Source organism: Mustela putorius, unplaced genomic scaffold (assembly GCF_011764305.1).
Source record: "Mustela putorius furo isolate JIRA1106 unplaced genomic scaffold, ASM1176430v1.1 tig00000596_pilon_pilon_pilon, whole genome shotgun sequence".
Lineage (NCBI taxonomy): Eukaryota > Metazoa > Chordata > Mammalia > Carnivora > Mustelidae > Mustela > Mustela putorius.
Genome location: NW_025421428.1, coordinates 10,767,168 through 10,836,315, shown reverse-complemented (window position 1 = coordinate 10,836,315; position 69,148 = coordinate 10,767,168). Strand labels below are relative to the sequence as shown.

Here is a 69,148-nt window from a genome sequence, read left to right as displayed (position 1 = left end):
GGTTCATTTCAGTGGACGATGAGGAAGATTCCTACCATGAAGTCATGCACGTCACTCGGAAGGGTTTCCCCACAAAGTCCCTCTTATTTTTGGCTCCAGCTAAGGGAGGATAGTAATCCACTCTTTGCCCACACTGGTTTTCCCAGCCTCTGCCTGTGAGGTGCCTGTCTGGTTTCAGAAGAACAAGCAGGACAGAGCACACTGCCCGTCCAAGGAAGGGTGGGTCCCTAGGGTTCCCTCTTGGGGTGTCCGTGGTCCACGATTTTGGGAGTGGTGTAACCCATATTCAAACATACAGGCAGAGATAAAACATAATTCAGGACACCCCATACTTTCTATGACCTGCTCCTGACCTATCATTTATCTTGTGGGGCTGGAACAACCCGGGCCGGCGGCCCCAAGTTTCAGAAACATGGGGGTAGGTTTACAAGCACATTTTTTTGTCCAGATAATGGAAGGCTTGGCACATAGCCAATGGATAAGCAATTCTTCCCCACCCCACTCCACACCCCCAACCCCCTGCCCCAGCCGCAAGGACAGGAGTTTCTAAGAGCCTCCCTCTTGGCAACCCAAACATTATCCCCATTTTGAGGAGGAGGAAGCTGAGGCTCCGAGGCTCATACAGAAGAGGGCTTACTCTGTGCCTGGTGCTTAATAATTAGACCCGACTCCCTCCAGTTCTCTCAACTGCTGTTCCGAGTTACTTATCAGCGGTGTGACCAAAAGTGTTCAGAGAAGGAACCTGCTTGCCTGAGACCACACAGTGGGCATCACCAAGAGCTGGCTCTGGGATTCAGCGTCCGCTGAGTCTGGTTCCAGAGCCCCTGCCCAGTGTCTCTGCCCCCCCTGGCCAGTCCTCGGTCTCTGCTGCTTTAGGACCCACCCAGACTGATACTCCTGTCCCTCCGGGCAGGCCCAAGGGTGGAGAAGACACAGAAGACTGATTTCTCCCACCCACCCACCCGCCACCCCAGGGCACCTCCTTGCAAAGCAAGAAGTGCTGGCAAAAAAAAGGGACAAGATTTCATGCCTTTGTAGAGGTCCTGCCCTAAACCCAGGAAAGGGGGTGGGGAGGAGGCACAGCCAGGTGAGGATCTGAAGCAAGAGAGTCAAAGAATCTGAGAGCACAAACTGGTGATTTTTTTTTTTGAAAAGTTGATGGACCTTTTGGGAAGTTCTGTACATAATAAAACCATGTGCCTGGGAGTCTCCCAGAAAAGGACAGGCATTCTCTGTTTCATTGTGCTCTGCCTTACTGCACTTTGCAGATACTGTGGGGTTTTACGTTTTTTGTTTTGTTTTATTTATTTATTTATTTTTTAACAAATTAAAGGTTTGTGGCAACCTTTTGTTCCGCAAGTCTGTCGGCCCCACTTTACCAACAGCGTTTGCTTGCTTTGGGTCTCTGTGTCACATTTTGGTCATTCTCATGATATTTCAAAACTTTTCATTATTCTCATGTCTGTTACGGTGATCTCAGATCAGTGAGGATGACTCAGGGAGAGCTAGGATGATGGTTTGCATTTCGTAGCAATAACATGTTTTTAGGGGTGCCTGGGTGGCTCAGATGGTAGAGCTTCTGCCTTCGGCTTGGATCGTGATCCCCGGGTCCTGGGATCAAGCCCCATGTCAGACTTCCTGCTCAGAGGGGAGTCTGCTTCTCCCTCTCCCTCTGCCTCTCCCCCTGCTTGTGCTCTCTCTCTGTATCTCTCTCAGATGAATGAATAAATAAATAAATAAATCTTTAAAAAAAAAAAAGCATTTTTTAAGGGCGCCTGTCCAGCTCAGTCGGTTAAGTGTCCTCCTTCAGCTCAGGTCATTGTCCTGGAGTCCTGGGATGGAACCCCAAATCTGGCTCTCTGCTCAGTGGGGAGTCTGGTTCTCCCTCTGTCCCTCGCCCTGCTCTCATGCTCTCTCTCACTCTCTATCAAATAAATAAATTAAATTAAATATTTAAAAATATTTTTAAAATTAAGGTACATATCCTCTTTTTTAGACACAACACTCTTGGGCACGTACCAGACTGCGGTACAGTGTAAACGTAACTTCCACCTGGACTGGGAAGTGAAAAAAAAATCCATTGGAGCCACTTCGTTGCGACGCTCACTTTCTTGCCGTGGTTGGGAACCGAACCTGCAACATCTCCAAGGCATGCCTGCCCAGAGAGGCAGAACAGAACAGAAGGGTGCTCTCTAGCTTCCCGTGCTGGCTGTAACCATTCACCTCACCTTCCAAGGCTTAAAACAAGACCAATTTATTATCTGGGAGTTCTGCGGGCCAGCAGTCCAAAATCAATGTCAGTGGATGAAAAGTCAAGGTATCCCAAGGCTGCTTCCTTCTGGAAGTTTTAGGGGAGAATTTCTTTTCCAGCTTCCAGAGGTCCCCTGCATCCTTTGGGTCCTGGCCCTCCTCCCCTTCGAAGCCAGCAGTATAACATCTCCTCTCCTCTCTGACCTCTGTTCCTGTCTTTCTTTTCTCCCTACTGCCTCTGTCTTAGGAGGACCCTTGTGATTGAACTGGATTCACCCAGATAATCCAGGATGATCTCCCCGTCTCAAGATTCTAACTTATTTTTTTAAGAATTTATTTATTTGAGAGAGAGAGCGAGAGAGCACGAAGGCGGAGTGAGGGACTGAGGGAGAAGCAGACCCCCTGCTAAGCAGGGAGCCGATGCGGGACTCGATCCTAGTGATGAAGTTCTAGAACCTAGGTGAGGTTTGGTGGGCTGAGGTCCGGAGCCGATGACCAAGAAAGAATTCTTGAGACATCTTTGGTGCAAAATGGTGGTTTATTAAAGCATGGGGACAGGGCCCGTGGGCAGGCAGAGATGCGGCCGCCCCGGGTTGTGAGGGGTGGTTGGTTATATACGCAGGAGTTGGGTAGGTGAGGACAAAGGGCTATTGGGGCAAAGAATACTATCAGGATATTGAAGGCTTAGTTACTATTAAGTAAAGACAATTGAGAGTCTCCTGGTGGAATGTTACATTCCTGCCATCAAACATCCTTGTTAATGAGATTTAGGTTTAGAAGAAATTTAACTTTATTTGCTTTTCCTTCTACCTCCACCTCCTTCGGTTTTTATGGAGGGGAGGGTGACATTAGGCTTGAGAAACTGAGTTCTGTGTCTTTGGAATTTGGGCTATTGATAAGGTAACTTCTTTGTTTGTAAATCTCAAGGATATTTGCAAACCAAGGGAGACTCCTGTCTTGTAGAATTGTGATCTTAGCAAGTTAACTATTTATCATTTTATGGCAGTCAGGGGTGCCTAAGGAATGCTACACCTATGGAGGGGAGCGGATGAAGGGGGGGGGGGTGCAAGGCGCCAGCTTTTGCTTTGTCCTCAGCCAGCCTCCTGCTCCCTCATCACTAGGACTCCCGGATCACAACTGGAGCCAAAGGCAGACGCTTTACCCACTGAGCCACCCAGGTGTCCCTGAAGATCTTAATTCCGTCCGCAAAGTCCCTTTTGTTGGGTATGGTAACATCATCCCAGGTCCTGAGGATCGGGGAACGGACATTTTTGAAGGGCCAGTATTCAACGTACTACAGAAAAGCAAAGTCACGTCAAGGGAGGTATGGCTGTGGTTCCTGTGTCCAGGCTGAGAGTGGGGACAGATGGCGCAGTGCTCATGCCGACCACCCGCCCTGACTTGGGAAAGGGGCATAAATCAGCAACATCGACCGCCTGTGGCCAGGCGCCGAGCTTTGTCACACCCCCAGAAGGCGGGCACAGCCATAAACCCCCACTTCAGAGATGAGGAAACAGATTAGAACGCATTTAAAAGTTTGCCGGAGACGAGCATCTGGAGCGCCAGGCCGGACGAGGGACACCTCGCAGCGCTCTTCTCGCTTCGCCTCTCGCCGCGTGGGGGTGGGGGAAGCGGCGGGCTCGCTGGGCGTGGGCGGCTGCTGTGAGCGCAGACGGGCCGCCGGGCCGCCGCCGCTCTCTCCCGCTCCTCCGCGGCCGGACCCACAGCCGCGCGCCCGCGCTGCCGTCTTCCCCAGCGGTCCCGCCGGCCCTCCGGGATGCCTCCGCCTGTCCTGGCGCTGGTGAGTGGCCAGGCGCTCCCAGCTTTCCTGCTCTGCGGCACGCTGCTGGTCATCAAGATGTACGTGGTAGCTATCATCACGGGCCAAGTGCGACTTCGGAAGAAGGTATGCCGCCTGGGGACCCCGATCGCCACATCCCCACGTGCGCTTCTCACTGCCCCGCCGGAAAGGTGTGCGGCTGGGGCCCTTGGCCGAGGTGTTTCCCCGGCCGGAGTGTGGGGGACCTGGGGGGGAGCTACCTAGGGGCCTCTCCCAGTCCTTTGGGATGGCAGGTCCTGCACCTTCCTGTCGTCTGTTTTAAGAGCATTTACTCACTTTCTGGGCCTCCAGGTGGGTTCTGGCTGTGAGCGCGCCGTGTCTACCGGGGCTTAGAGAGAAGCCGGTCCCGGAGGGCGGAGCCTGACAGCGTAAAGACTCTCTCCCAGCTGGCAGCTTCCCAGCACCGGAGATCTGATATTTGGGTATTTGGGTGGAGTGGGAACTAGCGACACAGGAGTCCGAGAAACCCTTAAGTGGAAATTCCCAATTCACTGGCAAGGGCGCTTCCAAAGCCTCTACAGCCTCCAGGGGCCCGGTCTCGGCCAGACGCCACTGGAATTTTGTTTTTTAAAAGGTTTTATCTATTTATCGGAGAGAGAGGGAGGGAGGGAGAGAGAATGAGTGGGGAAGGGGCCGAGGGAGTAGGCGAGGCCCATCCCCCGCTGAGCCAGCCCAGGGTTCTCGCGTCCCAGGACCCTAAGAGCACAACCCGAGCCAGTCAGATGCTCAACCAACTGAGCCACCCAGAGGCTCCTCCATTGTAATTTTCAAGGAGGAGTCCCCACCCCCCCGGAGTCCCCCCCTCCCCCCACTGATCCGAGTCCCAGAGCCAAAACAACAATGCAGAGGCTGAGGTTTGAGCCCTGGGGGGGCCGATGGGCGGGAGGGCCCATTCAGAGATCAACTCCGCTCTCTCATTGGACAGCCGGAGCCCGAGAAGTTTCAGGCCAAGCTGGCCTCTGTCCTGTTCTTCAGTAGAAGACTCGTTTCCAGAAACTGTGCCCCTTTGTCCCCCTTTGTTCAGTTTCAAGGCAAGGCAAGGCTGGCTCTGGCATTGCGTGGGGGGCAGGGTGGACACCCGGGCGCCGGGATCCTGCTGGGGACGCAGACCCAGCCCCTGGCACAGGTGCAGGCCGGCTTGCGGCCGAGCAGCTACGGGGTGAGATGACCTCCAGAGGCCCACAGACGGCCCCTGCCTTCCCCCTGCCTAGGTCCATCCTGGATGTGGGGTTCAGGCACCCCACGGGGACAGCTGCATTCATCCATTGAGTCCCCAAGTCCCTCCTTAGAGCTGAGAGCTCAATCTCCACCGCGACTGGGGGGGGGGAGGAGGCAGGAGCGACTTTCACCTTGTTTTCTAGGCCAGGACCCTGGGTTGGGAGGAGACCTTCCCTGGGAAGGCCACAAAGCAGGGTTTGAAGGGGGGGGTGGAGGTGGGGGGACCCTGCTCCACAACCTGCGCGGGGGTGGGGAGGTGGATAGAGTTCTCCACAGCTGGGGATAGGGGCCCAGAGCTTCCTTTTTAATGTAACTTCAGAGATAGAGAGAGAGAGACCACAGGAAGCCTTTCTCCCTGGTCGCTGGGGAGGAGCGGAGGAAGCCAGTTTCCCTCTGGTTTCTGCTTTTGTATTCTCAACCAGGAGAGAGCCAGGGAGTCACACCTTGGAAGGGCTTGGATGGGGGCGCCTGGCTCCTCCGCCCACCCGCTTTGGGCCTGGGGAAGTCTGGAGCTCAGTTTCCTCATCTGTCACCAGGGACGTCAGGGTAGTGCCTGGAGAAGGCAGGGCCTGGCTGCAGGACAGAGCAGCAGTGTTAGTTCTCATTACTTATTAATGGTTGGGGGCAGAAGCCACATGCTCCTTCGTGGGAAAGCGTCCAGAGCCCTGCCCCACCACCCCCACCATGGACCCTGAACTCCAAGAAAGCTCCCTGCGGAATGCTAGGACCCCCATTGAAGGGACCCAGTGCTGAGCCATCCCGATCAGTGATTCCAGGACTGAAGGGCCTGTGGAGAGGAATACTGGGCACGGGCTCTGATCCTCATTCACTTCTGGGCTGGGTCAGGGGCAGCCCCAGGGGGTGGGTAGGGAGGCACAAAGCAGCCCTCAGGGGCAGAGGGCCCCAGGGCTCATGTGTCAGAGACGGTAGGAGTGGCCATCAGACTAGCAGGGCAGAAAGCCTGGGGCTGAGATCCAGGCTTGGGGTCAGAGGTCAGAGGTGCACGATCCCTGGGCTTGGGCCTGCCTCTGTTGACTGAAGTGTGAACTTAAGTCTCTGCCGTCCACAGACCATTCGGGGAGCGCCCTCCTCGTGTGCGCCCGGCCCTCCTGGTGCTGGCATCGTGCAAAGGCCTCTCCAGTTCTCTCCTTCACTCTCCCCATAGGAAATGAGCTCCCTTTGATTCAGAGTTCCCAGAGGAGTAGCTGAGGCTCAGGGAAGTTCAGAAATGTGCAGCTAGGGGCGCCTGCGTGGCTCAGTTGGTTGAGCATCTGACTCATGATTTTGGCTCAGGACATGATCTTGGGGTCGTGACATTGAGCCCCATCTTGGGTTCCATGCTTGGTGGAGTCTGCTTGGGATTCTCTCTCTCCCCTTCTGCCCATCCTCTCACACCCGCCACACACACACACACACACATACACACAAGCACACACACACATATGCACACGTGCTTGCTCTCTCTCAAATAATTCTTTAAAGGAAATGTGCAGCTAGTCAGTACAGAACTGGGGTTCTCTGCCCTCGACTATCAAACCCTTTCATTTCCCTTAGTTCAAAGTCCAAATTCTTAGCGTTGCCTCTAGGACCCCAGCAAGTTCATCCTGGGCCTCTGTGCCTTGTTCTCTATACTCCAGCCACACTGGTTCTCTTTTTTTCAAACATGCCTGTCTTTTTCTGACCCCAGGGCCTTTGCACATGCTGTTCTGCATACCTTCAGTGCTATTTCTCCAACCCTGCCTTCATCTGGTTAATACTGTTGCATCCTTCAAAGCTCATTTTTAATGTCCCTGCCTCAGAGAAGCCTTCTCTGACCCCCAGACTTGGTCAGGTCTCCTGTGAACATTCTCAAGGCCAACTTTGTCTTCTCTTTTTTCTTCCCTTGTTCATAGGCAATTCCCCAACCAGACTGTGATTTCCCAAGGGCAGGGGCAGGAGGGCCTTTGCCTTAGTTTATTCTGGCTGCTGTAACAACATAATTTGGAATGGGGGCCTTGTAAATAACAGATTTATTTCTCACAGTCCTGGAGTCTGGGAAGTCCCAAGACCAAGGTGCCAGCAGATTCTGAATCTGGCGAGGGCCCGCTTCTGGGTTCACAGATAGCCATCTTCTTACTCTGTCCTTGCATGGCAGAAGGCGCAAGGGAGCTTTATGGGGGGGGGGTCTCTTTTAATGGGCAATAATCCCATTCCTGAGGGCTCCATCCCAATGACCTAATCACCCCATGGAGACCCCCCCACCTCCTAACGCTGTCTCCTTGGAGTGTATCTTTCAACATACAAGTTTGTGGAGCACACAAACATTCAGGCCACAGAAACCCTATTCGCGGCGAGTGCCAGCTTTAGGCACACAGTGGGAGCACCAGCAGTCATTCTCGGCTGATATATTCCAGGCTTTTGCCAACCCTGAGGATGCCCTGAGACACGGAGGCCTCCAGTACTGCCGGAGTGACCAGGACGTGGACCGTTGCCTCAGGCAAGTACTGCTAGACCTCAGCCTGGCCATGGTCTGCCCCCTGCAGGCCCAGCTCTGAACCACAGGACCTGGGGGATACCCAGAGGACCCGGGTCTTCTGCCTTCCTGAGCCCCTCAGACAGTTCTGGATCAAATTTCTAATCAGTTGTGGGAAAGTGACACACGCCCATGACTCAGGATTCCAGAGCTGGAGAGGGCTGCTCGGGCGGGCGAGGACTCCGTCTCCCCACCCTTGCCTCTGACCTCCGGGCCCTACCCAGCCCTACCCAGCTCTACTCTCTGATAGCCAACGCCGTGTCTCTGCACCTTCCCAGCATGCTTTTTCCTTTTTGCCCCCAAAGAGTCAGCTTTCACCCACTGGTCCGTTCACGGGGTTGTACCCCATCTGCTCCCAGTGGGGTCTCGCCTACGGGCTCAGCGCTGTAGGATTCAGGCAGATCGCCCTTAGCTGTCTGACCCGTTCCCCTCCGATGGGCATTTAGGCTGGTCTCATGTCTTTCTCGGTTATGAACAGAGGGCATCCAAACCTCTCCCTTTGCCTTCGCGCGTGTGTGTGAATCAAACCTCAGGATGCATTCGAGCGGTAAGAAATATTGCCGAGTAGTGCACAAATCCTCCTCCACTGCTGGTGTGGGAAAGGTCTCCCCTGCCCCTGCTGCCTCCGAGCTTCCCCTTGGGAGGGGTACACGGCCAGGGCGATGGGCGAAAATGTCCCCACGTCACGTTTTGTTTTTCCTTTGCATTTCTTTTATTCGGAATGAAGTTGAACATACCACTTGGTATGCCTAGCATATCCCAGTCAATCAAACACAATGTTCCTCCTTATAAAAGTCAGAACTGCTGACCATTGCAGACAATTTGGGTCCTGTTGCAAACCCCCAGAGGGAAAAGGGAGGCCGGTCCCAATTCTAATCCCTGCTGACATCTAACACTATTTTCACCCAAGATTCTCTTTGTCAGTGTTTTTCATAAAATTAGGTATGCATTGTTTACTCAATTTGGGGGTTGTGATTTTTTTTTTCAGTTACTATTATTTGGTGAGCATTTTCTAGGTCATTCGATGTTACTCAAGAAATGGTTCTTTAGAAACAGATAGACAAAATCCCGTCGAAGGAGGCTCGACGTTCATTTCATGTCACCCATCCGAATGGTCCTTTGTTGGCAGTTGGCTCTAGTTCACACCGGCGGGCTGAAGAGTGAGGAGGCAGCATTTCCAGGGGAGAGGGACTGTCTTGTGGAGTTGGGGGGAGTCGTGGGAGGGTGCATGGCTGCACAAGAGCGAGACGGGAGACAAACATCACACAGTTCTCCGCGCATCCCCCTGCATCATGGGCAGAGCTGGGTGGGACGCTGTGGTATGAATAATAGAGATTCTTTTACTGAAGGAGAGTGTTTTTTTTTCTCTCTCTCTCTTTTAGTTGTCTTGGCCATTGAAAATAATTACATACTTGCGGTTTTAAAAAATTACAGAAATGTGTAAAGTAAATGGAGGAAGTAAAATTCTTTATTGTTCCACCCTTTTTAAAAATTTTTAAAAAAATTTTTTTGAGAGAGGGACAGAGGACAGGCAGGGGGTAGGGCAGAGGGAGAGGGAGAAGCTGACTGCCTACTGAGCAGGGAGCCCCATGCGGGCTTTGATCCCAGGATCCTGAGATCATGTCCTGAGCCAAAGGCAGATGTGCAATCGATGGAGCCACCCAGGCGCCCCTGTTCCACCCTTTCCAATGTAACTACAGTGTCTAGTACTTCATATGAAGTCCATCCGTCCGTCCATCTGACTGGTAGTGAGCACCTACTGTGTACAAGGACACTGGTTGTATATTAGTGGACCAAAGCCTTACCCATGCACAAATCTATCCTGGTGACCCGTCCCCCAGCTCCCCCTGGTGGGCTTGACTCTCCAGGGCAGAGGAGAAGGACCTGAGTGTCCTTGAGGCAGCAGGCTGCCGCGACAGTGGGTAGCCCCAGCCGGTTCTTGGCAGCCACCGAGGGGGTGTGCCCAGCTTCTCACAGGGTTCCGGGATTCTATGTAGCAGAGCTTACTTGTGACATTGGAGTGGTTACCTGAGCTTCCAGACACTTGGTTTCTTTTCAGTGGCTGTAACCAAGCCAGGGGGAGACCACAGACCCATGGGGGCAGGGGGGGGATGGGGCCGAGATGTTTCCATCTACATGATACAATTTTTTCTTCTGATCAAAGTGACCCACTATCTAGTGTCTTGATGCTCAAAGGGCTGGAATTCAGTTCAGCACTTTTTGAGAACGTCTTACCAAATAATGTTTTATATTCACTTGGCAAGAGTTTATCGGGAGGGGAACCTGCCACGTGATGGTATTTACTGGGGACTTAGCATGCCAGACCTAGGGGTTCCTGGTCCCCTGGGGCTCCTCCTCCCCTTCCTCCTGACGTCACATAGTCACATAACATCGCAGCGCCTCTGGGGTGCAGAGCTCAGAATGGTCACGCATCTCATTACTCACTACCGGAGAACTGGCTGGACCCTGAGGCCACAAGCCCTGGAAGTGGGACTTAGTTAAATATTAGACCAGAGTTCCGCGCGGTCAGGATCACCTTTCTGCACAAACAGGAAAGCCCTCAGGTCTTGGTTCTTGGAGGATAAATCTTTCTCTCAGGTTAGCAGCTGGCCTGAGTGGATTCATGAGCTTAGCTCTGGGAGAAGTCAGGAACCAGGTTTCAAGGCAAACCAAACCTTCTACCGCGATACCTATCCGAGTCTCCTAGTGATGCGTATTCAGGCCAAATCCTGAGTCTGCGTTCAAAACTGCAGTGAGGAAGTATCCGAGTGGCCCCAAAGAAGGAAGACACACACTTGGCCCACGCTTTGCCGTGTTTCTGACTTCTTGCGGGGTGCAGCCCTGATCCCACTGAAGCAGTTTGTCGGGAGACGGTCCCCAGGTCGCAGTCTGGAAGTCCCGTAGATGTCATCCAACGCATTCATTTTGCATCTTTTTTTTTTTAAAAGATTTTATTTATTTCTTTGTCAGAGAGAGAGAGAGCACGCACAAGCAGGCAGAGAGGCAGGCAGAGGCAGAGAGAGAAGCAGGCTCCCTGCCAAGCAAGGAGCCTGATGTGGGACTCGATCCCAGGACCCTGGGATCACGACCTGAGCTGAAGGCAGCGGCTTAACCCATTGAGCCACCCAGGTGTCCCTCATTTCGCACCTTGCGGACAGTGCCCCGAGGCCCAGGAGTGGGTCAATGGCAGACAGAACCACAGGCTCCAGCCCCGGGGGTGGCGGGATGGCTGGCAAAACCGAGCCGGTGAGATGAGCGTGATCAGTCGTGTCCGGGATGAGGCTGGTGACAGCAGCGAGGCATCGAGGAAGATGGCGCGTGCATCAGAGACACAGCCCCTTGGGGACAGCAGCATTCCAAGCGCTTTGTAGACGCCAACCCCCGGGGCCTCCAGCCGCCTCCCCACGAAGGGGCTGTTGAGTCTGGTTAAGTCCCTCTGAGCCCGGGGCGGGCTCTGCAGGGACACGAGTTTACTTTACTTTATTACCTGCCTTTGAGATGCAGCAACCGCGGACCTGTGTTCACGGACACGGCCCTTGTGGGTGGCAGGGAGGGCCAGGGGAGAGGACAGACCGCAGCTGTCCCTGCCAGCCGGGGTCTCCCTCTCCCCACCGGCCACCCGCACCCGTGCCGCTGGTGGCTGCAACGTCCGGGGAGGGGGTGGGGCAGCCTGGAGCCGCCCGGAGTCCCGGCAAGCCCGGTCTAGCAGTGGGGATTGGCTTTGGGTGACTTTTATTTGAAAAAGCAGTTATTACTGGAATGACACATTTTGCCCAAGCGTCTCTCTGGTACGTGACTCCTTCCATGTCTGTCAGGACATATCCGGGCCCGAGGGAGGGGAAGGACTTCTCTTGCCTCACCTTCGATTTCCCCACAGCTCCGTGCCCCACTGGCGGCCCCACTGGCGGCTTCGCCGGGGGGTGGGGGCCCCCCACTGTGGTTTGGGACCTACCCAAGGGAGGAGGGACGACAGCTGGGTCCGCACGGGGCACTGGGAGTCAGAGCCTCACGGCTTCCTTAGTCTCAGCCACCTCTCCCCGCTTGCTGGTGACCCTGGGACCCTCTGTCCCGAACCCCCCAAGCTGGAGCTAGGAGTTGGGCTCAGCTCCACTGTTTGGTTTTCTCGGGGGGACTGCGCCTCCTCGCACAGAGCAGGGGCCCCCACCTGCTGTAAACCTTGAGCAACCTACCCTCTCCTCTCCATTTGCTCCATGGGGTTTGGTGATGACTCTGTGAACAACCTTCCAAAAACTGACTCACTCATCAGTTTTTTTATTTTAAAGAAAAGCATCTGGGGGCACCTGGGTGGCTCAGTGGGTTAAAGCCTCTGCCTTCGGCTCAGGTCATGATCTCAGGGTCCTGGGATCGAGCCCCGCATCGGGCTCTCTGCTCAGCAGGGAGCCTGCTTCCCCCTCTCTCTCTGCCTGCCTCTCTGCCTGCTTGTGATCTCTCTCTGTCAAATAAATAAATAAAATCTTTAAAAAAAAAAAAAAAAGAAGGAGAAGCATCTGAATGAATGGGATTCGTCTGGTAGTGAGACTTTCCCTGAAACTTTGTGATAAAAGTGTGACAAAAATGTTCATCCAGGTGGGTCCCCAGTGGGACCACATTCTGGGACACACAAACTCCATTTTTTTTTTAAAGATTTTACTCATTTATTTATTTGACAGGCAGAGATCACAAGTAGGCGGAGAGGCAGGCAGAGAGAGAGGGGGGGAAGCGGGCTCCCTGTGGAGCAGAGAGCCTGATGCAGGGCTCAATCCTAGGACCCTGAGATCATGACCTGAGCCGAAGGCAGAAGCTTAACCCACTGAGCCACCCAGGCACCCCACAAACTCCACTTAAAGTAGGTTTTCCAAGGGTGTCCCTCCAACCATGTTTGGGGGACTGTTGGGACACCAAGCCCCATTCCCACAGGGGAGAGTGGCTTTAGAGGGAACCCCGCAGTGTCCTCCCTTATTCGGACCTTGCAAGTAAGCTGAGTGACTTGCTTGTTCGGGGAGTGGGACCCCACCCCCAGCCAGTCTCTCCCTCTCGTCCCTTCCCAGGCCTCCAGCTCTTGGGCACGGGGGAGCAGTGGCCTTCCCCCCAGCCCTGGGAGACCTGCCTGGGGCAGACTTGCTTTCGAGGCCCCCATGGTGGAGATTCAGAAAAGAAGGGCTCGCGTTGGCTCCAGGATGTGGGGACAGACGCTAACTGCCGTGTCCTGAGTTTGGCCTAAGAAAGATCCAGGCACCCCCCCTGGGTTCACGGGAGCTTGTATCCCCTCTGATGGAACCCCCCGCCCCAGAGCCCGGCCCACCAGACCCCTCTCCTGCTCCCATCCTGCCCCGCTTCCTCTCGCCCCACGGCACTCAGGACACTTAGGTCACTTAACTGTGTCTTAACTTTGCACTTGCCAGTTTTGCTCCCTGGAAAGTTCTTCCACTGCAGGGACAGCCTGTGGTTGACCCCTTATCGTTCAGGCTTTGGTCTCCTCCCTGGTCTCTGCCCCCGTCACAAGGCTGAGACCCCTCCAGCACGGGGCTGCCAATGAAGGCCTCTTTAGCTGCCCTGCGCAGCCCACCCGACTCCCTACGCCCCAGGGCAGCCCTTGCAAATGGGAGGGAAGCGGGGGATGGTGTGGCTGGGCCCGCACACAGGAGCTGCTGGGCCCGGGCCTGGCCTCCTGGCACAGCCTTCCAGCTGGAAGAGCCCAGAGAAGGGACTTTGGTCCCAGCAGAGTCCTCATGCCTCCACATGTGTGGCCTGGCCTTGGGGGAGGTCACAGCCCTGGTGCTGGGATCTTGTTTATCTTTCGAACCGGCCATCCATCGCTGGCTCAGTCTCTAATTTACCGGACTGGACCTTCCCGCCTCGCCCCAAGGAAGCTGCCCATTAGCAGGAGTCATGGAAAAAGTGAACCAGCTCTTAACAGAAGTGGCTGAGTTTTCTTTCTCGGTCATTTATTTATGGCCGGGGTTATACACAGCCCTTCCACTCCCCCCGACTCCGCACTGCCTCACAGACTCACATACTTGATCATTTTAAGCAAAGCACAGCGAGAAGGAAGCAGGAGAGCATGGAGGAAAGGAAGAGCTTCACCGGTGCCCAGCGATGGGTCGGCTCCAGAGAGCACCTACGGCTCTGTTATCATGATCCTTGAGAGGGGAAGGAAGGTGTGCTGGGGTTTAGGGGAGACGAAGGCAGGCAGGGGTTCCAGACACATGCTCTTAGACTCACCCATACCACTCAGGAGGGCCCAGGCACCTGCACTCAGGAGGAGGGTTCCCTCAGAGAAGCCTGCCCTGGTGGTAAAGGGCATGGGTTCGAGTCTGACCTAAGCTCTGACCAGCCCAGCTCTCAACCCCTGGGAGCTCCACTTTTCCCACCTGGTGTCCAAGGCCAGAGGGGGAGAAGGTGGGGCACGTGGCCAGGGCCCCGTCCTGGGGAGCCCTCGGGCTTGTCACGAAAACCCCAGCCTCAGCCTGTGGTGGCTACTGGCCCCGAGTGGGGGTCCCCGCTCCTCAGCCGCTGTCTCTCCTGCCTCTGTGGTATCTCTTCATCCTGGCTGTGAACAGACTTGAGTCTTGCACTCCCGAGACGATCCCCCACTGGTGGAGGAGGGGTGCTTCCAGGGCAGGGAGCCCCGGCGGACCCCTGGCTGACTGCCTCCCCTTGCCTTCCCAGAGCCCACCGGAACGATATGGAGACCATCTACCCCTTCCTGTTCCTGGGTTTCGTCTACTCCGTCCTGGGGCCTGACCCCTTCGTCGCCCACATGCACTTCCTCGTCTTCTTTCTGGGCCGCATGGTGCACACCGTGGCCTACCTGGGGAAGCTGCGGGCACCCACCCGCTCCCTGGCCTACACCGTGGCCCAGCTGCCCTGCGCCTCCATGGCCCTGCAGATCATCTGGGAAGCAGCCCGCCACCTGTGACCTGCAGCCGATGCCTCCTCGGCCACCAGAAAGCTGGCCCCGAGCCGCAGTGACTGTACCTGGGGGACTGGGCATCTCTTCGAGATTGTGCTAGGCCCCGGGGACCTGGCTTCTTGGCAACCCACTGAACTTGGGGTGCTGGGTACCATGGGCCTGGGTGTGTTTGCATAAGTGTGTGCATGTACATGTGCGCGTGTGCCTCTTGGATTTCGGGAGGGGTAGGTGATTGGACCATGTGGAGATGTCAAGATGGATAGAAAACTCCATCGTACCCTAATACCAGAGCATTAAAAACCACATTTCTTCTTTGTTGCTAAGAGTGACCAGAGAGTCAGTCCAGGTTCCTAAACTAAAGAACCCGCCAGATCCAGGCCTATAATAAAGGCAGATTTCTTAGATTCGCCCCAAGGAGGCCGGTTCTGCTTGTTCTGGGGTGGGGGGGGAGGGGAGTACTGGACATCTGGGTTTTTAAAAAGCTCCCCCATGTCCCAGTGATGCCCAGGCCTGGGAGTCCCTGCCTGTTCCCTCTAGAAGCGGGGCCCAGGGTAGGGTGTGGTTTTGCAATGGTTTTAGGGTGGGAGTTTAGTGAGGTGGGGGAGGGCTTATGTTCCTTTGGGTCTGGTCCACTCGGCCTGCGCTGCGTCCCCCTTCCTTTAGTGAATCGGGTTCTCCTAAGTGCAGGGGCCGATAGGAGGCGCCCCAGGACAATTTGCTTCTCCTAAGGGCTGTCAAGCAAGGACAATGGGGCTTAGAGGACCAACCACTAAAAGGAACCTTCTGGCTCCCTCAGTATCTGCAAGGTTTGAAAACCACAAATGGGCGCCCGCGTGTGTATGTCTCCTAGACTCTCGTTCTGAGGTCGGTGTGGTTTTCAGTCATTAAATGCAGTGTCTGTCCCGCTCAGCCACCACCTTGTGACATCTTGGCTGCCCGTTCCTGGGATCCACCCCCGCCCCAGGTTGGCCATTTTCGCTGGATAGTTTTATTAGAGTGGGAGGGGGTGCCAAGCTGACAGGATACGGTCACCGCAAACACACAAACCCACCCCATCGGGGTACATAGCCGTGCAGCGAGCACGCTGATCAGATAGATGCCCGGCCACCCCCTCACTCGGGTGAGTAAGATGCTCTATCAATTCCATTTTTACAGATGAGGACACTGAGGCTCCAGGAGGGGTCACCCGAGGCGCAGGGTCAGCTCTGCATCCGCCTGTCAGTTTCTGAAACCCTGACTCTGACCATTGTCGCCTGCTGCCTCCTTTTCCCAACTGCTGCCCCTTCTCACCAGGATCTGGGGAAGCCCCTGGGCACGTCTCCCTCTCAACCGCCAGCAGCCCCTGAACTTCTGTCCTTGGGGGCTGATGGGCCTGTTGGGTGGGGGCCTCACGGGGCCCAGGGGACCCCTGACCTCACTAGCCATATCCCCAGCTTTCCCTGGCCCCCCCATCCCCCACCCCCCCACCCCCGCCCGTCCTCCAAGCGCAGGGCTGGGGTGGATAACACTGTCCCCTGGTGGCGAGATGAGCTTCTAGTCTCAGGCGGCCTTGCGCGCCTGGAACGGGCTGGAGAGGCTCCAGTCGTTGGCTAAGCCTTGGTTGAGGGCGGTACGGAGCGTCTTTTTTCACTTGATCCTTAAACAGATCCAAGCAGGGAGGCTTGACTGGTTTTTGAAGAGGGACGGACAGCTCAGAGAGGAGGAGTCGCTTGCCCAGCGTTCCTGAGCCCGGATGCGGTTAAGGACAGAGACCCAGTATGTGTTTTTATACCGTAGTGTGTTCCCTCCCTGGGAAGGAGAGGGTGAGGGGACACAGTACTCAGCGCGGGGCTGGGTGAGGAGGGCATCCGACACCCACGGGAACCTTGTAAACCGGGGGACCTGTGTGAAGCGGGTGGTCCCGCGGAGCCCCTGTGCCTTGTCGCACCATTCACCCACCTCTGTGGGATCCCCTTGGATGTGGTGTGGCCGTGGGGGCCGCAACAGTGTGGGGGGACACAGGAACAACAGTGACGACCCAAGTGCCAGCACCCTAATGGGGGAGATGGAGCAGTGAGAGCACGGGCGGGGGGCTTCCAGGGGGAGGCAGCCACTCACCTGAGAATGGAGATAAGATGGATTTGTTTGGGGCGCCTGGGTGGCTCAGTGGGTTAAGCCGCTGCCTTCGGCTCAGGTCATGATCTCAGGGTCCTGGGATCGAGTCCCGCATCGGGCTCTCTGCTCAGCAGGGAGCCTGTTTCCTCCTCTCTCTCTCTCTGCCTCTCTGCCTACTTGTGATCTCTCTCTGTCAAATAAATAAATCTTTAAAAAAAAAAAAAAAAAGATGGATTTGTTTGGGGGGGGGGATATCCAAGCCGAGGAAACTGAGTGGCAAAGCTGAGCAGAGCTCAGTCTCTTGGGGTCTTGTGGGTGGGGCTCATCTGAGGCTTTGGGGCCATGTTGGGGATGTGAGAGGGGGATCAGTGTAGTTGGGTCTGTGTCCTAAGAGGATCTCTGAGAAAGCCAGCAGAGTGGAGTTGACAGCCAGGCAGTGGCCCTTGCTCCCCAAGTGCCGTGGACAGCACCCTGCCTGCGCCCAGGAGCGGGAGGGCCCAGGGGAGAGGCAGGTGTGAGGAGAGAGCAGGGAGGGGCCCGAGGGGCCGGCCCGGGTGCTGTCAAGGGGCAGCTGGCAGGAGCTGCAGGGGAAAAGGACACCCAGAAGCCTGTTCTGCTTCTGCTCCTGCTCCCTGGAGCAGGGACACAGGGACTGGACTGGGTGGACACAGTCCAGGATGGGGAGAGGGCTGGGAGCCGTCTCCTGGCAGCAGCTGACCCCGAGGCTGTACACCCAGGCCCAGGGAAGCCAGCACCTGTTTCCTATAGCAGGCGAGACAAGCCGGGCAGTTTCCTCAAGACCAGAGCACATCGGCCAAGCTGGCCAGAGGCACCAAGTGCGAGTTATCCTGCCCTGGTCTCTGTCCGCAGTCCACATGCCTGCCGCCAGCCCAACCAGACTTGGGCCCCCTCTCTGGGACGGTCTCCTCCCTCCTGCCCCAGGGTTGGGGATGAGTGTGAAGTGTGGGCAGTGGGCTTTGGAGGAAGCCTGGGATGGGTGATGGCTGGTGGTCTCTGTCCCATGAGGGCCCCTGCTGGGAACTCCTGGGGCTCCCTCATCCAGTGGATTTCTTGGTTCAAGGCTTCCAAGAGCTTCCCTGGTGTGAGAGGGTCCCAGAAGCACAGGCAAATGTTACACAAGCAAGGCACAGGGCAAAAAAGCCTGATTTCATGGTCCTGGAGGTGCAGGGACAGGATCTGGGGACCCTCTGCAGAAGCAGAGCCCAATTCCCACGGGACACATAGAAGCCTCCGCGTGTGTGTACATGTGCGTGTCCCCAGGAGGCTGTGTTCTCAAAAGGCTGGCATCTTCTCGACCTTCACTGTTGGTCTCTTCCTCCAGACTGTGCCCCTCTGGGAGTTGGGGGTTTGGGTCCCTGCTGTTTCCTGCTGTGCCCGTGTCCCCAGGTCTTGGAAAAGCACCTGGCTCCTAGGAGGTCTCTACGAAGTGAACGAATGGTGTGTACAATGAATGTGTGTCTCTGTGTGTGTGTGTACATGTAACACAGATGGGGACTCAGGACGGCTCTTATCCAGTGTGGATTCCATGACAAAAAGTGTTTGGGAAGGGTTTCTTGGCACTGGGAACACGGTGTGTCATGGGTGTGGGTGGCAACAGTGGCTCACAGTGGCATCTGTGGCTCACGGGCTTGCAACCAACAGGTCAGACTGGCTCCTTTGTCATTGCTCGAGATTTTCCTTAATGTCACCTCTGCCCTTCCTCCCGGGGCTCTCGATGGTCAATAATGCGAATTTTAACAGCTCGCTGGTATTCCATCATCCTGGATAACCTCATCATTTATTTAACCTGCCCTTACTGTTGGAGAAATTAATTTTCCAGGCTGCGTCAGCATGAGCAATGCCTTCACGGGCATCTTTGAGCAGAAATCTCTGTGCACGTCCATTTCTCAAAGGTCCATTTCTGGGAGGAGAATTACTGAGTGAAGGGCATATGTTTAAGGTTTGTGGTATATGCTGTCCTCCAAAAAGATGGTTCCAGTTTGGAGGGGACTTTCAAAAGAGTTTTGTCAAGTTTTAGGACCCATGTTGGGAAATTTACAAGTATATATACAAAGACCAGAGACCACCCACAATCCCACGTCCTGAGAAAATCACTGTTCATGTTATGGTTGATTACCTTCCAGATTTTTAAACAATGCATATTATGTATTTGCATATGATAGGTAATTGGCATAATGTATTCAGGAATCTGTGCATATTAGATACATAATATGCATTTAAATGCACATAACACTTATATGTATTTAATATGCATAGATAAAATATACACTATGTATCAGTGTGTGTGCATGTATTTATCTCCAAAAGAGATTGTGGTCATGTGTCTCATCTCTGCTCCTTGGAATGCCTGCCGCATGGCCATCCCAGGGACAAAAGGTCGCCCTTCTTGGTATCTGTGCCTGCCAAGAAGATTCTGAGTAACTTCACTTTTTAAAGTGTGAATTATGAAAACAAGAGGAGTTTTCTTCCTATTTCCAAATATAAAATTATAACATTGAATTATTCTCTTTTAAGCTACACACAACTCCCCCAGACATGCAGAGCTATCTGCTGACTATCTAGAATTTGGCTTCGTTTTTTTAAAAAGTTGACACAATATTGTAACCCTTTTTGGAATGCATGTTCAAGGCCACAGGGGAAGAGCCTGAGGAAGGAGCATGGCAGGGAAAAAGGACTGTCTGGCGGGATTATCTGGAGAGTCTGGGGCAGGGGTTAAGAGGAGATTGAGGCTAGACAGGGAGAGCCCGGCCAGATGGTGGAGCCTCAAACACCTGGCCTGGGTGATGGAATGTTGCCGAGAGAGAGCCCTCGGGAGCCACAGGAGGCTTTAGACGGTGGCGGCGGGGGGGCAAGATCAAGGCTGGGTTTTAGGGCAAGAAATCTGCCGGCTTGTGCAGAATGCCTGGAAGGAGGTAAGAAGAGAGGATCTCCCTGTGGCTTGGAAAATAATTTGAGCAAAGGCTTTGTGTCTCCTCTGTAGTGGGTCTGGGGTTGTCGGGTACGTCATGGGCAGAGGAAGGCCAAGCTCATGGTGGACAGCCAAGCTCCTTCTCCACCTGTAGTCTTTCCTATGATGTGTAACAAGCTGCCACAAATGTAACAGCTTAAAACAACACCCACTTGTGATCTTACAGTGTCTATAGGCCAGGGGTCAGGGCCCAGCCTGACTGGGTCCTCTGTTCAGGGTGTCACCAAGCTGCAGTCAAAGAGGCCTTTGGGCTGAGGCCGCACCTGGAGCTCAGTGTCCTGGCGAGCTCCTTCAGATTGGGTAGAGCCTGTTAAGAAAGTCGGTTGTAAGACTGACGCCCTCTGCTGCTGGGGGCCGCCCCTCCACAGGCGGTCCGCCAATAAGGCCAGCAGACAGGAGAGCATCCCAGTGCTCTGAATCCCTTCTTTCGGGGAAGACCCAACTCTCCTTTAAAGGGCTCACCTGCTTAGGTCAGGCCCACCCGGGATAATCAATCTCCCTTTCAATCAAGTCAAGTCATCTGATTAGGGACTTTAATTAAATCGGCTAACTTCTTTCATTTTTGGTGAAAAGCAAGTTGGAGTTTGCACCCACACTCCCACAAGGGACTATCCTGGGGTGAGAATTACGGAGCCATTTTAGGATGCTGTCTAGCCCTTCACCTCTCCTCTGAGGACTCCTTCTGATCTCCATATGCCCCCCACGACCCCCCGTATCTCAAGCTCAGTCCTTCTACGGTGTGAACAAAGGGTTAAGAAGCTCTCTAACACTCTTTGCAATATAGACAAGAGTTACTGATGACCACAAAGCTTCTGGACCCAGGGGACCAAGGGTAGAGTCACAGGCGGGGAAGGACAGCTCTGGAAGGGGGTCACCCCCTCACAGGGGACACAGTGCAGAGCAAGCACATTTTCCATCTTTACAGAGCTTTTTGTGCAGTTGAGACTAGTGCATTGGTCTGCTCGTTCTGTTTCTCTGTAAGGTTATTAGTCACAGGACAGAGAATACGCAGACAAGCGGATTACAAACCACAATGAAAATTTAGACGACAATATTTATATTTGGGTTTGTGTTGGTCCCAGAGTTTTTGCATCACATGGACGAAATGTGTGCCAAACGGCTCAGTACATCGTGGTTCCCCTCCCCCATGGTGGATTCCTTCTCGAAGTGGGGCTTCGAGATGGAATTACTGGTGGTGACAGCATTTGAACGTTTTCACGACTGTGGGGACATTTTCAGGAAGGCTAGTGCCCCTGTTTATGCTGGGACCCCAGCTGGTGATTTGGGATTTGCTTGTTTGTCTTTGGAGAGAAGACTGGGGCGGGCACTTGATGGTCACCAGGCTGGGCGCCCAGCAGCGACCGCACAGCGCCCTCCAGGGGTGGGTGACAGAGGTGCAGGGCTGCGCATGCCCTATTGCTCTAGCAAGGAAGGGACAGAGGGAAGAGCCCCGGAACCATGTGTGCGGGGTACCTGGGGCAGAAGACGTGTTCTTGCACTCCAGGACGGGAAGCAGTCTGACTTCCTCCAACACTACTCTGTGCACCTCCCCCGTAAACACCAAAGTGCCCATTTATAGAAGGGAACTCGGTGCCTACAATCCCATGAGGTGGCTCCGGTTCTCATTACCGGTTGTTAGCCCCATTTTTTTTTTTTAAAGTTTTTTAAAATTTTTAATTCATTTAACAGAGAGGGAGAGTACAAGCAGGGAGAGCAGCAGGGAGAAGCAGACTCTCTGCTGAGCCAGGAGCCGGATGTGGGACTCGATCCCAGGATCCCAGAATCACGACCTGAGTGGAAGGCAGCTGCTTAATGCACTGAGCCACCCAGGCATCCCTGTTGTTAGTCCTGTTTTACAGAGGAGGAAACTGAGGCTCACAGAGATGCCTAGCCCAAAGTAAAACCGGTCTCTATCTTCAGGTTCTGGGTTTTGCGAGAGCCCAGACTGCCTTTTTTCTTTCTTTCAATCAAGTTATTGTATTTCAAACAACAACAACAAAAAAAACAGAAGTGAAGTTATGCAATGTCCTATCCCAAGCCTGCCTGGCCAAATGGGCTGAGGGATTCGGAGAGAGAAAGATTCCAAGTTCTCCCAGCAGGGGACGGGGCCTTGGGAATCTTATCCTCATGGAAAATTCTATCCCGGGACGGGGGCCCAGGGGGCTGCCCACACAGCCCTGCAATTAGGGGGACACTAGCAACAGCCTCATCCAGGGAGGGCTGCCGCCGTGCCCCCTCCCTCAGGTCCCTGGAGCCGCACGTGTAAACGGTTAAGCTGGTTTGTTTTCTCTACCGTGCTTGGGAGGAAGTGACATTGACATCCTTGTGGTCCCACGGTAGGGCCATTGCCTCTGTGGGAAACAGGCCCCCAGCTTTTTGTGAAGCTGGTGTTCTTGGGACCCACCTCCTAGGCCCCAACTTCCACCCAGTGTGACCCCATCTCTGCTGCGGGCAGCCCCGACCTGGTGATGCTTCATGGCACCCTCTCTTTGGATAGGAAATAAAGAGACCGCCGTGGTTCCATCTGAGTGCTGAGCTCGGGCCAGTAGCTGGGCCGCCTGTCACTTGCTTTCGCTTAAGTGCTCTTGTGGAGGACAGAGGCCTGCCTGGCTGCCAAGAGGGCACTGCTCTGGCCCCCCGTGGGCCAATGGCCTTCTGTGGTGCAGGTTCTTTGGGTGAGGGCAGGAATGGTCATCCCCTCATGAAGGAGGAGGCTACTTGGGCCATGATGGCCCCCAGCTCTGGTCTGGGTGGAAGGGCAGGCCAGCATCTTCCTGACACCTCTACAAGGCAGGTCCTGCTTCCAGGATCTTCTTCCTCCCGGGCACTTCCGTGTCCCTGAGCCAAATCCTGGCCACCATCTGGCTTCCCTCATCTCCCTCAGCCCATCATCCTGTCCTTAACCCCTGCCCCCGATGTGCTTGGAACACCTCCCAGATCTGGCCACACCTGGTCCGTGCTGCCGCCGCTCCTCTCTGGACAGCTGCCCCGGCCTCTGCAGAGTCCTCCCTGTCTCCACTCTTAGTCCTATGGCCACTTCTCCATACAGAAGCGGGGGGCGGGGGTGTCCCTCCACCAAGCCAATCCCCTCCGTGGCTCCCCACTGCCTGGATGACATCCGGACTTCTAGATCTGGCCACATCACCCCACCTGAGCCAGCTTCTCTCCACCTTCATCCCACACTGGGAGATCCAGCCCTGGGACTGTCCCCACTGGACCCCAACGATAGCTTTTATCTTGCCTGAGGGACTTGACACATGCTGTTCCCTTAGCCAGAAGCACTGTTCTCCCCCACTCTCCTTGTCTGGCCAACCCTTCATCCTTCCAGGATGCCTCTTCCAGGAAGACTGCGCAGATGTCTCAGACCAAGTTTGGGGCTCCCTGTGTTGAGTGTGGCCTCTGCAGCAAGGGACCCCGTGTCAGTTCTCTGCTCTCTCAGGGCCCTGGCACACAGCAAGTATGTCTTATTTGTTCAGTGAATGAACATTAAATGGAGGCCCAGAAATCACCAAGCCAAGGCAGAGGCCAAGCTGAGCAAGACAAGCCCCCTCCCCTTGACACACACTGTCCAGGGCACAGCTGTCTCCCCCTGCTCTGGCTCTCATAGTCTGGTGAACCTGAGCCCTCCGAGACAGCAGAATGCCCCCCCCCCATGCCTTCAGCCAGAGCTCATGCCTCCCTCACCCTCATGGGTGCCCCACACTCTCCGGACCACAAGAGTTCCGACTGTTCAGCCACGAGAAAGTCACACGGTGAGTGTCCTGGGGCTTGTGTGCACCTTGGAAACGGGCAGAGCTCAATGCGCAAGAACCCAGTATTCACGGTGAAATCCCAGACGAAGTACCGGGGAGAAGGTCTCGGGGTGAATGCGGGAGAATGGGGAGGGGTCCTCCCCTCACTCAGACATATCCTTAGCGTACCTTCTAACACAGACATGGGGATTGTCCCCCACGCAAGGATTGTTACGAGGCTTTGACCTGTTTGAGGTCACCTAGAAGTTGTAGCCCATGGGGCGGGGGACAGCTGACACCTGGGGCATTTGCTACAGTGTGGGCAGGGCAGACTATGGGAGAAGAGGTCCCTCTGATTGGCTGCATTGGGGTGTGACCACGGTGTCACAACGAGGGCCATCACCAGGAGGGGCTGGTCATCTTTATGCCCTCTGGGGGTCAGGGAGTGCTGTGCTACTTGCTGGGGACTGGTTGAGGTCACTATTGGCAGAAATGACTCTGAACTTCCCCGGAGGATATGCCCCACAGAAGAGGCTGGAGGGGGCCAGGCAGAAGGGGCTGCCTTCTGGCTACAACCACTCCCTTCACCCTGGTTTCCTGCCAAGTCATGTCATTAGCTGGTGGTATGTGTGTCCTCTGTCACCCTCAGGTATCATCTGCGAAAAGGTGGGTGCACTTGGATAAGGTCTTCCAGTGTCCTTGGCCTGTCCTTCGAAGCTGCATGGGACCTCCACTATGCACCCCTGCTTCCTGGGTCATTTGCCTAGGCCCCAAGAGTGTCCCACACCTTCTGCATGCCCAGACATAAGAGACTTAATTCCAGCATCTGCCTGCCACCCACAGTTCAGCCAGCCCAGGAATCCATGGTCACCCTCCCTGCCCCCAACCATAGGGCCGAGGGGACACTCTCTGCCCAGACAGGGAAGGTATCTGCCCAGAGTCACACAGCAGGGTTTCTCCCAAACGCCTAGGTGCTCACTGGGGTCCAGGGCAGGCCTCTGTCCTCCTATCCGACTCCCGACCCATGGGGCTCTGCTGGATGTTGGATTCATTCGTGAGAAGGCTCAGACAGGAGGGCATCTGGCTTTGGCATGGTGGCTGGTCTGAGCTGGGCCCAGGGTAGGCCTCATGAGGGCTGCAGGCCAGAGCAGGGCCCCAGAAGGCCATCCACTCAATTGCTTAGCTGACCTTACCTGCCTTCCCTCAAACTTTTTGGGGCTTAAAGTTTTTTTCTTTTTTTTCTTTATTTCTTAAAGAAAAACGCTTTTCGGTTTTAATACACAAAATAAATGTAGTCCTTGGTGGGCTCCTTCTCCATCTCTGGCCCAACCCCTCCAAAGGTCATGGGCCAAGGTCTCCCACGGCTGTAGACAAAGGGCTCCCAGCATCTCAGCAATCTCAGCAGCCTCTTGGGCCCAGCAGTCTGGACTGGAGAGAGGGGCCAGGAGAGCCCAATCAGCCTGCCCTGGAGACAGCGGACAGGAGAAGGCCACTTTCATGTCTGCCGTCTTGGCTGCTGTTAGACCAGGGAGGCAGCGGGGTCCTGGGGGGTCGGTCATCAGTTCACCGTGGGCACCTGGCTGTGGTGCAGGCTGAACTCCTTGGCCTTGAGACGGAGGCTGGCGATACTGTTGGCCATGTTGACTCCTTGGGTCGCAGGGCCTGGGCCTCCAGGGCTGTAGGGTGGCACCGTGCTAGGGGGGACAGAAGGCACAAGTACATGTGGCTCTGACCACTTCCGGCTGCCAGGCCTGGACCCCAGCCTGTGGTCCTTCTGCCTCGCCTCCTTCCTTGCCTCTCCTGGGAAGCCTTCCCCCCAGGGGCCGGGCATGGCTGGGGTTGTAGGCTCTGGGGAGGAGTCAGAAACAAGCACAGACCCCACCCGACACGGAGCAGCCTCCCTGGGTCCTGCTCACCCTCAGTGCCCCCCCCCCCCCCCCCAGGGCCAGGCGCACAGCAGGATGGGGGAGGAGGGAACACACACCTGCTCAGAAGGATGCCTCTGGGTGGGTCTCCCTAGGTAAGGACAGGGCGGGAGAGCTGGCCACCATGGGCATCATAGGGATTCTGACCCCACGGGCCCACCTGCTGGATCTTGCCTCGCACAAGACCAGGGCCCCAGCAGAGCGCCTCACACAAGCACTCGTGTGCACACGTCCTCACAATCATGCGACTCTCGCACACACACCTACACTCATGAGCACACACACACTGGCCCACGCACTACTCCGCAGACCCGGGCTTCAGCAGCGCCTGGGCACCGATCATAACTTGTGCCAATCCTGGGAGGGGGCGGGGACTCCTAGGGCTCCGCCCCCTCCTGGCCGGTCGGGGGTTCCTGCTCTCACCTGTAGGGGGACGAGGCTGTCCAGGAAAGATAATCGGGACTCAGGGCGGTGGGCCGGGGAGCCACGGGCTGCTCGATGGCGGCCTCCTGGCTGTAGGACTTGAGCAGGGAGGCGGAGCGGTTGGCCAGCATGGCCCTCTCGTTTCGGCGGAACTTGGCCCGGCGGTTCTGAAACCAGACCTGGGGGGCAGGGGAGGGGGGTTGAACCGCGTGCAGCAGGCGGCAAAGGGGACCCACGTCCTTTTGGATGCAGTGCGTGCCCGCTCTGTCACCAGCTGTGGGCTGGCAGCTTCCCCTGTCTGGGCCTCGGTTTCCTCATCTGTAAGACGGGAATGACTCTACCGCGGAGTACGTGAGCGTGGGACAAAGGGCGAGGGAACGCACGGAGGAACGAGGGCACGAGCACTTCGCTGCTACAAGGTTTTAACTGGAGAGGGGCGTGCTGAGCACTGGGCCCAGAGCTGGCACAGAGCGGCCCTTAACACTTTAACGCGACTTTTTTATTTATCAAAACCTTTCACACCAGGCACTGCTCTAAGTAAGCGCTTGGCAAATCTGTTAACTCCTTTAATTCTCCTAAGAACCCTATAAAAGAGACCCACGTGGTCCTCACTTTCCAGGAAGGCACCTTGAACGCAGAGAGGTTAAGTAACCTGCTCAAGGCCACACCGCTGGTAAGGGGCAGGGCTTGGATTTGAACTTGAGTCCTCCCAGCCTCGGATGGACTCCCCTCCACAGAGGCTCCGGAGCCCCGAGGGAGAGGTGGCTGCGTGCTCCCATGGCGGGCTCCCTGTCCCCCGCCAGGTGCGCACTGCTCACCTGCACACGCGCCTCGCTGAGGTTGACGCGCCGGGCCAGCTCCTCGCGCACGAAGGCGTCGGGGTAGTGCGTGCGCTCGAACACGCGCTCCAGAGCCTGCAGCTGGCTGCTGTTGAACGTGGTGCGGTTCCGCCGCTGCTTCTTCTTCCGCTTGGCGGCACTCCCGCGCCCCGGGCTGGGACATTCACCTGCGGAGGGGCCAAGGGTCAGCAGGTGGGTGGGTGGCCCACCCAGGGGGTCACGACTCGGGTATTAGCTTGGCACTTTGCACTGTGTGCTCTCCTCGCGTCTCCCCCACTGCCGGATGGACGGTCCGGCCCCGAGAGCAGGAGCAGATCCCTGGAGTTCACACCTTCCTTTATCCAGACATATTAACTGAGAAGCTACTGTGTGGTAGGGGCTGTGCCGGGTATTGGAAAGAGCTGGAGCAGACAGGGAGGTGGCCCCAGAATAAGAGGCCCAGTGATGTGGGACCAAGGGAACACCAGGGTGCAGGAGGATACTCAGCTCTGGCCAGCTATGGGGAGACAATCAGGGAAGGCTCCTCAGAGGAGGTGGTGCTTGAAATGGGTTTTGATGGATGTACAGGAATTTCCCAATCAGATCAGAGGGAGGGAGAAAAGGCATTAGAGGCAATGCACAAGAGGTGGGAATGACCAGGGGGTGAACAGCCATTATGGCCACATTTCCATTTTATTGAGGGGCGGAACTGGACTTGACTGTTTTCCCACAAGGGCCCAGTTCATTGTCCCCTCCTCCAGGGAGCCCTCCTGACCACCCGAGATCCCCTGCTACACTCAACCCCCCAACACACACACACCACCACCAAACTCAGCACTTCCTTGTGCCTCTGATTTTATTAAAAATGTATATTTTAATAACCAAGTAATGTCACTGCTTGTCACAGTAACAGATTCAGATACCAGAGAAGGGTCAGCAGTAAAACAAAACACTCCCCTCTCCCCAGCTCCACCCCCCACGCTTTACGAGATGACAAATGTACATTTTAAAAAATTTACAAGCATGAGATCATGCTGAACACCCCGGTGCTTCAACTTGCCCGTTCCTCGATAATATTCCAGACACCATTCTGCCTTGGCACAGCAAACATAACCCTCCTTCTGTGGATTGCTCCCCCCACACTCTATCTTCTCTCATGTTCCCTCCTTCCTCCTGGCGGAACTTATTTTTTATTTTTATTTTTTAAGATTTTATTTATTTATCCAAGAGTGGGAGAGGGAGAGAAAGAGAAAGAGAAAAAGAGAGAGAGAGAGATCACTAGCACGGGGGAGAGTCAGAGGGAGAAGCAGACTCCTGGCTGAGCAGGGGCCCCGACTCGGGATTCGATCCGGGGACCCTGGGATCATGAGCTGAGCTGAAGGCAGACGCTTAACCGACTGAGCCACCCAGGCGCCCAGGAACTTATTTTTTTAAAGCAGCTTTTTTTTCCTTCCAGCAGGGATCCCTCCATGTAGTGCACAGAAATCATCCACACTCCCCAAGCACTGGGCTGGAGGACTGCTATGGTTTATCCCCCTGGAGCCCTATTGACAGGCACCTGGCGCATTTCCAGTCTTTTGCCACTAAAAGAATGCCACGACGAAGAACCACATGCAGACATGATTTTCTATTTTTTGCCAGCGCATGTTTGGGACAGATTCCTAGAAGTGCGATTGCTGGGCCAGTGAGAAAAATGCTAGAGGTGGCCGGAGTCCCCCATAAGGCTTCCCACCAGCGGTGTACGGGAAGGCCTGTTTTGCTCAGTTTGGACCACGGAACATACTGTCAACCTTTTGGAGTTAAGTCCACATCTTGTATTTTTGCTTTCCCAGTTACACGTTCCCTTAACATGCACAATGCTGGGTATTCGCTCTCCCAAGCTTCTAGAACATTCCAGGCCCACGATGAATATCACTCAATCCCTGTTTTCAAAGATGCTCCCACATTAGCAGGATTTATTGACTCTCGAGCAACCAACGGATTGGATTTGAGGATGAAGCTTTCCATGAGACTGGGGGATACTGATTGTGGGAGGCGAAGGTGGTCCTGCACAGGGCAGTGCCTGGGAAAAGGTGACCGGACAGCTGGGTTCGGATGGCTAGTTCTCAGTGGAGGACAATCTTGCCTCTAGGGGACACCTGACAGTGTCTGGAGACATTTCTTTTTTCTTTCTTGGGAGGTGCTACGGGGGTTGAACGGGTAGAGGCTTGGGTCGCTGATACACAGGGCAAGGACACGCCTGCCCACCAAAGAATTATCTCGTTCACCGTGCTCATGGCACTGGTCTAGCAGGACGTTCAGGACGGTTGCAAACGCAGGAGTCACATGTGGGGGCGGGGGGGGGTGGTGGCCAGGAACACGAGTGGCCCCAAGGGAGCCACCTCGTCCCCTGGCCGGGCTCCAGCCTTCTCTCCTCACCCCTCTCCTCCAAGAAAAGGCGAAGATGGATGAGAATGTCTGGTGCCTGCGAATGTCTCTCTGCCCCACATCCCTGTCCCCTGGAGCGGCAAGAAAGCTAAACCAAAGACAACAAGGGCCCACGAGCTGAAAACTGGGTGGCAATCAATAGCCCGAAAGCAGGACGGAAGTTTCTGGAACACCAGCCATCCCAGACACGATTTCCGCCCCCCTCCAGGCAACGCTGTTTGGGCACACACCCAACGCAGGAGGCATTTCAGCCAAAAAAGGAGACTTTTTCGAGAAGTTTCTGAGCAATTCAAAACGGAGGGTGTTTAAATGAAGACCATTTTGCAGCCTTGGCCCCGCCAATTGGGCGCCGGAAGAAACTCGGCTCTTTCACCAGTTAAACTGTGTGGTTACTTGGAGCCGAAACGCTCACGCGAAGGCATTTAGCGCCGGGCCCCCCGACAACCCCAGCTGGTCTCCTTGTGGGTCTGGGGTCCGCTGTCTCCGGGGTCACATCAAGGCAGCACCAGGGCTGGGACAAGGCTCGGCAAAAGCTGGTTCGGCCCACGAGTGGTGCCAAGCGTCGCCCCTGCTGCTACCCACCGAATCTCTGCCCCCGCCCTAGGAGGTGTTACCCCACTGCACACACGGGGAAACTGAGGCCAAGGCTGTCCCTCTGGGTTGGAATTCCTGCTGGTCAGAAGGCTCCGCCAGCCCCAGCAGTGGGGGGGTCTCCTCCCTCGCCCACCTTGCTCCTAGGGAAGGTGACACAGGGGTCTGTCGCCATCTCAGTCCTGGCTCTAGGAGGCAGGGTCACGGCACCTCACTGGTGTGGGGATGCCCCTGGATCTCCAGCCTGGCCTGGCGGGCGGGGAGGGGCGGGGGAAGACATAAGTATGTCTGTCCATCCGTCCATCGGCACCGCTTTGTTCCAAAGGAAGAGCTCCCCTCTGGGAGCTGGGAGGGACAATGGCTTGCCCGAGGTCCCATGAAGGTCCTAGGAGGAGCAGAGTTTAACTCAGTGCAGTGCCCAGAGCAGAGGATTTGCTCCATAAACGGTCACTGTCCTTAGCATTGTTGTTTCTGTGCAAGCGGCTCCATGCCCGAGGTCAAGGGTGTTTTCCCCAGGGCCCTTTGGTCCCAGCTGCAGGCAGAGGCTGAGAAGCCGCTGAGGTTGAGGACACCTCAAACAGTATCCTGCAGGCGACCCAGGACTCGAACCCACAGGCTGGCCTCTGCTTCCCAGCGGATGTGCTGGATATTTGTGACCTGAAGCTCCCGCGTCCCCTTCTGAGACGCCTATCGAGGCAGGCGTGTGTGTCCCCCAGGGAGGGGGCTCCGCGCGGGGACGTCCAAGCACTTGGAAAAGAAAGAAATACTCACTAAGCCTCCAGCCAGCGATTGCTGGGGCCCCGGCTCTTTCCAAGTCAGGCTGTGCCCCAAATCTCCTTTTGTTCAGTAAAAGTCCCACTTTTCTCCGGGGTTCAAAATTAAGCCCAAACCCGCCTGTGTTTACACAGGCTGCCCTGATGCCATGGCCATTGCCATTACAGGGCTGGATTGGGGGAGAGAGAGAGACACGTCTTCGGAAAGGGGTGGGGGGGAGGCCTGCTATGCTCTCTCTCCCTTAAAACCAAATTACTTCGTCCCCGATTACATTACGATACAAAAAAAAAAAAATGACTTGTGCACAGTTTTCTGCCATTAAATTATTTCACACGTACCATTTATTTGGCTGAATGCGGGCCAAAGACATTTAAAAACCCTGCTCTCGGCCAACTGATCGAGCGTTCCTGGCTCCTCTCCCCTGCACCCAGGGTTTTTCTTATTCCGTGTAATTTAAGGGTCTAAACAGTCTGGAGGGAATTAACTGCAAATTCTTCCTAAGACAAATAAACCCTGCCTCTTCGTTCTGCCTTTCTCAAGCTGTTGAGAGACGCTCTCTGTTTGTTTTTGCTTCAAAAAGTCAGTTTGCGCCTGACCCCGGGGCCGTGGCGAGCTCCAACCCAAATAAATAACTTTTATTAATTAGCATTTATTCTGACCAAATAAGCAGCCCCTCTCCCCCCTTCCAATGTGATCTCTGCCAACACGTTCACAAAAATAAACAGCGGGTCCCCAGGACCTTGATGTGGATTTAACAAATTAACACCGGGGCCTTCGTCAGAGGAGCTGGGAGCGGCAGAAATATTTACAGCCAGGGAAGTCTGAGGAAGGAAGTGGAGGTGGAGGGCCCGGAGGGGCCTGCAAAGGCTTTGGCCCCCACTCCCAGGTCTCCTGGAAGAGATGAGGGTTCCTTGGAAGGACCCCTGGTTCTCCTTTGTCGGGCTCCAGCAGAAATGCTGCAAACTGCCCTGAGCTGCCACGGAGCGCCACTAGGAGGCGCTGAGGGTAATCGCGTGCCTCCTTGAGGGAGAAGGGAAAGGCCAGACTGCCCAGTGGTTACGGAGGAAGGACCCCCACCACCCCATTCCCACCCCCGCTCCCCCCACCCCCGCCCGCGCCCCCGGCCCCAGGCATCTAACTGAAAAATGGGAACAGCAAGGAACTCCTCATTAACCCTACACGGGGGCTCTTGGCCTGATTTTACAGATAAGGAAACTGAGGCTCCCAGGGTTAAGGAACATGCCAAAGCCGTATCTGACTAAGAAAGGCCGGTGCTAGGGCGCCTGGGTGGCTCAGTGGGTGAAAGCCTCTGCCTTCGGCTCAGGTCATAATCTCAGGGTCCTGGGATCGAGCCCCGCATCGGGCTCTCTGCTCAGCAGGGAGCCTGCTTCCTCCTCTCTCTCTCTGCCCACTTATGATATCTGTCTAATAATAAATAAAACTTAAAAAAAAAAAAAAAAAAGGCCGGTGCTGGGATTTGAACCTGCAGGTGGGCACAGAGTCCAGGCTCCTAGCCCCGCTTGGTGTGGGGCAGCCGTTCCTCCTGTAGGGGTATTTCTGAGGGTCTCTCCAGGGGCTTAGGGTCGATGATACACCCAGGAGGAGGGGGCCTGAAGTCCGCAGAGGTGTTTCCGGAGCTGGGTGGGGTGCACGTGCTGGAGCTCCCCGGCACACAAGCTAGGGCCTGGAGTAGCATGCAGGAGGGAAAGGCGTGCAGCCTGTGAGCTCTTCCAGGGCAGGGCCAGGGTCAGGCACGGCCCTGAGTCAGGCCAGCAACGTTAGAAGGAAGAAAGGAAGGAGTGACAGGAGGAAGGAGGAGAGGCATGTCCCTGGAGCCCTTCCCGAGGCGGCCAGCCCCACTCCAGCCAGGCTCCCAAGCGAGGGATGCAAGAGGTGGTTTCATGTCCAGCCAAGCTGGCCTTGGTCCCGGGCACTGAGCGACCAGGCCTAAGGCACCAAGGAGGGGCTCAGGTCCTCTGGGGAGATCACACAGGCAGACTTCCGAGCATCACCTCCCTGGAGGCCCCGCACAGTCTCAAGAGGGGAAGCCAGGGCTGTCTCTGATCTAGAGAGAAGACAGGGAGAAGCCCAGAGAGGGGCCAGGACCTGCCCAGGGGCACACAGCAAAGAAAGCCCACCCTCCTGGCCCGTTCTTTTTTGGATACATCCCTGGTAGCCAGTTGCCAGAGAAGGGAAAGAGGAGGTAGCCCCAGCCCCCAGCCCAGCCCTGGACATGGTGAACACAACAGAAGGTTGGAGCCTTTCTCTAGAAGGCCTTTCTGGCTCTACCCACCGGATGGGCCCAGTCCTCGGGAGGGCTCGGGGCTGCCGTCCTGGGTGTGCGGCCTCTTTAAGGTCGGTACTCACACTGGACATACACACCTCTCACTTGTGGACCCCTGTGCAAACCGCTCCTGGGCTCGCGGCCCCTCCTCTCTCCTTCCCTGACTCACCTCATGTCTCAGCAGAATGTCACCTCCTTCAGGAAGCCATCCCAGACCCCCTGTTGTAGCTGTGTCACACTGTAAATGTGGGGTCATGGGTGCAACAGGGCCTGGAACTTACTATTTTTTTTTGTCCCTCTGGAACTCATCACAGGGCCTGGCTTAAGGTAAAACTTCACAAAATCCCTGGTGGTCTAGTGGCTAGGATTCGGCGCTTTCACAAATATTTTTTGGGTGTTGAGTAAATGAATGAGTGAACAGTCTGGGACTCTCGTGCCCAGACTCCTCTCCCTGCCCCCAGGCCAGTGACCAGTGACAAGGGGGCCAAAGCAGGCTTGGGCTTACCATGGAGTCTGGAGGAGACTGGGGGAGGCTCCCAAAGATCCCCTAGAAACCTCAGCAGAGTCCTAGAGGTACAGCTGCCATGCATCTAGGTCTCTCTGGGGTCTGGAGACAGCTGCCATGCATCTAGGTCTCTCTGGGGTCTGGAGCCTGTCCCTTCTATGCAAAAAGGCCACGGTGTGCTGCGTACCCTTCCTGAGGATGACCGGACCCCCTCAGAAAACCCAGTGGAAAGGCCTGGACACCAACGGGATCTGCCTATCCAGACAATGTGAGCTCCTACCCACCTCAGGGCCTTTGCCCAAGCTGTTCCCCCTACTTGGGGCACTGCACCATTTCTGCCTGACACAGGCTTATGTAATTTTTAGTCAGAACTTAAATTCCCTGCCCTGAGAAGTGTTCCCAGCCCCCAGGCCAGGTCAGATCTCCTCCTAATAGGCCCCTGGGCCCTCTCCCTCACCCACACATCTCTAAGGAGGTCGTTTTTTCTTTTGGGTTATCTACTGTGTGCTTGTCTCTTGCATTTAACTCAGCTCTAGGAAGGCAGGGACTGGGTTTGCCTTGTCACCTCTGTATCCCCAGGACTGGGCAGGAAGTTTGGTTTCAGAAATATTTCTGAATGGGTGACTAGATAAATGAAGGAATGCCTCATTCCAGAAAACAATGCGAGGTCCCAATACCCAAAGCCAGTTTGCCTTCCCCTCCGAAAGGCCAGACATTGGTTACTTAGATGTGACACTCAAAGGATGCACAATTAAAGAAAGCAAGATGACGCGGACTTCATCAAAATTCAAACTATGGTCAACACCATCAAGGAAGTGAAAAGAATCACATGTTCCGTAAGGGGTTTGTATTTAGAAAATCTTAAGAACGCTTAAGCTCAACAATAAAAAGACAAACCATCCAATTAAAACTGAGCAAAGAATCGGGGCATCCCGGGTGGCTCAGTCAGTTAAGCGTCTGACTCTTGATTTCGGCTCAGATCACGATCTCAAGGACGTGGGATCGGGCTCCTCGTTGGGCTCCGCATTCAGCCCCGGGAGTCTGCTCCAGATTCTCTCCCTCTCCCTCTGCCCCTTCCCTAGCTTGTGCACTTTCTCTCTCTCGAACAAGTAAAATAAATTAAAAAAAAAAAATGAGCAAAGGACCTGAATAGACATTTTTCCAAATAAATAAATGGCCCAAGGGCATGCAAAAAGATGTTCACCGTTAGTCATCAGGAAAATGCAAATAGAAACCACAATGAGACACCACTTCACACCCAAGAGATGGCTCACATCGAAAGACAGATAACAAGTGTGGGCAAGTGTTTGGAGAAATGGGAACCTTCCTGCACCACTGGTGGGAATGAAAGATGGTGTAGCCACTTGGAAAAAGAATCTGACAGATCTTCGAAATGGTAAACAGAGTGACAATCTGACCTAGCAATTCCACTCATAGGTATATCCCAAGAGGAGTGAGACACACAAAAGCTTGCATACGAATGACCGTTACTCATAACAGCCCAAACTTGGAAAAAACCCAAATGTCCATCAGTTGATGAATGGGTTAACCAACCGTGGTCTGTCCACACAAGGGAATGCTTTTTGACTGTAAAAAGGAATTAAGTACTGATTCATGCTACGACACGGACGAACCCTTAAAAACATTACTTATGTTTAAAAATATTATGCTGAGTAGTGGACGAAGCCTGTGCCATCCATGAAAGGCTGCATAATGGATGATTCTAATTTTAAGAAATGTCCGGGGCGCCTGGGTGGCTCCGTCGGTTAAACGTCTGCCTTTGGCTCAGGTCATGAACCCCAGGGGGGGCTGGAATCGAGTCCCAGTTTGGGCTCACTGCTCGGCGGGGAGCCTGCTTCTCCCTTCCCTCTCCCTCTGCCTGCCGCTCTGCCTACTTGTGATCACTCTCTCTCTCTCTCTCTCTGTCAAATAAATAAATAAAACCTCAAAAAAAAAAAATAAAGTAAACCTACAGAGAGAGATCAGTGGTTGCTAAGGCCTGGGGGTGGGGAGGGGGAAGAGGATGACTAAGGGGCACAGGGGTTTTGGGGGGGCTGATGGAGAGGCTCTAAAATCCCGGTGATGGTTGCATAATCGAATATATTAAAAATCACTGAAGTGCACACTTCAAATGGTATGTGAATTATATCTCAATAAATTGTTCTGGAAAAAGCGGGGGGAGCAGAGAGAGCCTCTGGAATCGGCAGAGAATGGCAAGGAAAGGAGCCCCCCTGAGCTGGGGTGAGGGGACTCTGGGAGAAGCCTTTGAAAAACGGGGTCATTGGGCCCAATGGGGGGAGCAGAGACAAAGCTACTGGGCAGAGAATATCTGTGTCCTATTCTCAGGCAGAGAAAAGGGCCATGAGGCCAAGGCCAGTTCAAAGGCTCTGGGTTTCTGGAACCTCCCCTCATGCCTCCCCCAAGGCTTCTGGGTTCCAGGGCCTGACTACCTCTGGCTTCAGCAGCCCAAGAGCCCACGTGTTCAAATTTCCAGGCTCCTCTGGCCACATCTGCGTCGGCCAGGCTTCTCCACTCCCCAGACCCTGAAACCACCTCCAGAAAGTGGGGGCACCTGGCTAAAGTGGGGCTCCAGGGGGTACTGGGGCCGGGGAGTCATTCAGGAGGGAAAAGAGCAGCCCTCGGCTCAGAATTGGGTCTGAGAAGGAGGTTAGCCTCTGTCCGTCTGGTTTGAATCTAAGGTTGGTGGCCAAATGCCAAATTTATTGTAAGACCTACGTTTTAATAAGGAGTTGGTATTTGGAGGAAAGCTGCCCTCGTTAACCATTTCCAGGCCAGGGCGAAGTCGCCGCTCGGGGGCCCAGCGTGGGGTTTTGCCTCCCAGTGAAGAGCCCGAGGACCCCTCGAGGCCTGGAGTCAGCACCTGCTGGGAGTCAGGGTGGGCGCTCGTGGCTAGGAAGCGAGATGTTCTCACTCCCCGTAGCTTGGTTCTGCAGCCAACCTGCCGAGGCTCTGGGGTTCAAGCCCGTGACTTTTGTCTTCTCAAGGACTCAGACCCGAGGCGACCTTACAGCCCCTGATTTTTGCTGATTGGGAAAGAGGCACGGGGTTGGGGGTGGGCACTGACCCGGCCAAGGGCTCCCAGCAAGGCGGTGGGACCCCGAGTTCTACCCAGGAAGTCCCACCCTGACAATACACGCTTGCCTCCTCTCTGCTCCCTCTGGGCCGGGGTTGGGGTTGGGGTTGGGGTGGGGGACTTAGGAGCTGAGCCCTGACCCAGCAATTGGGCATGCCTGGGGGCAGTGGGGGACAGGCAACCAGCAGCCCACTCAGAGAGCAAATGACTGCCTCCCCCTCCCCCTCGGGTCCTCAGTTCCACCATCTGTACAAGGGGCGACAACAGTGACTATTCCTCCCCGTCAGAGTGACCCAGAGAGGACAGAACCGTCCGGGGCTTTCCTGAGAACGAGCTAAGCACGGTGGGGCTCTACCCAGACAACCGTTCTCCGGACTAGTGTTCTTCCCAGCCCAAACCCCGGTCCTGGCTCACTGGTCCTTCCCCTCTTTCGCCGGTGAACCCCTTGTGGAATCTGAGGAATTCTGTGGGCTCTTCCCCCAGAAAAACACAGGTGCACACACAATTTCACGTGAAACTCGGGGTGATTCATAGACTCGCTGAATCCTGTCCACGGACCCCGCCCTGCACAGTCAGCTTCATGGAAAGTCAGGTTTCTTCGGCTCCAGAAGAACCTGTCCCTCTGGGGGTCCCCAGGGGCCCCATGCCCACAGCCAGCAGCCAAGGCTGAGGCCAAGGCTATGGGCCCCTCCTCAGGGGCTCATGGAACCCTGGCTTTGGGACCACACTGCGCTCCCTGACAGGCTGACCTTTAAAGTGTCGCTGGAGGGTTTTTATGTCGCCTCGCTGGAAAATGTGTTTGAGGCTCGGCTCCGAGGAGCTCCCAGGGCCTTCTGGAGTGGTCAAGCTGTCTCCTCACCACAGCTGGGCCTGTGGGTGAGGACAGAGGACTCCTCTCTGGCCTTTTCCTTACCTTTCTTCTCTCTCTCTCTCTCTCTTTTTTTTTTTTTTTTTTTCCCTATTTGGCTTCCATTTACTCAGCTTTATTACATGCCTGGCACTGGGTTAGAAGGTCCTGCCTTCTGAAATGGGGAAGGCACCGTCGTCATTAAGCCTTGTTCTCAGTGGGGGACAGTGGGGGACAGTGAGGTTCAGAGAGGTGAAGTAACTGACCCAGGTCACACAGCCAGGCTGTCTGTCCCCAAAGCCACCGTTGGTCTCTGGAGGAAAGCGGCTCTGGTTAACCATTTCTAGACGGGGTTGAAGTTGCTAAGGGCCCAGGTGGCTTTTCTCTCCTGCTGTAGAGCCCCGAGGGCCTCCTGGATTCTGATTGGAACAAAGCTGATCCCTCTGCCCACACTTGCTCCCCCTCACGGGCCCTGGTGCCCTCCAGGCTGACGATCCCCTGCCGTGTGTCAGCCTGTCTGTACCCCAGCACCCACCGGTCCCACCAGCAGTGGGCACACTCAGAACCCGGGCCCAGAGCCATCTGCAACAACACTAGCATGTTCCTGCTCACGCCAACTCTGACTCTAGAAAGTTCTCTGCTATGGTGAGCCGTAACCCATCTCCCTGTGGGTCCCCCCACCCCGTTGTCTGGGGGCTCTTCTCCAGAAGGGCTGCTGACACTGGAAGGCAGTTCTTCCGATGCCTCTTTTACGCATGACTCTGGGAACCCGCCGGTCCCTCTCATCTCCCCTGGGGTGCCCGGTGGTGGGACCAGCACCAGATCTTCCTAATTTCTCACAGGAGTGTCCACTGGCAGTTTGCCTCAGAACTTCTGGGAAGCTTATTAAAAATGGACGTTCCCATGGGGCGCTTGGGTGGCTCAGTGCGTTAAGCCTCTGCCTTCGGCTCAGGTCATGATCTCAGGCTCCGGGGATTGAGCCCCACATTGGGCTCTTTGCTCAGCAGGGAGCCTGCTTCCCTCTCTGCCTGCTGCTCTGCCTACTTGTGATCTCTCTGTCAAATAAATAAATAAAAATCTTAAAAAAAAAAAAAAAGGACATTCCCAGGGGCGTCGGGGTTTCTGGGCGGCTCCGTCGGTTAAACATCTGCCTTCAGCTCAGGGTCCTGGGATCGAGCCCTGAGTCAGTTTCCCTGCTCAGTGGGGAGTCTGCTTGTCCCTCTCCCTCTGCCCCTACCCCCTGCTCAAATAAATAAATAAAATCTTTAAAAAGAAAGGAAGGAAGGAAGGAAGGACGGACAGACAGACATTCTCATCCCATCCCGTGGGATTCCAATCCAGGAGTGAGCTTCAGGACAGCAAAGCAGGAATGACACCGCTGGACAGGAAAAATACCGATTCCTGCTTTAGCTCTGCCCTGTTCCACGTGGTAGCAGCTACTCTAAATTTGCACTGATTCGAAGGGTGACCTATAAATCCCATTCCTCGGTCCGCCTAGCCACATTTCAAGGGTTTAGTAGCCACACGTGGCTAGTGGCTCCTACACAGGACAGCACAGACAGGGATTAGTCACCATTACAGAAAGTCATATCAGATGGAGCTGCTCTAGATTTCCGGGTTTTCTTCTCTCTCTCTTTTTTAAAGAAAGGTTTTATTTATTTATTTGACACAGAGTTAGAAGACAAGCAGAGGGAGCCATAAGCAGAGGGAGAGGGAGAAGCAGGCTCCCCATTGAGCGGGACTCAATCCCCAGGACCTGAGCTGAAGGCAGCCATTTAACTGGCTGAGCGGCCCAGGCATCCATTCGTCTCCTTTTTTTAATGGAGAGGGAACAATCACAATAAGGACCAGCATTAAAGGACATCTGAGAAGAGAAAAATCATCCCTCAATCCTGCCATGTCGACATATCTGTTTAATTTTTATTTTGTGGACTTTTTAGCCCATGTCCACACCTATCCAGCTTGCTCGTGAGTCCACTTAGAGTGTGCATGAAAATAATTTTATTTTTTTGGATGGGACATTGATGTAAAGGGCAGGATTTTAAGATCAGACATACCTGGGGACAGCATGTATGGTTGGACAGGTTGTGCACTGCACAACTCCAAGGGCACCATCCCCACAGATTGTACTGTAGCTGGTGCCCCCTCTAGTTATGCAGTGAGCAACCCTTTAGACTATACCTGCTTTCCGGAAATAGCTGCATTTAATTTCTGGCTTCACGTTGCACCAGCTACATGAGCCCCGTGGACAAGCAGCTTCACCTCTCTGAGTCTGGTTTCCTCAACTATAAATGGGGACAGCAGTACCTAAAGTGCTTAGGCAATGCCTGGCATCTAGGAAGCACTTGAGTCACTTTGCTATTATGCTGGTGACTATTACGACCTTACGATTTTTTAAAATATTGTATTTATTTTATTTGATACTGAGATGGAGTGAGAATACAAGCAGGGCGGGGGGTGGGGCAGAGGGAGAAGCAGGCTCCCCGTTGAGCAGGGAGACTGATGTGGGGCTCCATCCCAGGACTCCAGGATCAGCACCTGAGCCGAAGGCAGACAGTTCACCGAATGAGCCACCCAGGCGTCCCTCTACCTCACATTTTCATGGGGGCAGATTCAGTGAGATAGAACAGGTAAAGTGCCCTTTGCTGGCAGTGGCACAGCCCAGGGCTGAGCTTGTTGCCTGATACTCGCTTGATCTCCTCCCACAGGATCCATCCATCTGTGCCTCACGTCACCTAGTGGGGACACCAAAACCACTTAGCTCTTCATTCCCCTCTTGTGGGACATTTAGGTTCTTTACAGTTTTTCTCTGTTGTAAATGATGTGGAAATGGCTCATCTCTTTGTCCTTCCCCTGGATTTCCAAACCCCGCCTACTTCAGGGGAAGTTCTCACAGCCGGAGCCTCTTCTCTGTCAGGACCTTCTAGCTCTTTCTGGCCACCTAGTCAACCAGAACAGGCTCCCCACACAACTGGGAAGGCCAATTCTCTCAGCACACTGGCTAAGAGCCAGACTTTGGAATCAGCCTGCCTGGGTTCAATTCCCAGCTTCACTGCTGTGTGACCCCGAGTAAGTTACAACCTTTCTGTGCTTCAGTTTCCCATCTAGCAAATAGAGAAAATAATATATCCCTCACAGAGCTGGGGTGAGGACTAAGTGAGTTAATGTATATAAAATTCTTTTTTTTTTAAAGATTTTATTTATTTATTTGACAGACAGAAGTCACAAGTAGGTGGAGAGGCAGGCAGAGAGAGAGAGGAGGAAGCAGGCTCCCCGCTGAGCAGAGAGCCCGATGTGGGGCTCGATCCCAGAACCCTGGGATCATGACCTGAGCCGAAGGCAGAGGCTTTAACCCACTGACCCACCCAGGCGCCCCATGTATAAAATTCTTAAAACAGTGCCTGCGGCCTCGTTAAGTGCTATATCATGTTAGCCATTAGTGTGTTTATTTGGAGTCAGGTGGGTCTAGGTTTGAGTCCCAGACTTGCATGTAGTATCTGTGCAACCTTTTGGCAAGTTGCTTAACCTCTCTGAACCTCTCTGAACCTCATGTTTGTATCTGTGGCATGGAGACTTTGGTTACTGAGAGGCACACTCTCAATAGTTGTAAGAAACCTTTTCCCCAGAACCAGTGCACACACATGCTCACCGCACCCCCCCAGAACAGGGGCTGCCGTGAAGCTGTCCCAGGAGCCTGTCCTTCATGGATGCTTCCAGAGAAGCTGGGCTGGATCCAGCAGGAAGCCCAGCCAGTCACTGACTGAACTTGTCTCTTTAGTCTCAGCACCTGGCACACAGTAGGTGCTCAATAAATACTGAAAGAAAAAATATATGACCAGCTGAAGGCATGAGTGCATGAATGTATGAATGGAATTTGGGTCCGAGGGGAGGTAATCCCAATTCTGTGCCCACCCAAATACGTGGAAGACTTTTATGCACTACAGACTGGGATACGTATTACAAGATTCCCCACTTTCCTGACCCTACTATATCTGTAGAAACTTAATTTATTTATGTTTCCCTAAATTTAGGGGCAGAGCATGATTCAGAGAAATCCCTTTTCCAAAGGGAAAGGCTTCCACCTAGCTTTGCCCGCACTCAAGGTCAAAGGAACAGGAGCATCATTCTTAGGGGAGGTGGGTAGTGGGGGGGCTGCAGCCACGTTTGTCTGCCCTGGACTGGAGGGGCAGGCAGCTGGTTATCCCGATGTCCTCTCCAATGGGGTGCAGCATCCTCCCTTCCTAAAACCTGGGGACCACTTTGTTCCTTGAGCCTCCAAATGCAAAGGAGATTTGATCCAGAGCCCAAAGTTTGACGTCCGGAGTCCAACAGCCTGGGTTGGCATCCCACCTCCCAGCTGTGACCTTGAGCTCATCTGGGCCCCGGTTTCTTCATGAGCCATGGGATGTGTTCCAACAGGATGAGGGAGCAGCCCCTGCAGCACTGGCCAATGGCCAGAGCTTTGGCCCTCTAGGTGTCACCCCCCACACACACACGTCATCCAGAGCCCCTGGAGATGGTGCAGTAGTCCCCACCCCACAGACACCTAAAGGGGATCGCCTTTCAGGGTTCATGTGTATGGAGCTGACTCTCCCTTCCCCTACTCAGCATCTCAGCTCCCCACTTCCAGAACAAGGAAGCCCGCAAAGCCAGGAACATCCACTCTTTCCACAGATCTTCAAAGGTTTTCTATGAAGCACTCTTCCCACAAGTCGGGGAAGGATTGCAAACCAAGCAGACCACCCAAAACCCCAAGGCCCTGGGTGAGGCCGCCTCTTCTGCAGCGGGACTGGGCTGACTCAGAGGGACACCGCCACCGTGTTCCGAGCTTCCTCTCTGCTCTCAGTGTGGCCTCCGTCTTCCCACCCCCACCCCCCATCTTCCTCAACCCTGCTGCTGGGAGGGGTCCTCTCCTGCTGGGAGCGTTCGGTGCCAGGGCGCTCCTGGGAGCCTGGAAGCCAGTGCGGTGTGGGTGTGACCCACAGCTCCGCTCCCTTGCTCACCAAAGGACCCCAGCGGAGGCCGGCGGAGCAGGGGGTAGGGGATGGGAGGGGGGTAAGGAGGTGGTCCGGAAGAGCAGGGCACCCCAAGCTGCCCCAGAGGTGGGGGAGGGGCAAGGGCCTGACTCACAGCCTCGGCTGAAGACCACCCTGTGGTTGACGCAGACTGGGTGCCAAGCTGCTCCGGGCCTCAAAGAAATCTTTGTGTTTACCCGGTGGGTGAAAAAGCCCCCTGGCGAATCCACGCGTTTACAAGTCGCCAACCCTTACATTTCCTTCGCCCCATTTCCTGCTCCCCTCCCCCCTACTCTGGCATTTCTCAGTATGGCCCAAACTCCTCATCTTAGGGGAAGCTCTGACTCAGAACTTTAAAAAATCTTACACACCAACTTAAGAAAACAAACTTGGGGGTGGGGGCGGGAAGAGTCCCCGGTCCTTGCGGAGTGGGGGGTGGGGACTGGGCTTTCCGAGAAGCCATCATTCCCTCCTGGGGATCGGGCCAGCGGGCTGGGCGGACCCCACCCAGGGAAGCCCTGCGTCCCCGGGGGTCGCTTCCCCCTCTCCCCCGGCGGGGCGCGTCGCCGCTCGGCTGCCGGGTGGGGCCCGGGGTCGCCGGTGCGCACCCGCGGGTCGCGGGTCGACCCGAAAGTAAGGCGGGGGGGTGCCCGGCCCGGCGCGCCAGCCGCCGCCCGCCCCGCCGGGCCATGTGCGCGCCAGCCCGTGCGTGCGAGCGCGCCGCGCCGGTGGCGGCCAGAGCGGCGCCGCGGCACATCTGGTTCCAGGCGAGCCCCTGGCGCCTGCCTCGCCGCAGACCCGCGGCCCAGACACACAGACGTTAATAGATCGGCGCGCCCAGCCCCGCGCGGCCCGCGCCCGCCGCCGCCAAGCTGCTCAGTGGGAGTGCGAGGCGGCCGCCCGCGCGGGAGGGGTGGGCGCGGGGCGCGCGGGGGCCGGGGCGCGGCGCCCGCCCGCCCCCTCCCCTTGTAGCCGCCCCTCCGCGCTCCGGCTCCCACACCCCCCTCCCACCTCCGCCCCCGCAGCCTCCGCTAGGTCGCGACTTGGAACCACCACTGCCTTTGCCCGTCCCGGGAAGCCAAATTCACGGAAATCCCCCCCACACCCCCTTCTCAGTTGGCAACAAGCACTGCCCGCTGGCCGGGCGCGCACCGCGAGCCAAGCGCTGGGCTGGGCGCTGCGAGGGTGCAGCGCATCTCCGCGCCCGATGGCCCTAGGAGACGAGGCGCTGCTGCCATCGCCCGCCCGTATCACAGTCGGGGAGACTGAGGCTGGAGCGGTCACTCGCCCCACGTCACCCAGCGAGAAGGCAACAGGGCTGGCCTTCAACTGGGCGGTTGGACTCCATCCATCATTCCCCCCACCCCCAGGCAGATCCGCACCGGGTTTTGCCCCCTCCTCAACTCCTAACGCACACACTCGGAGCCCAAAGTCACCTAAAATCGGTGGCAACACAGGCCCTTACCCGGGGCGCGCCCTCTCCCCAGACCCCGCCCTCCTCCCTAGAGAACCTTTCCTCAGCTGCGCCCCAGATCCTTTCGTTGAGGTCCTCCGACCCACGCACCTGGAGGCCGTGAGGCTTCTGGGGACTCCCCAGCAATGTGGGTGGATTCTTTCTCCTGGCAAGGTTCCAAAACAGCCTCTCATTCAGAATTTGCCCCGGGAACGGAAGGGTGCACTCCAGGCCCACTCTTGCTCTGGGAACCATGGGAACCGCTCTGCTTTGGAACCTCCTTTCTTTTTTTCTTTTTTTAAAATTATTCAAGGGTATATGGCACGACATACTTTTGCTTTTTTTTAAAAAAATATTTAATTTATTTATTTGACAGAGATCACAAGTAGGCAGAGAGGCAGGCAGAGGGAGAGGGGGAAGCAGGCTCCTTGCTGAGCAGAGAGCCCAAGACCCAGGGATCATGACCTGAGCCAAAGGCAGAGGTTTTAACCCACTACCACCCAGGCACCCCTACTTTTGCTTTTGAAAGGAAGTTATGATCTTTAGAAACTGTCCGGATTCTGGATTAAAGGCTCTCCATCTGAGTGGGCTAAAGCGGGTCATGGGTTTCTCTCGGACTTTATACATGCAGACATACATACCATACACACACACTATGCCTTTAGCCTCTAGGGGTAAGCATGTGTGCTTGCAAATTGCAAGTAATTTGCTGGCTCCAGGTTAGATTTTAGCATCCCCTGCCCCTCGGAGGAGACTTTATAAGAAAACGGACCCACATCAAAGTACCACACTTGCCCTTAAATGAGGAGACTAGTTTTTGTTTGTTTGTTTGTTTTTTCTGAGCTGCTCACACCACGGAGGAGTTCCGTTCAGAGCTTTCCTGTTAATACCCTCTGAATTCACTTGGGGGGCTTGTTAACCTGGGGCATCAGAAATTCTGGGTTGTAGAACAAAACCACTTTAAAAAAAGTTCCCAGGCTGAAGGTAATGGGCTCTGTAATGGCTTTGGTGAATGTCCCGGCGTTGGAAGCCTGTCTGTTTTAATTTTCCAGCCAAGTCTCATGTTAAAAGTTCTGGGCTGGGGGGGCTCCCCATCCCCCACCCCACGCCTCGCCACCCAGAATGCGGGGCCAGGAGAAGAGCAGAGTGGTGCAGGAAGGGGGAGGTGCCAGCAAACTGGAGGCTCCTAACCCAGCTCCCAGCCCCTACTTCGCCCTCCTGTGGTGAGACACCCCCCCACCCCATCCCCCCATCCCCTGGTAAGTCATGCTGAGTGGGCCTGGGAGCCGGTGAAGGTCAGGCCACTGGCCAGGACAAACCAACACTGCTTCCAGGTGTAAAAACCAAACCATCAAAGCAAACTGGCCAAGTAGAGCCTGAGCAAGTGACTGTGGACTTGGAGGGAAGCCGGTTCTACCAAGCATCTGTCATTTCAGCGTCTTGTCTCTCCACCAAGGTGGTTTCTCCTGCTACGAGAACTGGTGGCAGGTTCTGGTCACTGAACTCTGTCCCCTTGCCTTTCCTTCCATCGGTGGCCTCCCTTCCCTCCTCCTTAGCCAGAAACCTGTGGATGGGAGGCCGTTTACAGGTGCCCCGTCCATAGTCCAGGATGGGAGGTGGAGGTGGGAGTTCCAGAACTTTCAGGCCCTGGGACTCTGTGAGGCTCTAGCCCCAAGCAAGCCCAGTCATCATTCTGTGCAGTGTTGAAATCCTCCCCGGGGTGCCGGGTAACCCCAAAGATTGAGTGCCCTGCACCTAGCCCTCTCTGTGTGGCCTGGTTGCATGGCCCATTCCTTCTGTATGGTGAGTCCCTTTCATCTGGAAGCTGCAGACATGCAGAGGGCTGGGGGGGAGGCTGGTGAGGGGAGCACCAATGACCCCCACCCACCCACGACCCCAGCCAGAGGCTTGGTCCAGCCACAAGGCTTTTGCTTGACTACAAGAGCCATGCCTGGACACCATACTAGTTATCATGATTCTGGAAGGAGCTCCCCCAGCGGCCCTCCATCGAGACCCCTATGTGCCGGCTACTTTACACACAGGACATTGCAGAGTCCTCACGCCTGCCACCCCAGGAAACAGATCCCCATCACTGACCCATCATGCAGATGAAGAAACAGGATCGGAGAGGACTATTAACTTGTTTAAAGTCACACAGCCTCTTCATGGAGGATGAATCAGGGACTCACCCCCAGCCCCACCCCATGCACAAGACTTCAGCACCAGAGCTTCTAACCACTGAACCACACTGCCTCCTGGTGGGACAGCATCCATGTTCCTGCTGAGCATGGGTGAGTGTGTGCATCCCTCCTCGCCCAGGCAGCAGCCCGCAGAGACGTCACAAGGGGCTTTGGGGAGCACGCAGACCAGGGCTGACTCTTCTGTTCGATCATCGGCTACTAGCTGCCTGGAACACTGTGTTAAGAGAGAGTCTGAGGAACCCTGGGTGATTAGCCTTGTTGGCCGCGGGCTCAGGAAGGGGGTATTTTGACAAGAAAGTGTTTGTCAATTCTGAGCCTGGCTCCAGTGTCCTGATTTTATAAATGCAGGAGACGGGAGCCCAGAAAGGAGGCACGACTTGCTCAAGGGCCTGGGAGAGTTCTGAACAAAGGCAGAGAGGGGACATGGTCCCCTCTCAAGGGCGGGAGGACCTTGCACTCCTCTCGGGGCACTTTCCATTTCAAGAGCAGGGCTGCAAAGGGCCACCATCCCGCTGCCCCTTAGCCCCTGACACGTTCTTTTGGGAAGTTTCACGTAGGTCACAGAAGTCCGTTGGGAGAGAGAGATGTTCAGTTCTGCCTCTTTAAGGAAATGAACGAGCAGCAATCTGGCATGACCAGGAAGCAAACCCTTGTCCAGGGCCTCAGTGGAAGCAAGAGAAACCATCCTACCTCCTTTGAATTTATATTAAGGACAATGTTCCACCTCTCACACAGGAATTTCACACTGCTGTGTCATGACAGCAAGGCAAGTTTTGCTCTGAGAGAATCACTATTTTTAAGATACTACTATGACAAAGTTCTTTTAAAAACTAAGTTAGAAACAACCTGATTTTTTTTTTTAAATGGGCCAAAGACCTTAACAGACACCTCATCACAGAAAAGATACAGACAGCAAATAAACATGGGAGAAGATGCTCAACGTTATGTGCTGTTAGAAATTGCAAGTTAAGGGCGCCTGGGTGGCTCAGTGGGTTAAAGCCTCTGCCTTTGGCTCGGGTCATGATCCCAGGGTCCTGGGATCAAGCCCCGCATCACATTGCATCTGCATCGGGCTCTCTGCTCAGCAGGGAGCCTAGCTTCCCTTCCTCTCTCTCTGCCTGCCTCTCTGCCTACTTGTGATCTCTGTCTGTCAAATAAATAAATAAAATCTTAAAAAAAAAAAGGGGGGGGGCGCCTGGGTGGCTCAGTGGGTTAAGCCGCTGCCTTCGGCTCAGGTCATGATCTCAGGGTCCTGGGATCGAGTCCCGCATCGGGCTCTCTGCTCAGCAGAGAGCCTGCTTCCCTCTCTCTCTCTCTGCCTGCCTCTCCGACTACTTGTGATTTCTCTCTGTCAAATAAATAAATAAAATCTTTAAAAAAAAAAAAAAAAGAAATTGCAAGTTAAAAGAACAAGGAGACACCAGCACACACTTACTAGAATGGACAAAAGCCAGGACACTGACGACCCCAGATGCTGGCAAGGATGCAGAGCAACGGGAAACTTGTTCAGGGCTGGGGAGCCTGCAGAACCAGACAAGCGCTTTGGAAGAGTTTGTCAGTTTCCCTATGAAACGAACCCGATTCTGAGCATAGGAGCCTGGAGTCAGGCTTCTTGGTATTTACCCAGAGGAGCTGAAAACGTATGTTCACACCAAAAGCTACATGTGGATGTTTATAGAAGCTTTACTCATAATTGCCCAAACTGGGAAGCAACCAAGATGTCCTCCAGGATGTGAGCAGATAAACCACGGTCCAGCCAGACAACAGAATAGCACTCAGTGTTAAAAGAAATGAGCCCTTGGGGTGCCCCGGGGGTTCAGCCAGCTAAGTGTCTGACTCTTGATTTTGGTTCAGGTCATGGTCTCAGGGTCCTGAGATAAGAGGCCCAAGTCGGGCTCCACACTCAGCAGCCAGTTTGCTTGACCTTCTCTTTCTCCCTCTCCCCCTCCCCCTGCTTGTGCTCTCGCCCTGAGAAGAAGAAGAAGAAGAAGAAGAAGAAGAAGAAGAAGAAGAAGCAGAAGGAGAAACAAAGAAACAAAATGAGCGATCAAGCTATGAAAAGCCATGAAGGAACTTTAAGTGCACACTACTAAGTAAAAGAAGCCAATCTGAAAAGGCCACGTGTCGTATGATTCCAGCTATATGACATTCTGGAAAAGGCAAGTCTGTAAACAGTAAAAAGGGGCTGGCAGCCAGGAGAGGGAGGAGCAAGTGGAACACAGGATTTTTAGGGCAGAGAAACTATTCTGTATGATACTATCGTGGGGGATGTCTGTCATTATCTACTGGTCCAAACCCTATGGCCTGGGTGACAATGATGCAACAATTTAGGTTCGTGAATTGTAAGAAACGTACCAATCTGGTGCAGGGTATTGTGTGTGAAGGGAGGGGTTATGGGCACTCTCTGTACTTCCTGCTCGATCAGGCTGCAAACCTGAAACTTCTCCAAAAAATAATAATAAAGTCTATTTAAAAGGGAAAACAAGGGGCGCCTGGGTGGCTCAGTGGGTTAAAGCCTCTGCCTTTGGCTCAGGTCATGATCTCAGGGTCCTGGGATCGAGCGTCCCTTCCTCTCCCTTTCTGCCTGCCTCTCTGCCTACTCGTGATCTCTGTCAAATAAATATGTAAAACCTTTAAATAAATAAATAAATAAAAGGGAAAACAAAAAGGAAAAAAAATTAACTACAGCCTGTGGTGTGCTGCTAGATATTTAACAATCGGTCCTCTGTGAGAAGGGACCCTGGATTGATGTTTGTCCATTTCTGGGGTATAAATACTTCCACCACGGCCAACTTCCAGCTATAACATGATGCCAACGAAGTCCAGATTGGGAGGTCAGGCACAGAAGCACCCCAGGATACAGTATTTGCACCATCCAGATACCATAAATGCCCAAAATCCCAAGCCTATAAACCGTAGTCAGTGCAGTAAACTGGTAAGAGGTGAGTTCTCAGTATATATCGCCTTTGTTTTCCAGACAGTTTGTGTCATTGTAACTTTATTTAATTTAACTTTTGAGAACATCTGTCTTTGGCAACTAGCTTCCAAAATCCCGGGCAGTCTCCTGGCGGGCACTCGTGAGGCAGCACAAGCGGATGCTGGCCCGCCCGCCCCTGCGGTTTCCAAGCACCCAAGGGAGGGGAGTCTCTGTTTTGCCCATTTCCGCGAATCCCTGGAGGAGGGTTTCGTCCGCGGCAGCATCACGGTGTACAGGCCATTCTGGATTTGGAAACCAGATATTGTATGAATGGTGATAGCCCCTGTCTGTCCCCCGAGAACTGTCGCCCTTGGCGGGGGGGTCTGTGAAGCCCCCACCTCCTGCTCCGTGTTCGCCAGGGTTCAGGTCCTTCCCAGTGATTTGATGCAACCTGTGTGTCTAACAAAAACCCCGCTGAGCCCTGGGGTCTTTCTAAAGTGACTCATCACCCTCAAGGGTGTGCCCAGAAGGCTGAAAAGTCCTTACAGAGAAAAACTCAGATTTCCTACCAATTATCAGGGGAAGGGGGTTCATCCCCCCAAAACAGAGGCTGCGAGGGAAGGGGAGGATGGGTTGGGTGTGGTGGGAGGGACAGAGGCCGCAGGGCGGAACTGGGGTCCTCAGGGTAGCTGCTCAGCACAATCCCTGGGTGGAGATTTTAAAATAAGAGGTCAAGTCCCCCTGCCCCCAACCAGCCCCCCACCCTCCAGAGTCTGACTCAGGCTCTGAGCCTGGCCACGAGCACTCACCGAGCACTCACACTGTGCAGTCGAGGATCGAGAACCCCTCCCTGACAATGCCATCCGACAGGCCTAGTCGAGCCCCCTGTACTGTGGCCACAGGCCACTTAGCCAAAATAAGCCCATTCCTCCACCTGCGAAGTGGCTTGTCCCAGGCGGTAACTCAGGTAACCGAGCATCGGTGCCGGCGTAAGGCAGGAGAACGAGACACGCTGGACTCGGTCCGCACACGTGTGCAGGGCGCTGAGCCCAGTGCACCGTGCTGGGAGACCGACACTCTCACTGATCCCCCTTTTCCGGGCAGGGAAACCAGGGCTCAGGGACCATGAGGACCTGCCCGAGGTCATCCAGCTAGCTGGTTGGCAGAGTCAGGATTCAGACCCGAGTGGGCAGGCTTCCGCTCAGAGAAGACGGGGAAGCTGAAAGGAGAGATTTGGAAAGCAGGCGAGGGTGCGCTAAGAACAGGAGTGTCTCCCTGGGTCATGGGCTCAGCAGCCCTAAGCCACGGGCCTCTCGGAAAAGAACAAGGCAGAACACCCCTGCCCTAGCATACCTCACCTCCTTCCTGGGAGACCCTCATTGTCCTTAACTTCTGGGGAGTCTCAGCAGACCAGGCACTTTCTGTTCCGTTCTATGAATGAGAAGGAGGGGTTTGCTCCATCCGAAGCCAGGCGGCCGAGGGTGGTGAGGCGCGAACTCTCAACACAAGCTCCTACTCATCCTGCAAGACTCCACGAGAAAAGCCCCGAACGCCTTGCGCATATGTCTGCTTCTGCCTCCTCGGGACTCACTTTCATGCTTGCGCCCCTGTCCCAAGTCCTCCAAGGCTGTGAGCTCCCAGCTGCCTCTCTGGGCCCCATGTGACTGAACGGAGGTAGGACGGAGCAGCTGAAGCGCGGACCCAGGGAGCCCTCCCGGCCTTTCTCCTTCAGAGTCGGTTAGACCTCGTCCTGACGTCGATGGTGCATCATGGAGAAAACAATGAGGTTGATGTGTGCCGTTGCGGGTGTTCAGGGAGGGGGCACAGAGGGAGAGGGAGAAGGAGAGGCGGAGCGGGAGGTGGGCAGCTCACCATGGAGCCTGGGTAGAGGAGGGCTCTTCAAACGAGCACCCCTTCCCATCGGGGGGCCCTTCCCACCCTCAAAACCCTCTCTCACCCACCCTTAGAGACGGTGCAAAGGGGACAGGGTTGTTAACTTGCTTCTCAAGAGGGGAAACAGGTCCAGAGAGTCTCCGTGTGGCCTGCCCAAGCTTGCCCAGCTGGGATCTTAGCTAGAGTCTCCCTGCCCTTAGCTCCTGGGCCATGCCCCCATCTCCTTCCAAATCTCGAGGGGGTGTAATAAGAGGACCCTCCCCACCGGGTTGTTATGATGATTCCAGGACTCGGGTCCAATGACCAAAAGAGGCCACAAATCAGGCTGCTGGTTCTGCAGCCCTGGCAAATCATGTCCCTGCCCCGTGCCTCAGTTTCCCTGTCTGTATAACACGTGATCCATGGATGGCTGTGAGGGCTCCGAGGGGTGACATCTGGAAAGCAGTCAAGATACGGGTCCCACAGTGTTGCTAGGGCTGACAAGCATGACATGGGCCCTCTGTACACCTCACCTCTCCAGAGGGGGAGGGCTGTACTGGCCAAGCTCCCTGCCAAGCCACGAGGCCCATCTTTGCCCCTCCCTTCTATGAAGCGTCCCTGAATGTCCAACGCCTGGCAGGCTCCCAGGACTGAGGGAGCAACCTGCTCCCCCACAGTCATATGTCCCCACCCCCTCTGCAGGGGGCTGCGCTGCGGGTGGGTGTCCCTCAGCCAGCACCAATCCAGTATGGAAAAGAGTCTGCAACAGGCTGGGCACATTTGCTTAATTCTCCCCTAGCCAGGGCCTGGCCCCAACCTGGGCAGCTCTGATTTCATTAACATTCTGCTGAGACCCTCCCCCACCACCAGACCCACGAAGGCCCCCCACTCACAAAATCAGGATGCTGGAGTGTTTGCAGAGCGGAGGGCAGGGGAGGAGGGGCTGCTGATTGTGAAGACGGAGTCTGAGGCTCCTGGTGAGCCGGGACCTCTTCTTGAGTGAGCAGACGCTGAGTCAGGGTGGGGCACCCCCTCTCAGATGTCCACCCTGCCCTGGCACAGCCCCGCCAATGAGCGTCTCCTGATGTTTTGCGCCCTGAGTCCTCACTCTCCTCTCCCTGGTCCCGAGCGAGACCCAGAGAAGAGTCAAAAGGCCAGACCAATCTGAATCCCGGTCTCAGGACCTACGCCCTCTTCCAGAGCTTCCTCTCGTTCCCTGCCCGCCCCCCACAAGCCTCCGACCAGCTGCATTCTGTCACTTCCCCTCTTCGAAAATGCTGTTCCCTCTGGCTAGAACACTTTTCCGCTTAGCCTTAAAGCCAGCCCAGTTCTTCACCTCCCACCTTAGGCACCACTTCCTATAGGAATACAGTTTTTATGGGTTCCAGAATACACTGTGGAAGGGTAATTAACAGATGGGTAAGGACATGTTGGCCGCAGGTGACAGCATGTCAGCTGAACAACCCAGATCCACTGTCACTCTTCACTGTGCAGAAAGTGCATTTGCCATGGAGGGTTTGATGTCATGGGAGGGGGGCACTGCTACTGGATGGGGGTCCCATGCTCAGCTCCCCCGCAAGGGCAGGGACCACCCCCTTCTGAAGCTACTTCCATGGCTTCCTGCCACCAGCCTTCAGCCCAGGACACAGACCGCTCAGATTCTGTGGGAGCTGGACAGACCCACGGGGCCAAACGGACACACTCAGTCCCAGAGGAGAGGCGTGCAGGGTCCCAGTGACATAGCAGTCTGTCCCCGTGGCAGGGGACAAGATGGCATTAAAGTGGTCCCAGAGCCAGCTGCCCAGGCCACCGGGATGGGCGTTGGTTGCTTTAAGGGCCATGGTTGACGTGTTCCTCCACCTACAAGGCGGGTGACCTTGGGAAAGTTACTTGAACTCTCGGAGCCTCCACTGCCTCATCTATAAAGAGGGCATATAAAGGTCCCTCTGTGTTAGGGGAGACCATACATATGAAGCACATAAAGCAGCCCCCAGTGGTATTTGGGGGAACTCTTCCTCCTAAACGTAAGCTCTGTGATGTCAGGCAGCGACTCCCTGGAGAGCAGCCTCCCCCTATCCAGGTCAGAGGGGTTGGCTGAAACCCAACCCACACAACCGCTCTCAGCCAATCAGCACTCAGCTCCTCTGTGATTGGCTCGAAGGTGGGCAGGGACCCAATCCCAGCAGAGAGAGACCCTGGGAGAGAGATACCGGCTGCTCCATGGTTTAGTCCTGGATCCAGCAGTGCCTGAAGTCCCGCCCTGGATTTTTTAGTGATGTGCATCATGATTTTTCTTCCTCTTAAGCCACTTGGGGCCGGTTTTCTCTCCGTTGTAGGTGGCAGCACTGACTAGCACAAAGCTGGAGCCTCACCTACACCTGGACCCTCACCCTTGCCCTGGCAGAACTAGAGCGGTGTGCCCCCACTAGGAGAACCCCCTCCCCCAAGTACAGCACTCCAGAGACTTGTGGGCCGGACTTCGTTATTCTGCCTCCTCTGTTCGAGCCCTGCCCCTGCTGCATGTGCTGTCGTGGTCGTGTCTCCCAGGTGATTTGGGATGTGGGTCTTTGCAGCCTGTTGGGGTAGGGTTGGGGGCTCTGGACAGCCAGAGCGTTGCACCGTGGGGAGAGCTGGGATGGGAGGGCTCCGGGGTCTGACTCCACCTCTACTGTGCAGCCTTGGGATGACAACGCCTGTTTCTGAGCCCCAGGGGTCCCCATGCTCCTCAACTTGATGGAATTTACTGGCACTGCAATTCATTACTTGTCTGTGTCATTATCAGATAATCACCTGTCGCAGGTTGCCTGGAAGCTCCTAAAGGCAGATGGGGGGGTATCTGCCCCGGGTCTGCATTTAGCACGGGGCTCAAGAAATATGTTGAGTAGAAGAACCTCTACTTCTCAGCTGTGAAATGGGAATGTGGATGGCCTTCTGTAAAGATCGGAGGGGGGGAGATGCATGCCCTGAGCTTAGACCCAAGTGGGAGCTTCCTCGGGGAGATGACTTGTTACCCCCGAGGGAGCTGCTGGCTCTAGCAACGGCAGTGATGACATGGCAGGTGGCCGAGGGCCAGTCCCTGGCCAAGTGCTTCCAATTCTGCATCCTCACAACCCACGTGTCCATATCCTTCCTTTGCAGATGAAGAAACTGAGGCCCAAAAGGGGAAACCCTTTGCCCCAGGGAACCACTTGGGCTGGGTCGGACTCACTGGCCCCACTCCGGACCTCTTCTCCGTGGGCGCCGTTTGGACACACAAGGCCACGCACGAGGCCCCAGCCCTTGGTTATGAACTCCTCAGAACTGCTGCCTTCCTAACAGGGACCATGGCCCCTCTCAGAGGCCTGCCTGTAGCAGGGGGAGGTAGAGATGAAAATCTGCTGTGCAGAGGACACCGGTTTGCAAAAAGCAGCCGACATTTGTCACAAGCCGCAGAGCCCAAGAAGCTGCTACAGAGCTCTCCAGAACCCTGAGCTTCTCCTGCGGGGCCTCCAGGCCAGCCCCTAGGGGCCAAAGGAGATACAGCCCACCTCTGATCTCTTGGGAATGGGGCTTTCTCAGCTTTTCTCCCTCCTCCCTGCCTGGGGCTCCCTCCCACGCTGTCTGCCCTGTCCACAGACCCACTATTCACTTAGATTCCCATCTGGTTCTGGTTTCTGAGAGGCAGAGGGAAAAGAGGGTTTAGGGAGAAGCTAAGAGCTGGCTCCCAGTGGAGGTAAATCTGGTACCTTCACTTCTTTTCTTGGTGCCCCGAGCTCTGTGCATTTCCCCACCCTGCCACCAGCCTACAAACCCAGATCCACACGGAACCTGCTTCTGATGGCCACTTGGACATTGGGGTCCCAGGCAGAGAAAGGAGCCAGCATCAAGATCAGCTTTCCAGGCGCCTGGGTGGCTCAGTGGGTTAAGCCGCTGCCTTCGGCTCAGGTCATGATCTCAGGGTCCTGGGATCGAGTCCCGCGTCGGGCTCTCTGCTCAGCGAGGAGCCTGCTTCCTCCTCTCTCTCTGCCTTCCTCTCTGCCTACTTGTGATCTCTCTCTGTCGAATAAATAAATAAAATCTTAAAAAAAAAAAAAAAAGATCAGCTTTCCTATGAGTGCAAACACCATGTCTAAATGTGGGATCTGCTGGAGCCCAGGGATCACTGAGTGTGTGTGTGTTTGTGTGTGTTTGCACGTGCGTGTGAGTGTGAGCACACACATGTTCTCACTATGTGGTAAGAACCCATGTGCAATCCCTGAGGGAGCATATCTGAATATCTCAGCCTTTCTCCCTGAGCCGTCTTATCCACAGAACTTCTAGAAGTTGCAATTAATCTCTAATTTGAATTTTTAACCTCAAATGCCACATTATAAAAATAGTTGTGTTGTGTTTTATAGGCGGTATTTGTCATGAAATTATACATGGTTACAGCTTGGGCCGTGGAAAATAAAGCAAGATGCTTATTCTGCCTAGGAGTGGCAGTCCGTCCCAGCCAGGCTGGGGCTGCGGCAGATCCAGGCCATCCTTCCAGACAGGGGACCCCAGTCGCTGGGCAGGGTTGTGGGAGGTGGGACGCCCAGGGCTGGATCAACGGTCCCCTCTTTGGAAAGCAGAGTTAGGTACTGGCAAAGGCCACTAGAGCTAGCTAGCTCCTGGGGCCCAAAACTCTTGTTCCTAACCTCAGCTCCTTTTCCAGTGGGGCCTTGGGAAACTTCACTCTTCTTAGTTTTTCCAACTGGGAGAGGGCTTAGCGGTCCTGAGCCGGGTGTCTGTCCCCTCTTCCCAAGTGTCAGAGAGAGTGAAAGAGAAAATAAATTGGCCAAATGGGCGTCGCCCTGAGCCCCTGCCTGCCTGATTTCATCAGCTCCTCGGAGCAGCCCAAGCTCCCAGAGCTACCACTATGCCCATTTTGCTGATTCAGAGCTTGAGGCTCAGGGAAATAAGGTGCTTTCCCAAGATCGTCAGAAATCGGGGGTGCGTTTGGGGCCAGAATCGCACAGCCAACCCAGGCCCTATCAGCAGCATGCCTTGCCCCCGAGAAGGTGGGAGACCCACTGCACCTCTCTGGGGCCAGCTTTGTTTCTAAACTAGTGTCACCACTGAGCTGCACAGAGGACCAGGGAGGTTGCCCCTGTTCCAGGATCTCGGGCATCTGCATGGGTCGAGCTCCAGCTTCTGATTCAGCATCATGGTGCCCCTTGTCCATCTCCTCCTGGGCAAGCCTGGAGAGCCTGGGTGGGGTCAGGAGTGGGCACAGCCCCAGAGGCTCTGGGCCAGCCAGGCTGAGGAACATGTCGAGGACAAGCGCCTTACTGAGGACACGGTTCCCAAGGTAGCCACTCACTTCCCACACGGCAGGGGAAAACTGGCTCACCAAGAGAGCTCCCGGAGAGGGCCTGGGCGCTCTGGAGACTCCGGACACGCACAGACGAGCAGAAGGCACTCTGGCGGTTCTTAATAATACGATGACAAGTCTCGGACCAGGCCTCGCTCATGGGCTCGCTCCCTCCTGTCCCTCTGCTCCTGGAACAGCCGGTCTCTTTCTCACCTCTGAACCTCTGCGTCTCTTCTTCCCACCACCTGAAGCACCTTTCGGCACCTCTTCTTTTGGCTTACTCCTCCAGGAAGCCTTCCCTGACCCTCCAGACCAAGTAGGGGGCCCCATTATCTGATCTCCTAGCAGCCAGGACATCTCCTTCCTGGCAAGGACCGCACCTCCCTGATCCCAGCTGGGACCCCGATATCCAGCGTACGCCTGACACGGGGCAGGTGCTCAACAAATATCTTTGGAAGGAAGGAAGGCAGGAGGGCAGCGTCCCTGGGATGCCTCCCCCAACCTTCCTCTAGTGAGGTCGCCATCCTGGGAGCCCTGGCCAGCCTGGCCCTGAGTTCACTGCACCAGCAACAGTTGCCTGGAACAGTGACCTCGCTTTCGGCCACTTAGATCTTTGCCTTTCCTTCATTCCTTCCCAGTGAAACCAGAGCAGAGCATTTTTCCTTCTTGTCTCCAGCCATTTCCCGCTTGGAGCCCTGACACTCTCCCTGCCCGGGGTTGCCCTGGCTGGGCAGCCGGCTCTGTGGAAGTTAAAACACAATGTCCCTAGGAAACATGAGAGTCCCAAAGGCTGGGGTCCCTCCCCAGGCCCCAGCCCCCGGCCCCCTCCGGCCCCACACTGCCCTGGGGTCCTCCTGCCTGACTGCTAGGGGGGCGGGCCCTGCACGAAGGGGTCCTGGAAAAACCCGTGCCTTCCTCAGCGCACTGCAGAAGTTTCTGGATGAGAACTGGGAAGGCGGGAGGCATAGCCTCTCCCTGGCAGGGCCCAGGACGCTTCCAGCAAGAGGTCACTGTGGCTCCTCGGCCATCTGGGGGCCCGGCATGGGGTGGCCGGCCTTGCCCCGAGACTCTAGCTTTGGGCAAGTCACTCGGCCTTTCTGAGGCTCAGTTTCCTTATCTGTAAGAGGGGAGGCAGGCAGATAGGGCAGGACAGCAGGCAGCAAGCGAACGACACTGCCGTCATGCTCCACTCTTTGGTCAGGGCCCAGAGCGCGCCTGTCCCCTGGGGTTTTCCCAGCACAATGTCTCAAAACAACACACCTGTGCACCGAATGAATGTGCAAATTAAGGGGTCCCACCCAGTGTTCTTGGAACCCAAAGCAAGGTGTCTCTTGGAGGGTGTGGGGAGGGGGTTAAGATTCGCCCTGAGGAGAATCAGGGAACAAAGTGCCAGGCTGTCTTCTGTCCCGTTCCTGGGATGTCCTTCCGGCCAGCCGGCCCCTTGTGTGGGAGGCAGCCCTTCCACCTCCAGGTCCCAGAGAGGAAGCCGGGTCTCCAGGCTCCCAGCTGGGAAAATGTGGCATTGGGAGGCCCCTCTGGCTTCCAGCCCACAGGGGGAGCGGTGGGGGGCTGCGAGGGGACGTGGGGCCTCCGCGAGGACCGGGTCAGCCCGGGCTCTCAAGAGAAGCTCGTCCTCTGCCCTTCGCTGCAGGGAGGCGGCCGCCTTTCGCTCTGTGCATCTCCGCATCATGGAAAAGTGGACTGGGGGGCTCGAAGGCTCGGGGAACGGGGTGAGTCACTTAGGCTCTCCGAGCCTCCACGTCCTGCACTGGAATCCTAACAGCAGATACCCGTGTCTACCTGTACTCGGCTCCAGCACTGCCCTGTGTCTGTATGTCCGTCCTGCTAGGACGCACGGTTCCTCTCCCGGTTGCTGACCCAGGCGCTCAGAGAGAGGAAGAAACCCACCCAGGTCACACAGCCGGTGTGGACGGTCCCCATGCAAACAGACCCTCGGTTGACCCGTTGTCATCAGCAAGAAGAGAGTCTCAGCAGGGGTGGGGGATGCAGAGGCAGAAGGCCCAGGACAGACCGGGACGGGGGCCGGGCTCCCCGGAGGGCCCCGCACCCACCCTGAGAAGGGGGGCGGCCAGACCCCGGGCCCCGCGTGGCCTGGCTGCCCGCTGGCTGGACCGGCCGCCCGCAGGACCATCTTGAGAGCATTAGGGGCTGCTGTTAACAGATGTTTTCTGTTACGTGTTATTTGTTAGTCTAATGAAAGGAGGTGCACTGGCTTTCAAGACCTCGGCGTTCTGCGGGGGTTTTATATGGGAGGCCCGCGCCGAGCTCTGGTACAGGAGAGGCCCCGGGCCCCTGCCAGGCGCGCCCGGCGGCTCCCGCTTTGATTCCGCGGGTTGCAGTCATCCACGTGGTAATTCCAGCTCTGGTTAAATGTCACTTTTAATAAGGCCATCTCTGGCGTGGAAACGTCTGCGCCCACGGCAAGGGGGGAGGACGGGCCAGGAGGTGGGATGGGGGACCCAGGGGGCAGTACCTGGGGCCGGTGGACAGCCTGGCCCTGGGGACCCCACAGGACAGCGGCGGGCAGGCAGGATGCTGGGAGGGGGCTTTGGCAGTGACAGGAGAGGTAGAGGGTCCCCCGCCCCCGCCATGCCCCACCGCTGGCAGCTGCAGGGTCTGTGGCAGTCCAGGGGTGCTCACCCTTTCGTGCACAGAAAGATGATGGGGAACCTATTAAATGCAGATGCCCAGGCCCTGTGGAGCATCGTGCTGTGGGCTGGGGTGCGGCCCTAGGACATGCATTTCAACCGGCTGCCCCGGTGATTCTCATGCAGTGATTTCTGGGACCACGTGTTGACGAACAGACGGTGCAAACTCCCTCAGACCTGCGACAGGCCGCGTCCGGGGCCCCACCTAAGGCCTCCTGGGGAGCAGGGCCACAAAGGTAACACCCCTGACCTGGTCGGCTCTCAGGCTACAAGGTGCTCGCTCGGCTCTGGGGTGGAAAGGCCCCTGTGGAAGCTTCCAATTTCCCTGTCCCGGCCCCTCACCCTTTCACTGCTCCACACCAAGGACCGTCCCCCAAAGACTGCCCGGCAGCTCCTGTCCACCTCCTGGCCCCCATGCCCCCTCCCGCCCCGCCAACCGGAAGGTCCCAGCTGCCCCTCCCATGCACGGAAAAGCAGAATGGATCACAAGAGGGACCAAAAATAATGTCTTCCAGAGCCTACTTCGTCTTTTAGGATCTAATAAAAGGTATCACCGGCTGTAAAGTGCCCCGTGTGGACGGCGCCTGTCATCACGGTGGCTCTCGGAGCCAGGCTGGGGACAGGCAGCTTCCCAGATGTGGGAGGGACACAGCCTCATAGGGGCAGTGAGAGCATCTGGGTTGTTTAGCGAACCTGAGATTCCACGACTCCTGCCCTCTGGCCGGGGTGAGCTCTGCCCCCACTGCCACCCGCGAGCCAGCCCCCGGGTGAGGAGCCCCCGCCGCGTGCCCCCTGCCCCCAGGCCCTCTCCTGGCCCCTGGAGCACCCTGACTGCTCAGCATGGGAGCAGGCCGGATACCGTCCCCCTCTGTCTAGGCAGGAAGCCCCCCTCCCCGGTGCTCTCCTACTCGCCGCAGCCGCCTCACAAAAGCCACTTAACCCTTTGGCCCATCCCCGAGCCTTACGGGCCGCTCACCGCTCACCGGCTGCCCGCGGCCCCTGCCCACTCAGAGCCTGGACTTGATCTGTTGGGCCCCGGTTGGAGCCCTGACAAAGGGGCGTGAGTGTGTGGGTGTTGAGAGTGTGCAGGTGCATGTCAGCGTGTGTTGATGAAGGTATGTGTGTGCAAGCGACTGGGTTTGTGTGTGTGTGTGTGAGTGTGTAAATTGGGCCGTGGCAGGAGACGTGAAAGGGTTTGTGGGGGGGGGGGTTGTGTGTGCATTTGGGAATGTTGTGTGTGAGTATGAGTGGGTTCGTGTGTGTGCATGTGTGAGGGAGAGGGGTTTATGTGTGTGAGTAGGTGTGTGTGTGGGGTTGTGTGCGGGAGTGCATCTCTGTCTGTGTGTCTGGGAAAACCAGTCTACCACGTGGTCCCCAAAATGCCAGCCCGTGACCAGGTCTTCAGTGACCTACCACAGAATGAGAAAAACAGAGACAACCGGTGACTGTGTTAAGCCAGATGAGGTCAGGTTTGAGGACCAGCCTTGACTCGGAGATGCCGCAGGGGTCTCCCTCGGACGCAGCCGCGGGACGGTGGTGGTTGTGAGGCCGTGGCTTCTCTGGGCAACTCTCACCATCGTCCCCCTGCCCCCCGCCCGGCCCGTGCTTGTCGCTCTCAGCCCCTGGAAACCTCACCGGAGCCTGGGGTCTGAGGGTCTGCGCAGGTGGCAGCAGCTCGAGGCCTGACACGTAGTCGGCCCTCGGCAAAGGGCCATGGAGTGAGCGAGTGGGTTAGCCTGGGGGCGGAGCCAGACTGGGCAAGGGGGCCGCCCTGTCCATGTTCCTGAGTCAGGGACCCTCCGCTGCTCTCCTGGGTCTGGGAGGCTGCAGACGGGCCTGCATAGAAGGAGACCATTCTGGATATTTCTAGACAGGAAGGGTAGAGGACCTCCCCCCACCACCACTCACTTCACACCTTCCCAAACCCAAGCTGAGCGGACCCCGACAGTGCCTCCCATGGGCCTGTGATCCAGACCACCCCGCTGAGGGGACCCCTTCGGTGGGCTGCCCCATGGCCCCCTGAGTGCAGCCCACACCTGCCTGGGAGACCAGCACGCCTCCCAGGGGCTCCAGGGATGGCCTTGGGGAGTAGCAGAAAACAAGGGCTTCCGAACAGGACAGATCTGGGCTGGAACCCTAAATCCTCAGGAAGATGGGGCCTCGGCCAGGGGCTCATTTCCCTCCACGCAGAACGGGGACGATGAGAGGACCCACTCCGTGCTGGTGGGACAGTGGGGCTCCGGCAGGTCTGTGGAGTCCTGGGGGGCACACGGCGAGCGCCCAGTCAACGAGCCTGTGACGGCCGCCGGCCACTCTCCCTGAGTCCCTGGCACGACCCCTGTCCCTTGTCCCCTCCCCCAGCCTCCAAGCCCAGGGCAGCCCCTGGCCAGGTTCCAACCCTGTTGTGCCATTTGGAGGATGCATTCAGGGGACCCACGGGCTCTCCCTTAAATCACCCCCAAGATTCGCTCGCACCTGGGGTCAGCCACCGTCCTTTGGGTCTTGGACGCCACGCGAGCCTGTCAAGTTTCACCTTATCCCATCTGACCTCACCTTCCTGCCTGGGACAGGCCACCCAACCCCCTCCTTCTTGTCTTTACCCATTTAGAAACTCAACGCGGCACAGGCCCATGTAATAGCCCGACTCCGTGCAGCCCTCCAGGCCTATCCCTTCCTGCCTCTCTGCCCCCTTTGGTTCCCCAAATAAATCCCACGCCTCCCTTCCCAGCTGGGAGACCTTGGGCCGGTTGCTTTGCCTCTCTGGGCCTCCAAAAAATAGGGACGGCATGTCCTTAGTCCTGCCTGACTCACGGGGCAGCTGTGGACATGACCCACTCGGGGCTCACCACACCTAGAGGGACATCCCTGTCCATGGTGCCCATTTCACAGATGGCAACACTGAGTCTCGGGTTGCTTTCTGGGCCTCAAGTGTGGTGTGCAGGCAGGTGTTATCACTGCTGCTCCCAAGCTACTTTTCCAGAGTCTTCTGGGAGGGAAGAAAGCTCTAGCCCTGTTGAGTTTCTGCCCATGGGGAAGGGCCCTTGTGGCACGCTAGCTGGTCCAAGGCTCCTGTGCCACACCCTCAAGCTCCACGCCGATCATCTGCATGACCACCCTGGAGCCAAGAATAATGAACTAACGCAAGGGCCCGGCCTGCTGAGAAAAAGCCGGAGAGGCACCCCTCCCACCAGCCACGCTGGTGGACCGGGCAGTTCTCTCCAGCTGAATTCCCCTGGGCTCGCAGCTTCCAGACCTGGTTCCTCAGCCTCTCTCTCAGCCTCCTCTTCCCACTCAGGGCAGGTGCCAAGGGCCGCCCTCGCCAGGACCCAGGCCCCGGAGACTCCATGTTCCTGGGGCATTTTCTCAGCCTGATCAGACCGTGATGAAGGACAGGAGAGGCCTCTCAAACATCTGGGTCCTGCCTCCCACTGTTCAGGTGGGAACTGAGCCCAGAGGAGGGATGTGACATGATCAAGGTCATGGAAAGGGAGGGGGCAGCAAAAGCCAGGGCTCCTCCCGCATGGAAGGGGAGGCTTTACCCCCCCTCCCCGCCCCCTGGAAATGGAGGCAGGGAAGCAAGAGAAGAGGGAAGAAAAGCAGGTTCGATCGGAAAAAAGCCCTTCGCGGAAGAAACCCTTCTTGTCTTTTTCCCCACCAGCCTGTACTGTCCCGGCCGCCCGCTTCCCGGGCTCCTGCCATCACCAGCCCAGGGGCTGCGTGGCCACCTGTCACAGCGAGCTGGGGGAGGCAGGTGGCTGAACCACATGGCCAGCTGCGGGGAACAGTGTGACGCTTCCTCCAAACATGAAACCTAGAATTGCCACAAGACCCAGGAGCCGCTCCGCTCCACTTCTGGGCGCAAACCCCGAAGAACAGAAAGTGGACATGGGAAGAGGTATTTGCCCACCCACGTTCACGGGCATTAGTCACGGCGTCCTAGAGGCGGAAACACCCAGGTGTCCAGCAGCAGATGAATGGAGAGTCGTGACGCGGCGTGAGCACACACGCACACGCGCAGCCTCGCAGGTGCACTGGAATATCCCTCAGCCCCCCAGAGGAAGGAGATCCTTACACCGGCGGCCACGTGGAGGAAATTGGAAAACGTCATGCTAGGTGACATAAGCCAGACAGCAAAGGACGAATGTCACAAGCTTCCCTTCCATGAGGTCCCTGGAGTCGTGGGATTCACAGAGACGGACAGGAGCGGGGTGGGTGCCAAGCGCGGGGAGGGGGGATGCCGAGTCGGTGTTTCATGGGTGCAGAGTTTTATCCGGGGAAGATGAGAAAGGTCTGGAGACGGAAGCTACTGACGGTTGCCCAACAATGTGAATGTGCTTTATGCCCCTGAACGTGTGCTTAAAAAATGGTACAAGAGGTAAACCTTCCGTTGGGTATATTCCACCACAATAAATGCTTTCAGAACTTAGAGGCAAGTTCTGCTGAGCCCTAGATGGTCCCTTACGGTCTTCTGCTCAGACACTCGGCCATTCCCGCCCATCGGTGGCAAGGGGAAGGGGCACGTCCCTACCCCAAACCAGGCTCACTCTCAGCTTCCTGGGCCCCCATTAGCAGCTGTGGCCGAGGGAGCGGCTCTGTGGAGGGAGCCCCAGGTCTCCATCCCGCCCACCCCAGGGCTCTAGTCACCCTGGCTCAGCCTGTGCCCCCAGCTTCGGAGCACGGGGCTGCCCTGACTCTCTTGGTCCTGAGGTCTCCGAAACAGGTACCAGCCCTCCAGAGGCTGGGGGCGGGGGGGGGGGGGCTCCCCAGGAGCTTTGTTTATTTTCCCAGTGTGTCCGCATCCCTGTTTCCGCCCTGCCCACAGGAGGGAATGCTTTAAAGAAAATCTCAGTTATTAATGTGGTTTCTTTTGTTGTAAGTCATTGCAAAGGCACCAAACGAGGGTTTATTTTCCTAACGTGCTTGGCATAGCTCAGCGGCGGCCGCAGACTTCAGCGTTTGATTTGGGAGGAACGCGAGACCCCGGTTTGCTCTGAGTCACCAGTGAAGCCACAGCCTTCCCGGCCAGTTCCGGGGGTGCCTGCTCTGGGAAAATCACTGGCGAGCATAGGGTACATCTACTGGTGGCTTTGGGAAAACAAAAGAGCAAAAAATTAAAAAAAAAAAAAAAAAAAGAACGTGAACCTTGCTACCCTGGCAGATTTGAAAATGGATCAATTTTCTTAACTCATGAGTCTCCCCACTGGCCCTTCATTTTTAATACGGGGTCCTCCATCTCTTTGTGATGTCAGTTTCTTTCTTTGGGCCCAGAAACAACTCCAGAAGCCACACAAAAACCCACTTTTGAGCACGTCCTGATCTCCAGCAGGCGCCAGCGTTCCCCACAGGCCCAGGACTAGGGGATAGAAGTCGCAGCCCAGAGCCCATGCCTGCTGGCCTGGGGTCCAGAGTCCTGGCACCCCGAGGTTTAGTTGGCCACTTAGGAAAGGGGTCCAGTGATGCAGGCCTGGCTCACCGAGATGCGGGGAGGAAAGGTTCCTTCTCCCCCACTTGGAGACCTCAAGACTCCGGCATCCGTGGTGAGTGTTAGTGGGCGGGGGTCACCTGCCCGAGAGGGAAGCCTATGGAAGAAGAGCAGGGCAGTTGACTTCTGTCCTCTCTCTGCAGGCCCAGACCCAGACGGCCAGCTGAGAGGGTCTCCCAGACCAGCAGCAGCCACGCAGCGCCCCAGCCTCCGCTACCCTGCCTGCCTCTCGGGGCGTTGGGACTCTGCCTGGCAGCGGGCACCCTGGCTTGCGGCTTGGGACTGGCCTTGGGGGAGATGTTTGACTCTATATAAAACATTTGGATTTCACGGACTAGTGATTTGCTTTCAATCTAAGGAATGAGTATAGGGTTACTGCCTTTTAATTTCGCCAAGTCAGGACATTAAAATCAAACAATCTCCAGTTACTATCCCTAGTTCATAAAAGAAAGGATGGTCAAACACCAAAAGTGAGGAGGAAAGATCCCAATATAACCATCCCAAACACAGAGAATCCTTTACACTGGAAGGGGAAGCTTCCTGACGAACTCTCCCTGTTGTCCTGTTCGCTTCAGCTTCCAGAGGCCTGGGGAAAATCTCCCCCAGGGGGCCAGGGGAAGCACTGAGCTAGACGGGCCAGGGGAAGCACTGAGCTAGACGGCCCTTCCCCGGGCAGCGCTGGGCGGGGTTTCCGAGGCCGGAGGCAGCCGTGAGCCCCTTCAGCCTTCAGCCCTTTGTCGCTCACTGGTGAGGGGAAGGAGGTCTGTGGAGGTTGTTGCTCTAGCCCCATCCAACCTGCCCCCACACCCAGTACCTTCTCTGTCCCCAGTACAGTCCTACCCTGGGGTGTGGAAGCCCCACCACCTCCGGAAAGGCCCTGCAGGCCTCCAGGGCTCAGTTGAGAGTGGCGAGGCCCCAGGGGGCCGCTGGGGAGGCCCAGTATCCACCAAGCTGCCTGGGGGGCTGCCAGAGACCACCCCCCCTTCCCGTGCCTCCAGGCACTTAATGTCCCCAGCTGGCATGAGCTGTTCTGGAACTCTCCAGAAAAACCCTGGGTTTGGAAACCTTCTCCGCTGTGTCCAAGAGAAGCAATGCCTTCCACTGTCTCTCCCCACGGCTGGGGGCCAGGGTGGAGACAGGCACCGGCCCCTGGCTAGGACTCGAGTAGAGAGAACCCCTGTGCCTCCTTCCCTCCGCCCGTGTGACTGCCGCCCCCTCTCCTTTTCTCCCTTCGTTCTGGGCTTCGCCTTCAGTTTGCTCCTCCTCCTCTGCCCTGCCAAGGCTGCCAAGGGGGTCCCGCATTCACCAGAGCCCTCTCCTCTCCCCTTAGGGGAAGCCAGCTCTGAGCCAGCCCGCTCCTCCCAGGAGACCCGAGGTCCTGCAAGAAACTCGGGGGAACAGAGCCCCTCTCCTCCTGAACCCGCAGGCTCCCCACCTATAACCCCTGGTCCAAACCAGACACCTTCCTTCTGGTTTTCCCTCAGGGAAACCCCAGCTCCCAGGGCGGGGGGCTGTCGGCCGGCTTCATGCTCACCCTGGAGACGCCGGTCCATTGTGGCTGGTGGGCAGCGGGCGCCCCTGGGAGGGAGCCAGTAACCACCGGACGCAGCTGGCACCAGCTGGGTACCGAGGCACAGCTGTGTGTCAGGCATGCCTCACGTCCGCACGTGCTCCTGGACCAGGTTTCAGATGAGGCTGAAATCACCTCCGCTTTCCCGGCACCTTCTCTCATGTGAAAAGCAGGGCATGTGGCCAGCCGGGGGCTCTCTTGTCTGAGACCTGGAGGCTGGTGCAGGAAGTGGGGGTCCCCAGGAGTGGGAAGTGGTCCTCCCCGCAGGCCAGGCTGCTCCCCAGAGCTAGGGGCGGGGACTGTGGTGTCAGCCATCCTATCTCCTCCACAGGGTGTGGGTGAGCTGTGGGGACTCCTGTGGGGACCCCCTCTGACCACCCCCCCCCCCCCCCCCCCCCCCCCCCCCCCCCCCCCCCCCCGAGAAAACCAGCCAGGGCCTGGGACCTTGGCTTTATCTTCATCTTCTCCTGCTCTGGCTCCCCCTCCCCTCCCCCTTCTCACCAAAGACTCAGGCCCCTGTGATCCAGTGTGACTTTCAGGGGAAAAAAAAAAGCCACTTGGGTGGGTTGTTTGTTTTTAAAGCCCTTTCCTGATGACCTTTAACCTCGGCAGTGGAGAGAGGCCTAGCTGGCTCCTTCGGCTTGGGAGATGGGGGCCCGGCATCCCTGTCCCAGCCAAGGAGCCCATCCGAGGACCCAGCAGTAGCTGGGGTGGGATGGGGGGCAGGCGGGCCGAGTTCGGACGGAACCCAGTTGTGTGACTTGGATGCTCTGGCCCTCGCAAGACTCGGTTTCCCTAGCTGTGCCGCGTTAATAATCACACCCACTTCCCAGGGGACTCGATCCGGCAGCGCGGCCCCGAGGGCTGTCCCCCCCACACCCCCGCCCCGGGCACAAAGGCGGCCCACTTCCCCGCCGTTCCCACGACTCGCGGCGGTGGCTCTGGCCAAAAGGCGGCCGGCCCCCTCCCCGGGGGTCGAGAGCCCTGGTGCCCGCCGCCCACGCGATCACGGGTCACGGACAGACAACCTCCACCGTCCCGCGGCGCGGCGGGGCCAGCCCGGCAGCCTCCCCACCCCCACCCCCCCGCAGCGGGTCCCGCGCCGCGCCCGCGCCCCGGGACTCTCTCCCCCCACCCCGAGCTTCCCCCACCGGCCGGCCCCGGACCCCGCGCTTCCGTTCCCACGCCCCCGGAGCCCCGGCGACCCCGGCGCGGCCCCGCCCGGCGCCCGCACTCACCGTCCTGCGGCGTCGCCTCGCTGCCGCTGCTGCCCCCGGACGGCTCCCGCGCCGCGCCCTCCCGCGCCTCGGCCCTGGCCGCGGGGCGCACCGCCAGCCGCCCGGCCGCCGCCACCTCCTCCAGGTCCAGGAGGTGGCTCACCGTGAAGTTCTTGCGCGCCTGGGCGCAGTCGCCGGGCCCCAGCGCGGAGGGCGGCGGCGGCGGCGGCGGCGGCGGCGGCCCCGGGCCCAGCGGCGGCTTGTCCAGGGCGAAGGCGGCGGCGGCCGCGCTGTCCATGCCCGCGAGGGCCCCGGCGTCGCCGGCGCGGGTGGCAGGCGCGGGTCGGAGCGAGCGCGCCCCGGCCGCCCCGCGCTCGGGCCCCGCTGCCCGCCGCCTCCTCGGCCCCCGGCCGCCGCGGCCCGCCCGGCGCTGACGTCGGGGAAGCAAACTTTCGCCCTCCCCTCGGCCGCCTCGCCCGCTCCAAGTTGCTAAAACGCGAGCTCCTCGGGCCACACGCCCCTTCTTGAAGCGGACCTCGCCCCTGCCTCTCCTCCTCCCTCCGCCGCGCCTCGCCCGCCCCCACCCTGCGGCTGCGGGGGGCGGGGAGGGGGTCCCGCGCCGAGTCCGGCGGGAGGCTGGGGGCGGGGAGAGGGGGAAGGAGGGGTGTCTTCCCTTCACCCCTCCCCCCCCCACACCATAAGGAGTAGGAAAGTTCAGTGTTTGGGGTTGGTTAAATCCCCCAACAAGTGTGTGTGTTGTGGGGGGGGGGTGGGGGAAGCAACCGTGGCGGGATTAGCAGCGCACACACTCCCCCCTTCACTGCCCCTTCCATTCACAAATTCCTCCGCAAGGGTGAAGGGGGGCGACTCTGAGACAGCTGACAGCGGAGAGCCCAACTCCCAGCTCCACCCTCATTCCCCCACGCACCCCAATGCCTTCCTCATCTGCCCAAAAGAAGCCAAGGTCCACCTTGGTCACTCTACCTGCCCCCCGCCATCCAGGAAGCGGCTCATTCCCAAGCTTCTGGGGTGTAGACACGGCGCGGCACCCCAACACACACACCACCGTTGCCCACCTCCAGGAAGCTCCAGGCCCTTCCCAAGGAAAACCAGGCCGGTAGGAGAGAGTTCTCCCCTCCAGAATTCCTAGTTTACACACAGAGAGGATAGACAGCCAGACGACAGCCAGACTGACAGATGGACAAGGTAAGAGAGAGGCAGGCTTGGGTCTCTGCTCTTGTTTTTGTTTTTCAAGGAAAGCGTGGAAAAGATGCCTCTGGTGGCAGAACTGAGACTGAAAGCCATCCGGGTGCCACGGGCCTTTCCGCAGGCAGCTGCTGGGTGCCCTGGCTCTGTCCCTGCACAGCCATTGTGTCGGAGTCACGGCAACAAGCCCACCAGGAGCGAGCCTTCAGGGTGTTCTTTCTGTGCTTTTGCACAGAGACCCGGCCCCTGGGAGCCTATAGCCCAGCAGACTGGGTTCTGCATGAGTCACATTTTTCCCCCAGAGACAATGGAAAAACCCCTAAAATGAGACTGAGTGTCCCCCAAGTGGTGTTGACCGGGGCAGTCCTCAGAGGTGCACACATGGGCGGATTGAGGGTTCGGAGCTAATATGGTGTTTCTCCCTTGGAAAGCTGCCCCCGAGGAGTGCCCAGTGAGAAAAGCCAGCGAAAGAAGGGGCAGTGCACACGATGGGTGTGGCTGAACCATTTTCTGTGGGACCGAGCAGAGTGGGGCAGCTACTGGCTCTGGGAACTCGCTGGGAGCGCCCCGCCCTCCTGGATCGCCCACCAAGCCAAGAGTGGGGGCTCATCCCAGGAAAAGGGCTGCTGAGTGTCCCAAACAGCTTTGGTGTCAGAGACCAGGTTCCGGGCCCAGCTCTGTCTCGTGCTGGCCTCCAGAGGGTCGCCTTCCCTTTCCTGACCCCCAACTTCTTCCCCGTAGGTTGGGCCAAATGAAGTACCAGTCTCCTGGGCACTAGGGGGATTCTGCAGGTGAAATCTTGGACCCAGGGCCTAGAATACAGGGAGGATACTGCCAGTATGGGCCTGTGGACCTGGGAAGGGCCCAGGAAATGGTCTATGTCCCATTCCCGTGGATGACAGATAAGGAAACTGAGGCAGCAAAGGCAGAGGCTCCTTCCAGAGCTCGGAGAACCAGATTGTTTTGTCTAAGCTCTTCCATTGAACAGGTGGGTAAA

The 69,148-nt window shown here is 56.4% G+C and overlaps 2 protein-coding genes across 2 annotated transcripts; one reads left to right on the top strand and one right to left on the bottom strand.

Moving 5' to 3' along the window:
• The first annotated feature begins 3,765 nt into the window (after nucleotides 1-3,765).
• On the top strand, nucleotides 3,766-15,056 carry PTGES (prostaglandin E synthase). Its single transcript, XM_004757121.3, has 3 exons — nucleotides 3,766-4,156; nucleotides 7,702-7,784; nucleotides 14,490-15,056. The coding sequence occupies exons 1-3, from the start codon at nucleotides 4,028-4,030 to the stop codon at nucleotides 14,737-14,739; spliced, it is 462 nt and encodes a 153-aa protein (XP_004757178.1). The 5' UTR covers nucleotides 3,766-4,027; the 3' UTR covers nucleotides 14,740-15,056.
• Nucleotides 15,057-24,757: 9,701 nt separating this feature from the next.
• Nucleotides 24,758-67,486, bottom strand: PRRX2 (paired related homeobox 2). The gene is made up of 4 exons (XM_045082575.1): nucleotides 66,967-67,486; nucleotides 26,714-26,901; nucleotides 25,896-26,074; nucleotides 24,758-25,241 (listed from the first exon to the last, which is right to left on the bottom strand). The coding sequence occupies exons 1-4, from the start codon at nucleotides 67,241-67,243 to the stop codon at nucleotides 25,106-25,108; spliced, it is 780 nt and encodes a 259-aa protein (XP_044938510.1). The 5' UTR covers nucleotides 67,244-67,486; the 3' UTR covers nucleotides 24,758-25,105.
• Nucleotides 67,487-69,148: the final 1,662 nt, after the last annotated feature.

Excerpts from the sequence above, each read along its gene's own strand:
- PTGES (XM_004757121.3), top strand. The coding sequence starts at position 4,028 with ATGCCTCCGCCTGTCCTGGCGCTGGTGAGTGGCCAGGCGCTCCCAGCT. Across the intron at positions 4,157-7,701 it reads AAGTGCGACTTCGGAAGAAG|GCTTTTGCCAACCCTGAGGA; the intron begins GTATGCCGCCTG and ends GATATATTCCAG. Across the intron at positions 7,785-14,489 it reads GACGTGGACCGTTGCCTCAG|AGCCCACCGGAACGATATGG; the intron begins GCAAGTACTGCT and ends TTGCCTTCCCAG.
- PRRX2 (XM_045082575.1), bottom strand. The coding sequence starts at position 67,243 with ATGGACAGCGCGGCCGCCGCCGCCTTCGCCCTGGACAAGCCGCCGCTG. Across the intron at positions 26,902-66,966 it reads CGAGGCGACGCCGCAGGACG|GTGAATGTCCCAGCCCGGGG; the intron begins GTGAGTGCGGGC and ends GCCCCTCCGCAG. Across the intron at positions 25,242-25,895 it reads ACAGCCTCGTCCCCCTACAG|CACGGTGCCACCCTACAGCC; the intron begins GTGAGAGCAGGA and ends TGTCCCCCCTAG.